Source organism: Hemicordylus capensis, chromosome 4 (assembly GCF_027244095.1).
Source record: "Hemicordylus capensis ecotype Gifberg chromosome 4, rHemCap1.1.pri, whole genome shotgun sequence".
Lineage (NCBI taxonomy): Eukaryota > Metazoa > Chordata > Lepidosauria > Squamata > Cordylidae > Hemicordylus > Hemicordylus capensis.
The window spans coordinates 224008874-224080962 of NC_069660.1; the positions used below are offsets into that span (position 1 = coordinate 224008874).

Sequence of the window (72089 nt, forward strand, 5' to 3'; positions counted from 1 at the left end):
CATAGGCTTGCAAAGAACATATCAATAATGAGACCTACCACTGATTGCAGATTTGCTTGCAATAGTCTAGTCAAGGCTTCTCTGGGTGGGTCCTGGTCAAATGCAGAGATTTTTCTTCTTCTTGGCTTTGGCCCTATGAAAGGCCTTCCCTGCAGGTGGCTTAGGCTCTAGACCTCCCTCCTTCCCTCCCTCCCCAAGATGAGAATGAGATAAAGGATTAGCATTGTGGCCATCCACTCATTTTAGTTCCACTTTAGAGGCCAATGCAGGCCCCAGGTATGTGCTGGGAACGGGAAAGGAAGAAATGGTAGTGACAGGTATTCTGTTCAAGAAAGACAGAAGATCTCTGTTCCTCTAAATATGACTGGTATAGTTGATTAAATATGACTGATATAGTTGACTGGTGATTTTTAAAAAAGGAAAGACCATCTGCTTAAGCTCAGAAGTTGAATTTCTGTGACTGAACCATGGCATTCAAACCAGTATATGGTTCTAATGAGAGCCTTGATTCAAATGAACTCTTCTTTGGTTCGCTAAAAACACATACCGTATTTTATGGACTATAAGACTCACTTTTTTCCTCAAAAAATATCCGCCAAAATTCAGGAGCGTCTTATATGTTTTAACAGTTTAATATGTTAAAACTCTGAAAAACTGGATTAAAATTAAGGTGCGTCTTATAGTCCGTAGCGTCTTATAGTCCGTAAAATACGGTAGTACACATCTGATAACCGCTGGTATTTGTATTTCCATTGTGTGATTCTCAGAAGACACATTTCTAGAAGTAATCCCTGTTGGCATGAATAAGATTTACTTTTGAGTAAACATGCATAGGCTTATGCTCTTAAATGGTTTTTCTAACCCACCATGCCTCAATGTAAAAATAAGTTGAGACCCTTCATACAAGTGAATATGGAACAGTGTTGTCACTTTATTATGAAGTTATTAATATCTTATAAGAACAACTTTGCATCCCTGACAAAAAGCTGTATAGAAACATTTTAAATGAATAAGGCACAGTTCTTAATTGGTATGCAAGATCTTTTTCTATTGTAATTTTAAGACTGAAAGAGACAGCAGACGGGACTAAAATATACACAGGGTCTCAGAAACATCTATTTCCTCCCTTTTATCTGCATCCAGTTTGAGGAAAACATTCTAATCTGTGTTCAAAAGTTCGTATATAATATAGTGAACTTTCAACCTGGTAAGCAATGGCTTTTCTATCCTTGTCCCCTTTTTTGTTGTTGTTCTTCAAACACATAATCTTAGATTTTGCAGTTTTAAAATGCATTTTGCATTTTGAACTTACTGATATTTACCATGTAACCATGCTTTTCAACTTATACTTAGGAGAGAAAGAATGGTGAAAGAATGGAGTATTTGACTCATCCAGAAGAGCAGTATAGAGATGCTACTCTGTGTTTTACTAGACCTGATCCCTAAAGTGAAGGGGATGGGGGGACATATAGCTTGGTTCTTCAGAAGTGATGAGAATTCACTCTGCATATGTTCAGAGGCACTTTCCTGCTTACAAAGCCCCAGGTAATGCCAATTCAGCTATTTGGTAGACATGAACCCTGAAGCAGGGCAGGTATGACTACTTATTCACTGGGTGGCGGTGGCTGCTGCATTAAAAGTATGCACAGGCATACAAGAAAAATGCACCCAGGTGTTCAAATGGTGCAGGCTCTGTGCACAAACAATGTGAGACACACATAGTACATATATACACTAACTATGGCCCTACGAGCGCCACAATATACCATCCCCGATGGCAATTTGTCCCATTATTTCTGTGGGTGCCCTTGCCTCTCTGTACCATACGCACCATTTTCACTGCCAACGTTTCTCAGGCAAAGAGAGGAGTTATGAAGGCACATGCAAAGTAAGGCACCCTTCTGTCCCTCAGCCAGGTATAGCAAAGCTTATCTCATGTTCTGATGATACTGTGTTGTGCATTTTCTCACCCCTACGCCACATCATTGGCTGATGGTGGCAGAGGTGAGGAAATGCACAATACTGTATATCATCACACACATTTATTTATTTAAGATATTTTTATAACGTTCAAATCTTGTGTCTCTGGGCATTTAAAACATTAAATCAATTAAACAATTTAAATCATTTACACATTAAAATCATTAACATTAAAATCATTTAATACCTTTAAAAATAAAAATCATAAATCTAATTAAAAGCCTGGGTGAATAAATGTGTCTTCTCTTCAGTGACTTTTAAAAAGTTGCCAGAGATGGGGAGGCTCTTATTTCAACAGGGAGCTCATTCCGAAGTCCAGGGATAGCAACGGAGAAGATCCATTCCTGAGTAGCCACCAAACGAGTTGGTGGCAACTGCAGACGAACCTCTCCAGATGATCTTAACAGGTGGTGGGGCTCAAGGTGAAGAGGACATTCTCTTAAATACCCAGGGCCTCAGTTATTTTGGGCTTTATATGTAATAACCAGCACTTTGTATTTTGCTCAGAAACATATCTGCAGCCAGTGTATTCTTTCAACACAGGAGTAATATGGTCTCTCCCCTTGATGACACAGAGACCAGCCTGACCACCGCATTCTGGACCAACTACAGTTTCTGGACTACAGGTACATACAAAGGCAGCCCCACATAGAGCACGTTGCAATCGAGCCTAGAGGTTACCAGCATATGTACCACCATTTTGAGGTCGTTCATCTCAAGAAATGGAGCTGGCTGTGACAAACGCAGACCTCCATCATCTTGAAGCGAGAGCATCACTCCACAATGTCAAACAGACCCTCCCTTCACCAATTTCCTAATCTTATCAGACACAAGAGATAGAGCCACTTTTCATCTCACCACCCAGAGGGCAGGGAATTAGAATACTCTTTGAACTACCAGACAGGTGTGAGACCCACAGTCACCAGGGCCCAGCTCACCCCTCCCTCATGGCTTTAAAGCTAGAGGATAAAGGCCTGACCAGTGTTCACCCTTTTCCATCTGCAAATGGGTATCCAATGACCTGCCTACTGATAGACTAAGCTAAAACTCAGTGCTATTTAGTTAGTAATTTTTTTTGTATTTTCTTTTGAATTCCTGTATTCCTTTCTTTACTCCCAGTTTCACCTTATTTTCCCCAAATTCCTTATTCTGTGTGCAACCCTTGTTTCTTAATAAAGTTAATATACTTAGTAGGGGCTTCAGTCTGATTTAACAGGTTATGGAGGGTTACTTGCAAAACGCTTCCCCATGTGCCTCGTACGGTCATTCGCTACTGTTGAGTTGTTTTCAGAATAAAATCTTGTCTAGAGCTGGGTTGTGTATACTCTGGCTGTACAGTGCCTGTAAGTCTCAAGCCAGATAATTCTAGGTTGTTGAAGCAGTGTCTAAACCTGGTCAGTGGCTTAGCTCAGTCTTAAACTGGTGGCAGCCTACCTTGAAGGAGCAGTGTGCTCCTAGATTTGGGGTCAGAGCAATCTCTCTACTTAGGGTAGATCCCAGGAAAACATAGAGTCCCCCCCCCCTTTCATCACACTGGCGTATCAGCCGAAACTGATAAAAAGCACATCTGGCCACCACATCAACCTGGGATACCAGGGAGAGGTTCAGATCCAGAAGCACCCCCAGACTGCGTACCTGTTCCTTCCAGGGGAGCATGACCCCATCCAGAACCAGCAGATCTAAATCTTTTCCCTAATTCTGATCTCGCATAATGAGTACCTCTACCTTATCTGGATTCAGCCTTAGTTTGTTATCCCTCATCCAGCCCATTACAGCCTCCAGGCAGGCATTTAGGGAAATTATGCCTTTTCCCAATGATGTTGACATGGAGAAATTGATCTGGGTGTCCTTAGCATATTGATAACACCCTGCACCAAATCTCATGATGATCTCTCCCAGCGGTTTCATGTAGATGTTAAACAACATAGGAGATGTTGGATAATGTAAGGAAGAAATTCTACACAGGGTTGCCATTTTCAATGGAGTTCATGTTTCTTGTAACACAGAGGTAGGCAATGTGTGGTTGTTACTGAACTATGACTCCCATTACCCTCAGCCCCAATTTATTACAGCTGGGGATGATGGGAGTTGGAGTTCATCAGCATCTGGAGAGCCACATGTTTCCTACCTCTGTTGTGGTAGTCCAACTAAACAAATACTTGTTGAATTCTGCAGGTACAAAACAGTCTAATGCAGCTATGTATTGCTCCTATCGTCAAAGGTCACCTCTTAACAGCAGTGCAATATGAATTTGGCCATTGTCTGTGAGGACTTTAAGGGGACAAATTAAAATATAGGTTCTTGCATTACAAAATGAGTCAATTACCCAAGGAGCTACTTGCTGCTGTTAACATTTTAATTCTCATAAAATTCAAGACACAAAAGCAATGACGGCTGTTGCAGCTTCTTCTGCCTTCCTGGAAATAATTTGCAGAGTTGTCCGAGACACAGACCCAAATGCAGCAGTTTCAGATTTACTGCTGTAAAATGATAACTGCAGTGTTTAGGATATCCTGAAGTATTCACAGCTTGTTTTCTAGTTCAGCTGCACCTTCAGGGCTTTCTAATCACTATGATAAAATTACAACTGACACTTAACTATAGCACGTAATATGAAATGTAATATCAAACTATGAAATCTGGCCATTTCCCCCCCTCCAGCTACTTACAGACTCATATTAAATCTTCTTTAGCAGAATCATATTATGCACAGCAGAAGCAGGAAACACACATCCCATGGAAATGAAATGAATAAAGACAGACTCAGCCAAAATTAGAGCGTATTCTACTGCAAATCTGCTAGGCCACTTATTCTTCAGGGAGCACTCCTGCGATTTTGCAGAAGCAAACAGGTAAGGTGTGATTTCAGACCCATTCCCATGAAATGGGTCTGAAATTTTTCAGGACCATTAGATCACTTTCTAAACCCAAGCTGGTCAGCTGCAGTTGTCATTCCCATGAAATGACAACTGCAGCTGACCAGCTTGGGTTTAGAAAGTGATCTAATGGTCCTGAAAAATGACATCATTTCAGATTCCTCTGCTGGTGGCAACTGATCAAGATTGCTTCTGAGGTAGCCCAGATTTATTTATTTATTTATTTATTTATTTATTTATTTAAAATATTTATACCCCACCCCTCCAATACACTACTGCTCAGGGCGGCTCAACAATAAAATGGATACAATGTAAAATAAAAGTAATAAAATTAACCAAATTGAGAAAACAAGTTAAAAGTCAGGTTAAAAAACAAAATCAGTATTAAGTTTCAAATTAAAAGTTATTTTAAAAGCTAAAATTGAGAGTTATAAAAACTAAAGAACCTACCAGATATAACCAAAGATGGAGCATTAAAAAGCCTCATTTAAAAGATGCGTTTTAGTTGTTTTTTAAGAAACACTGAGGGAGGGAGCATGGTGAAGTTCTCCAGGGAAGGCATTCCAAACTCTGTTGCAAGATTTGGCTTTTTAAAAGCCAAATTTTGGGTTATGGCCCATTTGACTCACGAGTATACACCATAGGTTCTTGCCACCCTGACAAAGCTGAGGGGCCACAACCAAAAAGATCCTATCTCTAGTCCCCGCCAACAGGATTTCTGTTAGTGGCAAGTAGGGGTGTATCTAGGGTAGGGCAGGCAGAGCACATGCCCCGGGCACCACTTGAAAGGGGGGTGCCATTTGTCAAAATGAAAAATTTTTTAAAATGACCACTGAAAACAAAATGGCCACCGTACATGCTCAAATGGCCTCTGTGAGGCCCTAGGCCATGCCAGGCCTCACAGAGGCCAATTGAGCATGAGCGGCGGTCATTTTGGTTTTGGTGGCCATTTTTTAAAAAAAAAAAATTATTGTAAAAAATGGCCACCACAATTGCTCAAATGGTCCCTGTGAGGCCCTCAGCCCAGGATGGGCTGCAGTGGTGAATTAAGAGGCCGGCGGGGGGGGAGGGGGAATCTTTGCAGACCCCCCCATGGCCTTTAGGAAGCCCCCCCCAAAGGGGCTTCAGGTAATTTTTTTTAAATTTAATATAATATAAGTCACTGTACACATATTTAGTTTGGCACTATGTACAGAGAATCAAGGCTTGTGAATACTGAGCTGAAATTTGTGTGGTAGGGTTGTATTCATTTGCTCTTACTTTGCTTCTTGTGATAAGTGAGTTAAATGTGATGTCTTAACAATATGGCTATTAATGGTGAGTTTGTCTTTGAATCAGTGTGAAATCCTTAGTATTAAGGCCCACTGGGAATTTCTTGCTCTCTTTCTCTCATTTTAACTGTCTTTCTGAAATACTAGAATATATTCCAAGCAGTGATACAGTTTACTCTGCATATCCTTTAATTATTTTCAGATTATCCGGGAAAAGTCAAATTCTCCATTTACAGTATGTTTAAAACTTATGTAATAGTGATGCTACAATGCATAGCAGGGAATTAGACAGGCACTTCTTTTTAGTTTTCCAAGTACACCACCACATAGTATTTGGGTATTTAATGAGTCCCAGAATAATGAAATTTGTAGTTTTCCAGCCTTTTTTGGTCTGGCTACATCCATTGCTAAATAGTTTTTGAAATATTAAAAGATTAACGAGCTTGACTTGTATTTTTCAGCTGATATTACGGTAATGTTATGTGAAAGATGGGTGTCAGATGTTTGGACAGGGGGCACAATTTCAGTGCTTGCCCTTGGCACTATTTTCCCTATATATGCCTCTGGTGGCAAGGCCATGAGCAGGGCCTGAGCTGATGAGTGGAGGGCCCTGGCAGGTTCATATGGGTGAATGCAGTCCGATAGACCCCAGCCCCAAGCCATGTAGAGCTTTACAGATCAAGACCAGCACCTTGAATCTAGCCTGGAAGTGAACCAGTAACCAATGAAGCTGCCGCATGATAGGTGTGATACTCATGAAGTGACTTGCACCCATTAGCATGCTTGCAGATGCATTCTGAACCAGCTGAAGCTTCCAAACAGTCCAAGGGCAGCCCCACATACAGTACATTGCAGCAGTCTAATATGGATATTTAATCAAAACAATGTTCTCATAAGACCCAAAGACTTCATTGGTAGCAAGAATCTTTTCAATGTGATGACCCCCCTGCTAACTTGGCAAAGAGGCACCTTTTAACATGGTGATTCTCTTTATTTAGCAGGGGGAGAGTAACTGGCCCTATCTACTCCCAGCACAGTACCTCCAGTGACTGTTACTGGTGTCTTATCTTATGTTTCTTTTTAGATTGGGAGCCCTTTGGGGACAGGGATCCATCTTATTCATTTATTATTTCTCTGTGTAAACCTCCCTGAGCTATTTTTGGAAGGGTGGCATAGAAATTGAATGAATGAATGAATGAATGAATGAATGAATGAATGAATGAATGAATGAATGAATGAATCACAACTTCCTTTTCCCATTCCCCTTTGAGCAGGACTTCAGGAGGTAGTTTTGACTCAAGGAGTTCATTCCCTAAAGGGAAAAGTGTTTTCTGAGGATCTTTTGTTAAGCTGAATAGCGTATATGTTTTCTTGACATCGCAAAGGTCATCCATCTGTTCAAGCAAGCATCCCTTAAGAATGTGAGCAACACAGTCAACAGTTTTCAACAACCGCATTAAGGCGCCCTTTCCCTGAGGCATTTGAGCAACAGGTCACAGCTGTTGCTTGAGGTCAGGATGTTGAGTGCCAGTGACTCCAAGGAGAGCATGTTTGGGCAGAAAAGGAGTCCGTCCATATCCCTGACCCTGATGACAGTTCACCAGGGCATCCAGAGTTAACCACCACCAGCACAACAGAGGGGTCCTGGGGCTCTGGAAACTTGGCACTCCCAGATGGGGCTCTGTGCTCGCCCTTTGAGCCTGCTCCATCACTCCAAGGTCCCAGGAGCCAGTCTGAACTCCAGTGGTGGAATGCCCCCTCCTGATGGGTCTCTCCAGGAGGAGGGGTAAGCCAGCCAGAATGTCTCCTCAGGAGGAGGGCGGCCTTAGGAGTCCAGGAAAGGGTGGGGCTCCTGCTACCTATATAAGACCTCAGTTCTGGCTTACACTTTACTAGTTCAACAGTTCCTCTAGAAAGCTTAAGCCCAGCCCCCTGAATTCTGGCTTCCTCCTTCCTCGCTGCCTAGGCTCTGCTTTGCTGCGTTCTATCATGCACCTTCCAGCTATGTTCCATGTGCTTTCTAGCCATGCCCTTTGAAAGCTGATATGCAATTGCCCATCACCATTCATGATAGCTATTTCAGCACTTAGAATTGGCACCAACATTTCAGAAGAGTGCAATTAGTAGCACATTTCAGAGTTCCTCCTAAGGAGAAACATCTGTGTTGTTTTGAGGGAATATTCAAATGAGTTTCTGTTAGATAAGTGAAATTTCTCAGGGGAGTTCTGTGCAACCCTAAAACGGGAAACTGTGCACACTTATGCTAGAACATACACTTATATTTGAAAAACTGTACCCCTGCAAAAATGAATTGCCTACATACAGATTAAAAGTTACATAAGTTTCCACAGATATTTGTGCCTCCAGGCCCGTCCTTAGGGTGGGGCGACCAGGGCCATCACCCTGGGCCCCACACCTGGATGCTGTGGCGGCAGCAGCATCAGCATCTCCGCACCCACACAGCACACTAGTGTCCGAGTGAGCGGTGAGCCTGCCTCTCTGCTCACGTGGCAGGTAGCCTTGCGTGGTGCTGCCATACTGGTTCTGGTGGGCGGGAGCTCCTCTGCGAGCGAGCAGCGAGCAGCCTGCCTCTCCGCTCACTTGGCAGCAGGCAGCCCTGTGCGGCAGCAGCAGTGCCCGGCACTGCAGCTGCAGGGAGACCCACTCCCCAGTGGCAGGGAGGGCTGGAGCTGCTGCTGCTTCTTCCTTGCTGCTTTGCCTTCCTCCAGTGGCTTCTGCTTTGCCCCCTGCATTTGTCACTGGAACCAAGCAAGCAAAGGGAGAGACCGAGCATGGGTGGTGGTCAGCGTGGGTGGCTCACCTCTGACATCATTCAAGAGAAGGGCCAGGGCCAAGGAGGGATCTTTAAAACCGCCCTGAGCCATTTTGGAAGGGCGATATATAAATCAAATGAATGAATGAATGAATAAAAGGCTGCCCCCCTACCCTGCCCCCCCCACAACACACACACACACATGGACTTGGGTATGGTTAGGATCATCTCTTCTTTCTTGTGTGTCTTTGGAGGGAGAGTAGGGCTAAAAGCAGAGGGCTCGCTTGTAGGACTTCAGTTGCAAGTGGAAGGAAGGAACCGTGGCCCAAGCAGAGGGTCCAGTCCAAGTGCTGGAAGGGCTAGGAGGGTCTTGGACAAGGCATGAAAATGCTAGGTAATGCTACTTGTTTCCCTGATGGGCGTCTATCTAAGGGTTAAAGGAATCGACTTTCCTAGAGAGGGGCCGAGGAACTCTTCCTCTCCTGCTGCATTGATTTCTTTCTTCCTCCCAGGTGAGACTCAGGCGTTTTTGTTCACGGCTGCTTTCCTTTCGTTTTCCTCCGTCTCCTTCAGTCCTGCTCCTGCACTCAGAGAAGCTCATGGGGAGACTTAGAGCAGGAGGGTAGTGGTGTGATTATGTGCATTGCAAACTCTCTGCCCTGCCTGGAGCCCTGGGTAGTGCTGAGAGCCTGTGCCTTCCTCATCCTTCTCAATGGAAGGTATGAGATTTCCCTTTTTTCATAACCCGCCCCCATATATTTATGGAATGTCTTCCTATAGAGCTTTTCTATCAGGCACAGATATAGGGCAGGGTGGGAGGGCTCTGACTATTGAAACTGAAATGGATTGGGCAAATTATTTGTTTTTTATTTTATTTTTTTTTTAATTTTTCTAAAAATATCCAAAAAAGTCCTATAAGTGGCTTGTTTCATGGCAGAAAATCACAACAACTTCTGGAACTGAATTCCCACCCCCCCTTGGGCTATCATTCCTTCTCTATGTGGAAGAATCTGCCCTTTGCCTTCATAAAAAGGGTAAAAGCACTAGGGGTGTGCAATTCAGATTTGCTGTGTTTCAATTTGTATCCAAATCAAAACAGCCCTGATTCTATTTGGATCCGAATCTAACCCATCCAAATCACCCCAGATTCGATTTGGATCTGAATCGCATCTGATTCGATTAGAATTGATTCGGGTTTCAGATCTGTCCTATTAATTCCCCCAGATTCCCAGCTTTCCTTTTTTTAAAAAAAAAGCTAAGCTCTAGCTCTTATAGAAGTGGAGTTATGGAGCAAAATGTGTGGTTACTGTTTTTCAAGTGTTTGTATTCTTTGGTGTATAATAACTTTCACTCAATGAATCCTTATGAGGATTCATTACACACCTTCATTTCTTCTATTCTTTTTGACTGTCTTTTCAACAGCACCAGCTGTCAACTTCCATGTGCCAATTACACCCCACTCCCACCCACAAGGCACATGGGAGTTGACAGTTGGTGCTGTTGAAAAGATAGTCAAAATGAATAGAAGAAATGAAGGTGTGTAATGAATCCTCATAAGGATTCATTGAGTGAAAGTTATTATACACCAAAGAATCCGAACACTTGAAAAATAGTGACCACACATTTTGCTCCATAACTCCACTTCTATAAGGGCTAGAGCTTAGCTTTTTTTAAAAAAAAAAAAATGAAAGCTGGGAATCTGGGGAAATTAATAGGACAGATCCAAAACCTGAATTGATTCAAACCGAATCAGCCGCGATTCGATTTGTACCCGAATCTAGCCAATGGACCACAGGGGTGATTTGTTTTGTCTCTGAATCACCCAAATCAGCTAGATTCGGGTACAAATCTATTTGTATCTGCATCAATTTGCAAATCCCTAAAAAGCACCCCACTTTTTAGATCACCTGGAATGACTTGGCATAGGGCTTTGATATCAAGCACAGATATAGGGCAAGGTGAGAGAGCTCTTAATGTTGAAATTGAAATGGTATGGACAAACTGGGTTTTTTTCCATTTTTTGAGTTTTTTTCTCAAAAAATATCAAAAAAGTCCCATAATTGGTTTGTTTTTTGACTTCTAATAATTTTTCCTACTGCAGTAAAGCTGCCAGAGTCCTCTCTAACTATAGAGTACTTCGCAAGTAGTAAAAGTAGGGCTAACTGTAAACATCTAAATAAACTTTATTTTATTTGTACATGCACTATGCTCAAGTTGGTTTGCAATCCAGGATGTCTGAGTGAGAACCGTAAAGCAAGGGGCATGTGTTGTTCTATTTCCCCCTTACAAATGTACTATATGTCCAAGCTGGTTGGACATGTCCAAAAACCTATCTCCCTCCTTCCCGCCACTCACTGACTCTATTTACACAGTATGTCATCAGTCAATATGATTTTGTAATCATACAAAATGTTAAGGGAGACCCACACATGCTGAGTCAACCCCAGCCCCATGCCCCCCTAGGGACAGCCCACTTTTCTGGGGTCCTCAGAAACCCCACCTTGTGTGTGCCTGTGTGCCTCACCTTAAAGAAAATTCCTCTCCTCTCTCCTCCCCTTTCTGTTACATATTAACCAGGTGTTTAATTAGATTGGGGAAAGTTGTGGATATAAGAGTATGGATTTTAAACAGTCGGACATAGAACACTGAAGCTGACGTATATACGTCAAAATGTTTGTTCTTTGTTGCAGTAAACTTTTTATGTTTTAACTTACACAATTTTTTAAAAGGTCTGGAGAGAAGTATTGTAGCAGAAAATTTCATGATCAGGACATTTATCCACAAAATCAGACAGTGACCTACATACCAACTAAGAGTTACATGTGCACAGAAGGAGGGCCGAGTGATACCTCTGCAGCTGCTCGTGGTGGCTCCTGAAAATATGTCCCTGAGGGTTAGGACTCTCATTGATATGTTTTTGGAAGGGACAGGAGACTGCAGAGGGAAAGAGGGTTCCTGAAAACTGTCCCTCCCTCTTTGTGGCACATAAAAGCATTCCATGCATGGAACACTTAGTATGGATACAGGCTACTGTCTGCTCTTGTGGATAAATGTCTTGCTCACGCAATGTTTCTTAGGGCAAGGCACACAAGTAGCTGCAGAAATAGCAGTGAAGGTTCCACATATCCCTGGAACTGAAAGGATTCATTACACAAGTCTTACACAAAGTCTGTTAAGACAAGCAATACCCTGGAGTTTGTTGGGAGTGGGGGAGGGTGGAGGACACTTATACGTGCAACAACAGTTGCTATGGCATACCTGAGATTTTTATTTATTCTCAAAGCACAAAACTACGAGATGAAAAATCACTTTGTGTTTTATTTCCAAAGTCATCAAGAAATGAGATCTTAAAAACCGTATGTTGTTAGCCATTTCCTATTTGTAACACAGAAGAAGACAGAAGGCACACGCTGCATGCAGCATGAAACTTTTGCACTCAACAAGTTACACCAGTAATTGTAACTGGCAAGACAACTAGGTCCTAGAGTCTCCTTTAAATGACTGGAAAATGATAAATAGCTCATTACAACAGTCAAGCATTCATTCCATTTAAGATGATGGATAGATTGATGGACAATCATTTTCTTCATACTCATTTTTCAGATTTGTTGTCATTTAGATCTATGAAATTCCCTCTAGGTCTTTTATTATTAGTAAAATAGGTTCATGTAGTTCACCATTCACCAGAAACAGCATTTCGGGGAAAGGGTTCTAAGTGTAGAGATTTCTTCTTCACATGCCAGGGTGTTTCTTTTTTAATCTACAGATATTTTCTTTTCTTTTCTACTACTACAGACTGTTCAGACATATTTCCCCAGTCTGAAGTGGTACAATCCAAGAAGACCTGCATGATATGATATTGCTTATCATGTATCTTGGTTATACCTTCAGTTCATGCCAATGCAACTTATTCATTCCTAAGAGTATTTAAGACCACAGTCAATCTTATCAGAAATAAATTACTTAACTCCCATAAACATATGCCTTTGCTTGAGACAGCTTTAGTATACTTTCAGAATTTCTTTCCATCACATTTGTTTTAACAATACAGCAAACATTTTCAGTATGAATTTCCTATGAGCCACAAAACATTACCTTTTAAAAATGCCATATTACTGCTGCTTAAAGTTCTGGTTCACTGCAGCTTCAGCATCAGTAATTTTTTTTAAAAAGCATCATTTAGCTTCTGATATCATTTAGCCAATGATATTTAGACTTATGTTACTGAAGACAAGTGAAGCTAATTTAGAATGAGTGTTGTACTTCCTGAATAATTTGCCCTCAGTTTGAATAAGCCTTGTTGCCTCTCATTGAGGTCTTCATGTAGCCAAGTACAGTTGAGTGGGTGACAATGTGTTTTGGCCATTGAGAACAATGGGGAAAGTCAAAACACCCCATCGTTCCCCATAGGTAGCTGCTAGGGACACCAAAGTGGGTTGAGTGGTAGGGCATGGTGGATACTACCTACTACCCAGCCCACAAAAGAAATGGGCAAGCAGGTAATTATAAACAAATTTCTAACCTTTCTCCCAAACCTCATAGGATTCACTCTGATTCAACATGGTGGACACGTGAACAGTTGAGGCACAAGTGGGTTAACTTATGGACTGCCTAACAGATTTGAAACAAATTTGGTGTCAGGGACACCTCAACGGTGTAGTTTGTGATGATGTCATTCACCTCAGTTCAAAATGGCAGACATGTGATAGTAATTATCAATTAAGATTGTATTGAAAGGAAAGTAGGCAGATTAGTTCTTTCCAGAACAACTTGTATCTATTCAAATCTACTAGCAACTCTTGAAGGAAAGAGAGCAGCTTCCTGAGCTATTGTTTTACCAAGACACTGAGAAATTAGTTGAGCATCCTTGGAGAACTTGAGCTACTTTCAATGATCCATGGATTTTACTTCCTTCTTGACTATCTGTAGTTATGGAGCTAATTCTCAAAATGTATCTGCTAGTATGCAGCACAGCTTAGAAATTTTTGAATCCCAACAAGGGCTATTTGGTATTTGCTTATTCAAATGGGTCTTCAGAGCTGTATGTGGGTGATGAGCCACATTGCCAATTTTTTTACAAGAGGTACACATATTTCCAGTGAAGCTGAAGTGGCATCTACAGCTATTTCCACCCATATTACCAGTGCTGGAAATAACCTATGCAAGAGATGGGGAAAATATGGTATTCTCATCTCCGCAATGCACAGGAAGAAAACCTGATTTGTTTACCTCTTTCATTTGAATACCATCATTATATTTTATTCTTGAAACAGGAAACCAATGTTTCTGAAAATATGCAAGTCCATATCATTTCAGTACAAACAGTTTGGATGCTGTGTCTGGTGATCTGCTTTTAAAGTTACCTGTTTATTTTCACTAAATTCCTTTCCAAGATGCATCATAAGCATTACACTACAGAAGCTATCATCTGTACTTAACCACAGAGATAGGTGGAACAGCCAGAAAGTGTTCTACTGAACCAGTGTGAATTTCTAAGAAAAAAGCATCATCAATAAGAGCTGCACAGTTTGTGGGTCAGATTGGTACTTGTTTCCCCAGGTATCCCTGGGGCTTGGCAGTTCTGTGGCTCTTGGCTGCTGTGACATCTTGGGAGGGGTGGGGGAGAAGCAGGAGTGAAGTTTATATCAGTGCAAAGGAAGTCTTTGGAGAATTTTACCCAAAGACCACATAATGCTCTATAGAAAGAATGAGGCATTAAGTTTTCGAAAGTAATAGGAAAGTAATATCGTTAGTTGTTTCTCAAGAACAACATGGATTTTCAATGATTCTTGCAATATCTAATATGTTAGTATTTATTGGTGTATATTCAAATTATCACAGGCCCTCTAAACAAACAAACAAAAAGTAATCAGATCCCTTAGCCTTACTATGTTTAATAATGAAAAAGCTGTCAATAATCCCTTTCCATGTAAGCTGATTTGGTAAAACTTGTACGAAACAATAAATTTCATGTTTTAGTATACATAACAATTGTAGTCCAGATGCTAAGATGCAAGACAAACAGAAATCAATACTCTCCAACCTGAGCATGAATTTTGTCAACTTCCAATTATTATCTTGCTTGTGGGGAAGATCAAAGAATAATTGAGGTTCCTGGTCTTCATGTCACAGAAGGAACAGACAATACCAATTGTGAAGAGATATAATTCCAGATATAATGTGCTTAACCTGGCTGCTTTTGATGAATGTCCAGAGACTAGCTGCAGAAGTAATATCCTTAACATGGACCCTATAATTCAAAAGAAAGAAAGAAAGAAAGAAAGAAAGAAAGAAAGAAAGAAAGAAAGAAAGAAAGAAAGAAAAGGATTTTGCATTTTGTTTCAAGCTCAAAACAAAATGCAGACAGCCAAAACGTTTTGTTGAACCAGCAGTCGACCCAGTTGTTTCAACAGCTTTGGCCATAGAGAACAATGGGGAAACCTGAAGCACCCTATTGTTCCCCATGGGTAGCTCCTAGGAACACCAAAGTGGGTTGGGTGACAGGATATGATGGGTGCTACCTACCACCCAACCCACAAAACAGTTGGCAATTTTAAATAAATTTTAACCTTTTCCCCAAGCCCCCATAGGATCCTAGGATATGGGGCTGAGGGAGAGATTTCTGCCTGTAACATGAGAGAAGTCTGACCCTTTGTAGTGTAGACAATACTGAGTTAGATGGACCTATAGTATGAAACAATTGATTTCTATGATAACATGCCAACCAAGAAGCAAGGAGATCAAAAGCCAGTTGGAAGCCAGTGCCAGAAAACCAATCAGCAAGGGGGAAACAGTTCTCCAAAATGGTGCTCGAAACATCAAAACATTTTGAATCGAAATGGGGTTGTTTTGTTCAGAGCTTGAAACAGTCCCTTTATTTAAATAGTGTGTTGTTTCACGCACTGGACACTCAAAATGACTCTAACTGGCCAATGAGTATATCAAGAAAGGCCATAGTTATAGCATATGTAGGAACATAGGAAGCTGCCATATACCAAGTCAGACCATAGGTCCATCTAGCTCAGTATTGCCTACACAGACTGACAGCGGCTTCTCCAAAGCTGCAGACAGGAATCTCTCTCAGCCCTATCTTGGAGATGCCAGGGAGGGAACTTGGAATCTTCTGCTCTTCCCAGAGCGGCTCCATCCCCTAAGGGGAATATCATACAGTGCTCACACATCAAGTCTCCCATTCATATGCAACCCGGTCAAACCCTGCTTAGCTAAGGGGATGAGTCATGCTTGCTACCACAAGACCAGCTCTCATCTCCTTCATTGTTTCTTATTGTTCCTGCACTGCATGCTTGATATATGATTGTAATAAAGCTATTCATTCATTCATTCATTCATTCATTCCTGCACTGTTTTTTATGTGTTCGTATTGCAATCGTGCAAAGAGACCATGAAGGGGAAATTAGAGCTATTTCATAGATCATCCCAGTGCCTGGGAACTCCATGTACCCTGCAGCATGGAAGAAAAATGAGATATACTTGAAATACATATGTATAATAAATGTTAAAAACTTCAGAAGGTGCATATTACTGTGGATGAGCTAGATGAACCCTTGCTCCATGTGTTACAGCAGAAATTGAACTCAATTTATGCCTAGGTTGCCAAGTGACCAGGAGGGGCGGGGAAACTAGCATAGCCTGCTTCTGTGCCTTTAAAAACAGTTTGTTCTGTAGAAACTAGCTTTTAATGACACGGAGATCAGAACTGTCACCAAATAAAGCTGTTGTTAAAAGCACAGGAGCAGAACCTTTAAAAGATGGCAATCCTCTCACTTTTCTGCTTTCCCTGTATTTTGGAAGTATGAACAGGCTCTAGCAGACTACAAACAAGAATAAATGAAAAACTGAACTAGATGGGCTCTTATGCAGACAAATCCAAAGTGTGTCATCATTTCTGTCTTGTGTGATCATGGGAAAACCTGTCCCTTGATGGTACTCAGCCGATTGTATGATCTGCATCCATTGAAAAGTATTGTCGTTTGGTGATAACATTGTATTGTAGTTTGGTTAACATTGTTTGGTGATATTAGCATTCTGCCTTTGTGTGTTCTGTGTTCGCTGATTCACACATGCAAACCAGCATTTGCGGCTACAGTGAACATGTGATTAACATGCATATATGGACCAGCCCATGTTTATGGTGGTAGGTACTCTGCACTGATAGGGATTTAGTAGCCATAGGATGCTGTGTTCAGCTATTGCTAAGCTTGCACCTCTGTAACTGAAGGGGACTGATAGAATCAGGCTGTCCAGCTGCAATCCTCCTAGATGCATTTTGTTTTTAAAGTAAGTTATGTTAAATGGATGGGAGGTATTTTCATATACATGCATTTGGGATTGGAAATGGGGTGTTAGAAATAAGAAAACGAATCAGTACATGTACAAGTCCTGTTACAAGGAACAGATGTATGTGTAGAATATGACATTACTTTGAGACTGCTAAGAAAAGACTGAGCATTCAAAATTATTTTTTGTTGTGGCAGCAATACTCGGGAATGCTGTCCCTAAGGAGACTCACATATGCCTTCTGGCAGCAGTCAAAGACCTGCCTCTTTAAAAAGGCCTTTGGGGAATGATTGGGAATGACTATTATTTTATTTGTATCTCTATTCTGTTAATTGTGTTGAGTTATCTAAAAAGTGGAAGAAAAGCTATGATGATGGATATTCATATACCACTTTTCCACAAAAAAAGTTCTCAAAACAGTTTACATAGAAAAATCAATAGGAAAAGATAGATATTTTAAGGAAATACAACAAAATAAACCTTAAACACCTTCCGTAGAAACCAATTGGACTTCTGTGTTGAGTTTAGGATTGAAGTGCAAATAATCACATTAATAGACTTGGAGCCAATAGAGCTCTAGAACAACTAGAAGGCATCTTCACTCACCCAAGGGAGTCTTCCCGATTTGTAACACTTACTCCAGCTCAGCTCTCAAGCTGGAGGGTTTCCTAATCCTCAGAAGTGGCTATTAGTTTTGCTTGTTTTAGTCAGCTCATAAGTGGATCTTCAATGCAGGACTACCAGGGTAATGTAAACTATAAATAAAAGCAACCATCTTCAGATGCCTAGGTACTACCACTGGAAGGGCAGGAAACATGTTCTAGGAACAGAATTCAGCATGCAGTTTTTAGCATCTAAACCTTTGTGTTTATTACATGTCAAAGGATAGAGTTGGATCAGATGAGTATCTAACCCAACAAAAACTCATTTTCATATCCATGTAAGTATTTTCTATATCGCCTTGATCTCAACACAACTGTAAGTAAACCCCACATTTGGTCGGCTCATCTTTCCCCTCAGTTCTTTCCAACGGTATTTACTCCTAAAGATGTGGATTGAGAAAAGGCTCTTGGGGGCATTCTGGCAATGATCCTAACAGATTCCAAAGCGGTACTGCACACTCTATAAAAAGTAATTACACTCAAAAAGTGAGGAACTAAAAAGTTTCAATTTCTTGGGATCATCAAAAAGTTTCTCCAGTGCTTCAATACAATTAGGAAAGGCTTTCCTTTGAAGACAGTCCAGCTCAATATATAATTAAATGGGAATGCATTTAAAAAATACAATAAAATGAACTGTTAACTTACAAAGTAAAAGAAAGCTTTAAGTTTACTTAGTCATCAGGAAGCATGAGTGATCAGCATAGGCAAAAAGAAGTGACATAGAAAGGGAAGTATATCAGGAACAATGATCATTACACTCATCCTCCTCCTGTCAAATATCCTACTGTAAGGAGTGTAACTGAAACCAGGAAGCATTATAGTAGAACTGTGCATTAAATGGAGGTTCCAATAAATCAGTAGCTCATAAAACTCCAGCACAAACAGAACCCGGTTCACACATTCCTTTTTTTTTTTTTTTAAGTATAGTAAATCTTGACTACAGCTTTGGTGGGGGAGGTTTTGTAGGTATGAGCACAAAACCAGTTTTGCCAGTTTGGCTTGAATCAGAACCAGATTCAAGCCGAACTGGCCTGGTTCGATTTTGGCACGGTCGAGCTGGACTCGGTTTGAGTTTGAACCGAGCTTGTTCAACTAGCTCATAGCTATACTGGTAAAGGTGAATCCGGTGAGGATTCCCCTTTACCAGTACAGAGGCAGGGGGATTAAGTATAGAGGGGGCAGAAGGGAAGTAAATCTGTACTCACAAGTACAAGCCATAACTGTTGTGTTCATGGGGGAGCTGTGGGGAGGGTAGCTTATCCCCCAGCCCTCTGGTCTCTCCATGAGCAGCCTGAGCTGCCGCCATCCTGATTGGGGCCTTTTATTGCTCAGTTCCGACCTCTGTGCATGTGCAGGGTCCATTTTAGTGACCATTTTAGCCAGCTCGCACACCCCTAGACTGTAGAGGGCCTGCCCTTGGGTGCCATCATCCAACCTGCCTGCTGCTGGCCACTGCCACCTCCTCTCTTCCTCTCTGCTGCCACCAGTCCCCCTATTTCTGGTTCTTTCATGTCATGGGCCCTGTCCCACCTCCTGCTAACCCCAGCCACAGGCTGAAGTCTGCTAATGCTGTGACTCTTTCCTCCTTCCCAGACTCCCTTTCCTAGAGAGCATTTTGCTAGCACTGCCCCTGGTGCCTATTCCCTCTTTCCATGTAGGCATCCACTGTTCACTGTCCCCAGCATTGCACTTGTAAGTTTGGGGGACAGAGAGCAACAGACAGACAGATGAGCACACCCATTCCTAGAGCTGGAGCAGGGTGCTAACAAAGGAACTGGTGGGAAAAGGCAGATCCTGTGGGCAGGGAGACCATGCCCTGAACTGGAGGTGCCAGAGAGGGTGAAATTGGAAGAGGGGTGGAGCCAGGGGTGAGTCCAGCAGAACACACTCCAGAAAGTGGAGTCAGGTGAGGGGAAGATGGAAAACAGGTGGCATCAGCAGGTTCCAGCAGATGGGGATGGAGGTGGTGAGGTAGGCACAGAGGCGTAACTAGGGAAAACGGCGCCCGGGGCAAGCATTGAAATAGCGCCCCCCCGCCCCCCCACCCCCCCAACATACTACATTATGCTTAGGTTTTTCCTCACAAGCGCCCGCCGCCGCCGCCAAGCCAGGCCACTGACTGGCCGCCAGGCACCAGCAAAGCAATGGGGGGGGGTGCAGGCGGTGCGGAAGGGACCACTCATGGGGGAGGGGGCGCTGACGCGCTCCCTTGACTGCTGCAGCGCTGCTGCACTGAGCAGGAAACATTTGTATTAACAAAAAATCAAAAAAAAAATTTAAAAAAAATTTTTTTGTCATGGCGGCGCCCCCCACGTGACCAGAAAAGATGGCGCCCGGGGCACATGCCCCCCCTGCCCCCCTATAGTTAGGCCTCTACACGTCCCCTTATTTGGCAAACTATGCAATTTTGTCGCTTGGCACAAGCAAATATGGTGCAACACTGCCCAAGGTCAGAATAACAACCGATTGTAGGGAATCCCCCATGGCCTCTCTTGCATAAAGGAGGAAGCTAGCAAGCAGAGCCAGGTGAAAGAGACCTTCAGCCTCGCTAATCACTCCTACAACAACCCAGTTAAGCATGGCACATCCCCAGTCTTCTATCACAGAATTAATGAACTGGCAAGGACCCAGATGTAGGATTGTTAACAGGGAAAGCAGACATATCTCTCTCCTAGGAAGAGACTTCCCGATCTCAGATAGAAATTTGAGTTCACCCATTCAGTGCTCCATATACACCTCGTGACCAGTCATTCCATCTTTTGTTTCTTAAAGAACACACCCACTTGATTGGTTCATGCAAACATGAACTTCTTTGTTACATGTGAGTTTTAGCCCCTGCAGTCAGGGTTCCTGACCTCTACATTATTCCAGGGCATGATCTTACCTATTTGTACTCCTGACCCAAGAACATGGTCAGGAGGAGGAAAAACAGAAGACGAAGGAAGGAAAGCACAACAGAGAACTTAGAGAATGACCCTGGAGAAGAGAACACCCCTGGACCTATGCTGGAACAAAATACTATCCGGGTTCCCTAGCCCACAAGTGGTCACATTGTGCCACTTGCTTCTTCTCTTTCCCGACTTTCCACTTTTCCTCTGCAAGGAAATCTACCTGCATACTCCAACCTGCATGTGCACCCAACATACCAATGGATTGGGACTGGTAATACTAACTTCCTATCCCTTCTAAATCTTCTCTCTCTCTCCTCTCTCCTCTTTAAGTCTACATCTGGGTCCTTTCTCAAGTAAAGCCTTAACCTGATTTAACTGACAATTCTGACCTTAAGCATGAGAGACTCTAGTTAATGCTGTTAGTTAAGATTTTATTGCTTAATCAATCTTTTTATTTTCCTTTACTCCAATTATCCCTAAATAAATCTGATTGTACCATATTTCTGTCTTCTCATCATTTCCAGACCAGAACTTTGCACAAATTGACCCTGTAATGAACTGTTCCATATAGTCACACTGATTCCACATGTTAGCCCAAAAGCCCGATTGGAGTGTTTAGTCAGTACCCTGGAACAGTTCCATTAACAAGATTTCCATACTGAAATATAATTATGTGCAGTGATTATTTTTATTCCCACATCTACATTAAAACACACACTGAAAAATATTTGGCTGGAGTACTATCTTTGCAGTACACTCTAGGTTCCTTTTTCAGACTTACCAAGGACAGATATATGGCCAAATGGGCGATAGATTGGTCATCTCTCAACATCTAGATAACAGGCCTTATATGAATCATTTGGTAAATAGTTGGCAATGGGGGAAAAAGAGGGCATATATGCTGGTGTTTTGATGAGTTAGTGACACACTATGGCAGGGGTGGCCAACCTGGGGCTCTCCAGCTGATATTGGACTACTAATATCCAGCTGATGTTTGACTAGCCACAGTGGCCATTGCAGCCAGGGATTATGGGAGTTGTAGTCCAACAACAGCTGGAGAGCCTCAAGGTGGCCATTCATGCACATTAGCATTATATATTTGGGGGGACACTGAGCTAGAACACTATGCTTTTTTCTTTAGTCCCCCCCCCCACACACACACACAGAGAAAAACTCAGAATCATAAAACTCAGAATCATAAGAGAGAACTGGAAAAGGATTCAGCATTTCATGGTGGAAACTGCTATGTGATAATGGTGGGACAGTGGCAAGAAGTGTGCAAAAATGCTGTACTGATTAGGGATGGAGCTGTAGCTCAGTGGTAGAGCATCTGCTTTGCATGCAGAAGGTCCCTGGTTCAATCCCTGGCATCTCCAGGTAGGGCAGGGAAAGACTCCAGCTGAAACCTTGGACAGCTGCTGCAAGTCAGTGCAGATAATACTGAACTGGTCTGACCCTATGTCAACTTCCTATGTGCCTATGCTGGGATCGGGGGCAGTGATGAAAGAGTGTGCATTCTTTCGCCATAGACTGGCTCACACATAATGTACAGGTTCATTACTTGATAATTACAAAATCAAACACTTTGATGCATTGATGACTCACATTTCAATGAGTCATCCCAGATCTAATACCATAAATGTTGCTCCAAATGCAATACCTGAAGTCAGTTCACACATTCAGTTGTCAATTGCCTCATTCTGAGAAATCAAGTGATTATGTGATTGTCTGAAGCAGTCTGAGGAGCAAGCTTTTTGCTGGCAAAGATATGTGAGCAACGTTGCATGGGCAAACAACAACAAATGGGAGAAGGGGAAAGTTCTGTGAACTCTTTACATTGGTTTCCTAGCAGAGTCATTTCGGACTTCTCAAGAGACTACAGGTAGTGATGATTTATAGGTAGTAAGCTTCAATTTGGGAGGCCATAAGCACCTTCTTTGATCTAGACTTCTACAGATTTGTTTCCTATGTACTCAGTGAGTAATGAGTGATTTGCTATTGATTTGTCCACAGGCAGAAGAAAAGTGGATTGGTACTGTAACTCCAAAGTGAATGAGAACTTCAGGAGCACGGTAAAAGAAAGGAAAAGCACCAAGAGGGAAACATTTACAGCTTTTCTAATCTATTTCAACTCTTATCCTCAATTTCCTCTCCTTCAAGCAACATGATTCAGGGAAAACTGTGCGACTTTCAAACTGTACAAATGCATCAGTATAGTACCTAGTGTTGTGCATTTAAAATGTTAATTAATGGGTTTAAGCAATAAATTAAAATATGCATACAATTATGATTCATCAATTAATGATGCTAGCCTCTTTTAACAAGTGTTAAAATTAAAGGCCACTGGAAACTTGGTGGCATGTGGTACAGCTTATACATCTGTAATTATTGTCTGATTAGAAGCAAGAATAATAGATGATTGTTAATAATAATACTCTACAACAGTTTACTAACAATCTTACTGCCTTCACAATAGTCCATTAGATTATCGTTCCTATTTTACAGATGAAAAACTAACAGAGCTACCGGCTTGCAGATACTATATAATCACAATTCATTATTGAATTGTAGATTGAACTAAGGTCTTTGAGCTTCATATCTAGAAATATCTGAAATTCTAACAAATCATATTGACTGATGTAAAATAATTCTCTGATTAACAATGGGAAAATACAAATGACCATTTACCAAGTGGTAATGTACTTTGGTATGTATGTAACAACCTGGTAATGGGTCATAGATGCACCTTGAAAGTTACTACTTTTCCATCAATATATTTAATTCTCTAAGTCATACCCATGGCTAATCCTGTACATGGCAGCTCTTGTGAGAGTTCACATGCAGAAGCACCTGATTGGGCAGTGGGGATTCCATATGCAGATAAGGAGGAGGAGTCTGTGATGGTTAACATCAGTTGGAATGCAACTGTTACTGGCCGGAAGATGTTCTTGATTGTAGAGGAGAGGAATAGATAGATAGAGAGCAGGCAGGGATCTGCGAAGAGAGGGGTCGTGAGAAAGGAAAGAGCCCCTTCAGGAGAAGGAGGCTGCTGTTGTGTGAATTAGATGAGGAAATGAACAAGATCTGTTAAATCAGGAAGGGAGGGAGAGAGAGAGAAAAAACATGAAGGGAGGGAGAAGAGCGAGTGGAGGAGAAAGGAAGAGAGAAAAAGAAGGGAGGGGAAGAGAGACAGAAGGAAGGGCAAGGGATGGGCCTGAGCCTGTTAGCAGCCTGAGGGGAATGAGCGGCCATGGTGGCAGCAGCAGCATGGAAGGGTCTAGTCAACCACTGCTGCTGTTTGGGGCTACTAAGGCCATTGTAAGAGAGAGGCAGGCAGGCAAGGGACAGGCCTGGGCCTGTCAGCAGCCTGAGGGGAATGAGCAGCCATGGCAGTGGTGGCAGTGAGGAAGGGCCCAGTCAACCACCGCTGCTGCTGCTCCTGTGGGGAACAGCAGGAGTGGGGCTCGAGTGGTTGGGAGGTCTCTGGGGATAGGGGGCTGCAGCTAGGCCAATAGGTGCCAGCAATGCTGTAGCCGTGACCAAGAGGGGTAAGGGGGGTGGAGTCAAGGGATGGAGGAGTGACCAAGAGGGGTGAGAGGGATGGAAGCAATGGGATGGAGGAGGAGGAGCAGGAGTACAGTTAGAGGTAGTTTGTCCCTACAGGTGTAGCAAATTTGGTTCAAATCAGTTAGGCGGTTCTCACATTAGCCTACTTGCGCTTCAAATGTTTATGCATCCACCATCTTGAATTGGAGTGGATGACATCATCACAAATTATGCTGTTGCGATATCCCTACATGGCCCTACAACTGTACCCGATTTAGTTCTTATTGGTCCAGGCATTGCAAAGTTGATTGTGGGGACACACACAGAGACACACACACACACACACACACTTGGAATGCTGGGTGATCTCATAAGCCTACTGGAAAGTAAGCTAAACAAGATACAAGAAAATAATGTCCACTGGCTTTTGGGGGCCTTGAAATATTGTTGTCACAATGATGAGCTAATAAACAATCTTTTTCTCTGGGTATCATCTAGAGCTGTGAACCCATGAAAAAACTAGAAGAAAGTAAAGAGAAAAGATGTTAGAAATTCTAGAGAATGTCAGAGCTTCATTGGCCCTAAATTTCTTCCCTTTTGTAGCCAATATTATAAAAATAAATTCCAAAAGCGCTACCCCTCCCACCTGCCCTCACACTCAGATCCTGTGTCAGATCTTTCAGACTAAATATTCTTGTTCCAATCCAGAGATCTTATATGTACACAATCAGGCTTAGACATATGAATGTCTGGCTGGATGAAGAATTGTATTTGCAAATGACTGATGTATGTTACAATCTCCTGACTGATGCAACAGCTAGACCTGCACGCGCACAAGCACACACACACACACTGCTTCAATTAGATTATCTAAGTACCACTGATTGGGTGTTTGGGACTTGAGTGGATGGGTGCCCCCCCCCTGCATTCACATCACTCTTCCTTCTTTGTCAGACAGCTGATTGGCAGTATTCAGGGTAAACATGCACACATATCTGACTGTGATTTGAATCAGAGTACATATCTTTTACATTATAGTGAATGCAAGCTGGAAAAGACCTGACAGGGCATATAGGGCCCCATGACAAATTTCTCAGGTTGACACAAATATTCTGAAGCAAATGTTGGTGAGAAGAAGGAATTTACTTTTAGGCAATTTAATGTTCCTCAGACACTTCCCTTCTCGTGCTTATCTCTTTTGCACCCATTCACTCATGTTCCTAGCCCCAATCCACACCAAAAAGACTCCACCCGCACAAATAAGCCTTATTTGTATGGAAACAGTGATGTTGTTGTATAGTCAATGTTTTGGCTATGTGATAGTGTCACTGGAGGCAAATGAAACTACTTGTTGCATTCTGAAATTGTTTTGTTTGCCCTCAGTGATGTCACCATGTAGCCAAACCTTCCCAGCTACATGACAACTTTGCTGGCTCAAGACTGACTGATAACAAGGAAACATACCGTGGTACTGAAGTAGCAGCCAATGCATCTGACAAGAGGCTTTTGTCTGGGAACACCTGATGAGATGGCATTTCCACTGCTAAATGGTACTAGGGATTTTCTTTGGGGGAGATGTGATGCTGGGGAGAAACAGTTGCCTGAATGTATTGGGAGGGGGGCATGGCATTTTTGTCCTTTCATACCTCCCCAAGTGATCAACAAAAGGAGGGGGCACATTTCACAAGTGGGAAAGTTGTTTGCAAAAACAGGCTTTATCGTTCAGCTTATTATTAATTACCCACATGGGTGTAACATCCCTATAATTGCATGTAGCCCACATGGGTTGTATGGCTTATCTGCAACAGCTCCTGTGCAGAAATGATATCTATGGGGTGACTGTTGGTTACATTTCTGATTTAACTGGTAAACTTCCTTGGTTAATCCTAGTTGTGTGCATCAGATTCACAACTGACTTGTGCCTTTGGCCACAAGCAGGGTAAAAATAACCAACATAATCCTCAAATGGATGAACATTCAAGTATGTTTGATAGATTATTGCTCCCCAGACAATACATTTCTGAGATTGGAATATGAAGATCAAACTGAGTAAATATGACATGTGGATATGGAACATACCAATTGACTTAAATCAACTTGTTTTGACATAGTATAACCACATTTTTAGTCTGAACAGAGAACTAATGTTAAGACACAACTAAAGATCCTCAAAAATCATCACTGGGAAGCACGGCTAGATAAAAGACAGTTAATTATGTTCACAGATATTTATTACCTCCAAGTGTCTAAATAAAATGTAGCTTTTAAACTATTACCCAAGTAAACCCAATGATTTTAACTGGTCTCTTTTACTCTCTATTGATAATCTGTAAAGAAAAACATACATAAGCACAATTTCTCTAAACACGTGCAATACCACAAACATAATTTCTAAATGGAAATAACACCTTGCAAACTAATGATAAACTCACTTTTGCAGGCAGAGTCACCTTCAGAAGAAAATTGGCTTCAGAAACGAGAACCACCTCTTGCATATAAATATATATATACTGAGAAATAATGAAGAGACTACAAACATCATCGGTTTTTGACATTAAAAAGATGAGTAGTGCGTATACCTGTAAACAAATTAACCTTTAAAAATGAAAATGCACGGATGGGATTTTTCAGCTAAACCATCACTGCTTGCACTGCAGGATCTTAATTATGATGTGAATTTACATTGGACATAGAAGGATGCAGGGAACCCAAGAGGGCTTAAAAATGAATGCTTATCCAGCAAAACCGTGTGGAGGGACAGTCACGAAACAATTGAAAAATGCATGTTCACTTTTAATGTTTGACTTTGTATTTTCCTTAAAAGAAAATCTATATGAATTTATAAGGCTTGCATTCGTGCTGTTCTCTGAGAGTTCAAAAACAGCTGTTCTACTGCAGTGGACTTTGACTGGGTAGATTGCAATGCTCAATAATCTGTCTCAGCTCAGGGTTAAGTGATGGAATTCATTTAAATGCCCCAGAAGTAATCATCCACAAAGAGTACATTATTTCTCTTTTATGAATTTTCAAACCTAATACTGATGGGTGGCATGCAATTAAACCTGATCAATATGTAATTTAGGTGGGCTGACATGTTTTCAAATTCTCAGAATATAGATTCTTTCAATATTGCAAGAGCTTAGTGAAATACTTAGCCCTTATAAAACAGACTGGGCATTTTAGTACAGTACAACAAACAAGATATATCTATTTGCAAGATAAATGGACCACTCTTCAAACAAATAAGCCCTAACTTTCTGTAAAAATAAACACCCTTATTTGAAAATCAAGATCTCTTCTTTCTGTAATGAATACGATAGCTAATATATTGATGGGAAACCACATTTGCATACACATGGGTAGGTTTCAGAGTGTGTGATTCACTTTTTGGAAGGGGCAGATTAAAATGCTAATAATGATATTAAGCAGTATTTGTGATGCTAATATTCAGTTATGTTTCTGTAAATATTTATTCTAAAAGGTTGTAAAAATCAAAGAGGGACAGAAAAGAAGTGGATTACTATAATGATCCTTTGTGTTAAGCTAATAAACAAGGGGAAGTACATTGCATTGTGACCCTAGAGGTCATGAGTGATAGTCGCTAGGATTGCTAATTAGCCTGCTGTCACCCACACAGTAAGAATTACACTTGAGTTTCTATGATCTGACATGGCTCAATTTTAAATTTTATGCCTGAAGATTTTAACTGGCCACCCACTTGCTTTGTGCAGATGTTGCCAACATATTAATGCAATGGATTCATATGTGAGTCTGTCTGTGAAGGTTCTATCTGAGTTTCGAAATGCTGCCAATTATTCCTCCCCTGATGTCACTGATTTGACAGTAGTGTACCTGAATATGCAGTTACAGTAGTGTGCCTGAATATTATATGCAGTGGTCTGCACACTTTTCATTTTCCCTTCTGCTAACTCCCAATTTGTACAAAGCAAATTTGATTATAACGACACAGCGGATATCACCAAGGCCTACATAACCTGTGACCTACATAACCAGGTGACTTACCACTGCTGTGTTCTGCCTCCTGGGTAAGGGACATCTGCTCTCACTTCTTGCAGTCCCGGGCAGCTAGCAAAAACCAAAGATTTGTTGAGCCCCCAATGGACCTCCATCACTAACAGGTTCTGAATGGGCTTCACAGTAAGTACTAGGGATGTGCACAAATTGATTTTTTTGATTCAATTTGTACCCAAGCCGAATCACCCCCAATTTGTTTTGGGTTCAAATCTGGCCAGCTAGCACAGGGGTGATTTGTTTTGTCCACAAATCTCCTGAAACAGATTCAGGTACAAATTGTTTTGTACCCAAATTGATTCACACAGACAGCAGGCGCCAGCAGTGATTCTTTCAGCAGTAGGAAGGGGGTAGGAAAAAATTATCTTCTCTTTTTCTCAATCAGGAAAGCAGGAACAAAAAGCAGAGAATCCACTCCAGGCAGCAGGCAGGCAAGGCAAAGCAAAGCTCCTCTGGCTCTCCCTCTTCTCCCATGAGGCAGAAAGGCAAAATGGTGACTGGCTGCCTCCTTAGATACATTTGAAAATCCCTCCTTCATACTCCCCCCACCCTTGTCCCTTCTTTGACCCTTCCCGTAGCCAATGCAGGGTCTGTCACCCCTGGCAATACAAGACTTGAATGGAAACAAGCCAATCTGAAACCAGGGGAGGATCGCCAGCCAATCGTTGCACACTGTAAATCACCAATCTGAAGCTTGGGAGAGTGGGATTTTCAAAAACAATTCCTGACACAAAATGGAGACAGCAAGAGAGACGGCCACAAAATGGAGGTCTGAATCTACAATTTTTTCAGGTCCAAAATCTGGGTGATTTGTTTTGTACCCAAATCTGGTCAGCTAGCACAGGGGCAATTTGTTTTGTCCACAAATCACCCCAAACAGGTAGATTTGGGTACAAACTGTTTTGTCCCAAATCGATTCGCACATCCCTAATAAGTACACTGGAGCTAAGAGCCAAAACAATAACAGAATAAGGCTCAAGCCATTTTAATAGCAGAAGGGGAAAGAACTGTTAAGAAAGAGGCTACAACTATATCTGTGTGGGATTTATACTTGTCCATTTCCTAGAAAATGGGCAGAGGAAAGTCTTGAGACTGGAAAGAACTGAATAACACCACCACACCAGAATGTTAGAAAGAAATGTACTTAAGCACGCCCATGTGTATGAGGTAAGAGCAGAGAACAAGTGGCTGACATAGACTAATAGTTGCATGTGCATCTACCACTAAGCAAGATACAAGGCTGAGTTGTGTGCTTTTCTGTTGTCCTTTTCAAACTAAGCATAGACTACACAGACTAGGGATGCTTCCAGATTTTTCCTTGCACTTGGAGTTCCAAATTACCTGGTCTTGGATCTGAAGTGGACCAATGATTTTTGTTCATGTTTTGATTTCTGAATTTTGTTCAAAGCAACTATGGATGTGCAGTTTGCCACACCTTTCATTGCCTTCAGTTCATGTGTATCTTTTATCTTCCTCTGTGCAGGGATGTATGGAGAAAGCACTGCAAAAAAAGCAATCCTGGTGTCATTATAACCATGACTTTTCATGTGGCATCACTGATGCATAGGTGCACTTATATGCACTGACAGAACACCAAAAAAGGTGGGCTCTTAAGTATGATAGAATCAAGATTCTTTGGTGTGGTGTTATACCAGTGGTCTAGAACACATGTGCACAGTCATAAACACCAAGCTAAAAGAAACTTGATACAATTGTATATATGACTAGTATTTGTAAGCCAGTTTTAATAACGGGCTCTAGTGGGGTGGGGTGGGGGGGTGCCCTCCCATCCCTCTCTCACCCTCCCCTCTCTGTCAGTCTCCTGCCCCATTCCCTCTTGCCCTCCCCCCTCCCCCCTGCCCATTCTTGCCCTTCCCCCTCCCCCTCCTCACATGACATCCACTCACTTGGTCCCCAAGTCCGCTGCTCAGATGCAGCTTCCTTCCTTTCTCCTCCTGCTCCCTCGGTCTCTGGCGGGGCTCCTGAGTTGAGTTACTAAATCAAGCGTTTGCAGGACGTGGCCCCGGGAAGGAGAGTTCTGTTATGGGTAAGGAGGTCTCGCACCTGGGTGGGCGGATGGCGGCAGCAGCCGCGGGGGCATTTTCATGGGCTGTTTTGGCCCTTAAATGTGGCGGGTGGGTGGTTGGCGGCGGCAGCCGCGGGGGCATTTTCATGGGCCATTTTGGCCCTTAAACGTGGCGGGGGGGGCATTTTCATGGGCCGTTTTGGCCCTTAAATGTGGCGTCATCCCCTTTCAAAAAATGGCCGCCCGTGTCTGGGCGGCCGTACCTTTTTCGGCAGTTCTGAGCATGCGCTCCCACGCATGCTCAGAACTGCCGAAAAAGACACGGGCGCACGGGATCACACACAGGGCTTTTATTATATAGGATAGTATCAAGTTGACTTCTCCCCCAGTATTTTATCAGTGCATGTATGCATCACAAACACAAATGTATAGAAATTTGTTAAATAAATAATAAGCTGAAGGAAAGCTGCAATAAACTGTACATGTTCCAATTCCAGAATTAATTTTAGAAATTCTTCTAATTGAACTGGAATTAATGAGGAGTTGAATGCGGAGGAGACCAGAGCAACAATAAAGAAATAGGCTGCCTTCGGGCGTCACACCAAACTGGAGGCAAAACTACCAAATGTTTGGGTCTGTGGTCATCCAAAGATGGGAACTCTTGGTTCTGTGACAAACATGACCTGAGGTTTCCAGCCACAAATCTGAACTGGAACCCTTGGTTCCTCTTCAGTTTCACTGCTGAAACCTCTGCTCAGACTAAGGGTGTGCATGAAACTAGCAGGCCCGGTTCGGTTTGAGTCTGAACCAAATTTGAACAATTTTAAAAAATATTCTCAACCCTCCCTAGCCAAATGGGTTGGGGATTTTTTTTCCAAATTTTAAATTGTTTTTGTACTTACCCCCTACAGGGGGCTTCTCTGAGGCCGTGGGGGGGCGTGTCCCTGGATGTTCCCCCCATCGGCCTCGGTTATGTCTTAAATTTTCCAGTTCAGGCAGACTTCAGCCTTTCCAGGGCTTTCCCCCAACACAGTGGCCATTTTGGAGGCCACTGTGCATGCTCAATGGGACCCTGCATGGCCAGGTCATGACCCAGGCCATGCAGTGGCCCACTGCACATGCCCATCAGCCTCCAAAATGGGGAGAGGTTTGGCTCAACATTGAGTTGTTGAACTGAACTGGTTCGAAGTCAAACTGGTGCAGATTTGAACTTGTTCGCACATCCCTATCTCAGACAGCCTTTGTGTTGCCTGAAGGTTGTTGCTCTTTGTAACTAGAATGAGTGTAGGAATCTCCTCCCTCTCTCCTTCTCCAGTTAGGTGCTGTAGCTGTCCAACATTAGAAGGAGGAAGTCCGTGCAGCCAGGTCCTCCCCCTGCTTTCAGGCTCCCAAACTACAGATCTGGATTGTCTAGAAAGACATGGAGTGGGGCAGGGGATGGAGGCAGGCCATTTGCCATTGTGTCTGAAGGGGGCCATAGAATGGGGGAAATTCACTCACATATAATAGATGAAGATGTTAAGACTGCACATTTCAGAGTTCTCTCTGCAGTTATAAGAGCAAGGCTATTGCTTTCCCCCTTTGAATAGCAAATACATATGCCATATTGCAAATTGCTTTTGAAATTCCAGTCTGTTTCAGAACATTTCACCATGTGGCCTAGGTGGAGTGGGGCTCCCTACTCTCCAAGAAACAACAACAGATGTTGAGTTCCATTTTATGTGATGCTAGTTTGTGTATGAGAATGTGAATTTAGCTGCATGTTTTTTTAAAAAAAAGAAAAATATTTAGTGTTATAGTCCTTTCCAAACTTGCTTTGAGTGCTACACAGACATCTAGGTAACAGTCTTGTAAGTTAGTTTAGAAGCAAGTACTATGCAAGGTATTTCAGCCCCTGTCTTAGTACTAATGTTGTCAAAAAATCAGAACCTTTAATTGATTAATCATCTGCCTCTAACTCATTCATCAGTTAAATGTACATAAAACTGCAAATTACAAAACAACCAACCCTGAAATAGGTTTCTTTTTGAAATACTGAAATGTAAGATAACTTACAATTTAACAAAAACTACCAGCCATTGTTAGAAACAAAGGAATCTCTAAATCTTTCCATTTTCATTCCCTATGACATGACCCTTCAGAATTAAAATAGCCTCAAACATAAGCAAAAGGCCCTTAATTCTCAGCCCTAACAATTAAAATTTGCACTAATTTATTATTTATATTTACTAATAACAATTAATCAACTGCAGCTTTAGTTGATCAATCTACTGATTAAACCGATTCAAGCATGCATTCTTAGGTTGAAATTCAGAGTTACCTTAAGTAAGCAGAAGAACTTGGAGATATCCAGTTAGAAAATTTACTCTTTTGCTTTAAGCCGCAGAGAACACCCTGCCATGTCACGAATGTTTTTTGAAATTCTCCTCAGTTTAAAAAAAAAAAAAATGGTTACAGGGTCTGTGTCGGGGGTCAGCACCGTTGGGCAATTAAGAAGTCCAGAGCCTTCAGAAGGGCCCACTGCCCATCTAGGAGACCACCTCAGTATCCATAGCCTTCATGGCGAAAACAGAATGAGCTCTCAAGGCTCACTCAAGTAGAAGGGAGCCCATGGATGTCACTTTGCTGAGGGGCTCCTGAATCCATGAAGGCTTAGGACTAGGGATATGCATTAAGAATTTTGGCACCTCTAATCCGAGGCACCAAAACCCTTCAAGCTGCCCCAGCAGAATCGTTTTGGCGGGGGGCAGGTGGGTGCTTTAAAAGGAGAAAGGCAGGTCTTACCTGCCCCTCTGTCACTCCTTTGCTGCCCCACTGCAGCACTGTCCATATTAAACAGCTGCACTATCTGTTCTGAAGAGCCATGCTGCGGCTTCTTCCTGCTTGAGAACAGGAAGTTCCCTGTTCCCAGCAGCCTGCAGGCAGTGTCAGCACGTAAATGGCCTGGAGGTGGCCTATAGCCATCAAGATTAATAGGCATTGATAGATCTGTCCTCCATTAATTTGTCCAAACCTCTCTTAAAGCCATCCAAGCTGCTGACCATCACCACATCCAGTGGCAGAGAATTCCACAGATTAATTATGCCCTTCGTGAAAAAGAGGTGGGGAGCTCTATATTCATCACTCATGTAGCCCTTTCACTTTTAATATCAGACTCCCATCCTTCTTTTCAATGTAAGAAGGGCAGTTCTATGTTTGGAATCATGGAACTTCTGCTGTCACATCAATTTATTTATTTCTATTACATTTAAATTTCTATGTCCATCTTTCAATTAAAAGTTCCAGTTTTGGCCCTGAGAAATAATACATTTAGAGTCCCCTTGGTTATGCAGAACTAGGTGTGCAATTCCTTCAATCCAGGACCTAGTAGTTAATACAAAATGGTGACTGATATCCAGTCTTGGATATCACCACTTGTGCTGCTAAGGCTGCAGTGGTCCTGGGGTGGGTGGGCAATTTTCAAAATCCCTTTCCATCTGTAGCCAAGTGTGACTTCAGAAAACATATCCCTGAGAGCTATATGATCTATATTTTGGGCAATCATATAGTTGGCTTTAGAGGGAACCAGAAGACTGACAAAAATTGTCTCTCCCCTGTAGCATGAATGTATGTCAGCCAGCGGGGTTGTTCATATGACTGCAAGCACCATTAGGCTGGCAGTGGGGAAGGCAAGGTTCAACCTACCTCCCCCCAGATGACTGCTCACAGCCTGGGTGGGGCACAAGCCATGCACCCACATGACTAGCGTGGCCGAGAACAGCATTGATTAATCTCCATGTTATTCCTGGCAACGCTGGTAAACTGAGGCCAGGACTCATTGTCCCTGCCTTTGTGAATCCCACAATGCACTGCATGACATGTGCGATGAATTGGGAGATTCCCTCAAGAGATGGGCACTCTGGTCACCTGTCTCTATGTACATCCATGCTAGAAGTAGCCTGGCTCGCACATGAGCGCATAGCCTGGGTTAAGGGAGCACTCACTCCCTTAATCTCAGCTAAGAAGCAATGCTAGGCAGCTCTCTGCCCCACTGGGATTAGGCCTAATCCCAGCAGTTTTCATGCGCAGCCTAACCCAGGTTGGGAGTCCCTGGCTTGGGTTTGGCTGCACGAGAACAGCCTCAATATGTTTGCTTTAGGGAGCATAGCATTCGTTTTTGGATTATTCCTTCAAGAACCCAATTGGAATTAATTTATCTATTCAGTCCTCATTGAAATGAATGGAAGCTGAGAAGAACCTAATTTCATTCAGTGGAGTTTGCACAGGAGAACTTCTTATGCCATTGTGCACAAATGAGACTGGCAGATGATGTTCCGTAATCCTCAAAGAGTTTTATTTATTTATTCTATTATTTATATCCCATCTTGCTATCATTAGCACTGAAGGCAGCAAGAGTTATGTAGCACTTCACCTCCTCTGGCCCAATACCTACTGTTCATAAAATGCGACAGCAGTATCTTGGACATGTCATTTCAAAATGCCTGGAGTGATATCAAAGGAAAGACTTTCTCTGAGCTATTTGCTGGTCACTGGGACAGAAATGACAAAGGATTCTGTCCATTAGTTTTTCAATACAGTGTTCAATAGTAGTAGGAAATTGATGGTGTAACTGTGGCATCACATCGGGGAAACTTATGATGCGGACAATAGCACTTCCAATAAAAGGGCTTTTGATTTTCTGTGTGTCAAACTGTTTTAATATTAGGGCATTTCTAGGTCAATGAAGGGCTAATGTAGCATCATAAATCATATCTAAACAAGAGCCCTAAGCTGCCTATGCCTAAGTAGTATTTGGCTAAGGTCAAAATAGCATTAACGGAAATAACAAAAAAGGTAGGTTACTAAAGCAATGCGGGAGCTGCATTTATTCCACTGCCCCCAAACCTGACATTGACATAGCAGGTTAAGAAGAGTGAATAATAGGTGAATTAGAAATTAATGATTCCTCTGCTATGTAAATGGCAATTAAAGGACACGTCATGCTGCAGGCTCTGTCCTAAAACTCTTCTCCATTTGTTTAGATGGAAATTCATAGGGCATGCTAATGTAGCAAAGGGAGCCAAACTATGTCTTTATTGGAATAGCAAAACCTGGGCATACTGCAGAGTCAAGAACACTTTAAAACTATGTTGATTAATTCTCAGTTATAATAGAATTTCCCCTATAAAATAATATGTTGTGAGTGGCTAATCCTTTTGGTATGAATAAATAATGACTGCACAAACCATCCACAAAGAAACACATTATACCTTCAAAATAACAGCCGTGAAACTCAATAATTTACATTGATTATTATCCTACACATCAGAATGTTACTCTAACAAAGCAACACAGTCGCTGTTGTTAGTGCCATTCCCTTTTCTTGAAAGATTCAGGGAAGAACTGTTTTCCTTTTCATTGTGTCAAACTGTTAAGTTTTTAAGTCATAAAAAACATCCTTTCACCTCCATTGCATGCAAACGGAATTACAAAAAGATGACAAATTCAATAAGATGTAATGAGGAAGAGAAAAATGCAGTGAAATGCCTCCTTTGCTCTTTGTTGTGTGCTTTTAGCTTGAAATGATCACAAGTACTACATGTATATGTATGTATACACACTCACAACACAGTGTGTGTGGGGGGGGGGAGAGAGAGAGAGAGAATACATTAGAAACGCTTGTCAAATAAGAAAGATCCAAAGCCAATTCTCATAAAATAAAGAGGCATTAAGCTGTGCAATATATAAGCAAAACTACAATCCTGAATCTACAAGATGTGTATGTTATAGCCAGACAAGTGCAAAAAAAATAAATGTTTGGAACAAAGTAAAGTTGGACACATTTGTCATTTAAAATCTGCAAATTCCTGCAAATATTCTGTGCTAGCATGTGAAACAAATTGGCTTCTGGGAAGGAAAGCTGCATTGAGAAACCCAGCAAAGAGCAATTTTCTGTCATTTAATGAAGGATTGAGTAGAGCCTTGATAAAGTACCCACTCATTACAAGTTTGTTTTTGTGTGTATATATATGTGTGTGAGAGAGAGACAGAGAGAGAGAGAGGAAAGAGAGAAATACATAGATGTGTGTGTGTGTGTGTGTGTGTGTGTGTGTTGATGAAAGGGCAATCTTCCTGGACAAGTCAAACTTGCTAAACACACTCTGTTTTTATTGCAAATTCATTTGGGGCCATTTACACATATGCCACATGAGAAATAAACACAAGAGGACATTTCTCTCTCCTCTACCACCCGCCTTCCTTTAGTCCTACTCACTGTTTGATTCTGGCTGTGCTGTTCCTTTGCCTATGAGTAGAATCACAGCAAGATTAGAAGAACAGAGGCTGGTTCAGACAATACATCCAAACTGGCATCATCTGCAGGTGATTAGGAAGTGATCATGCACATCCCAATCTCCATTCCAGTGTGCATTTTCAGTTATCACAAGTGCAGTTATCAAAAGTGGGTGGTTTGTCCAAACCACTTCCTCACACGTGACATTTGCATTGCCTGAATCAGTCTTGGTGACTCTGTACCAAATCTTGTAATGAAGCCCCGCGCTTTGGCAGATTAAGCATGGGGTTAATGGGCTTAGAAGTCCAACTATGGCCTCTCTCAGAATTTTCCATTTTACAGAAGTGCTTCTAGAATGGAAGACTACTTGATTTCTTTTAACAGAAACATTTATCTTGTTTGCAATGTTGTCATAGAAGTCTAGACCTGAAAGGGACTAAAGTTGCCCCGCCAGGAGAATTTCCAGATGGGGCTTTTAGTTTACTTCTCCAAAAGGGAGGGTGTGCATTCACGGCCAGATTTACCCCTGTGAGCTATCGGGGAGTACTCCAGACATGATTCGGGTTTTTCATTGCACGTTAGCGCATAACCTGATTTATGTCTAGGATTTAAAAATCCACTCTTTGCATCGATTTTGGGGGGCAAATTTGAACTCGCAGTAAACCCATGGTAAAGCCTGCTGTCTAGAGATGCTCCAGCCTCTGCCATGGAGGAGGACCATTAAACCAAAGTTTCTCATAGATCTCCCTATGCCATCAACATCACAGAGAGTAGTTGCATCATGACATTGCCAAGAGAACAAATAACTACAATCAAGGTATATAAGAATGCCTTAGACTAGGTCAGACCTTTGCTCCATCTAGGCCAGAATGGTGACTGGGCAGCATTGGATGCCTGTGAAGCACTTGCATTGGATGCCTGTGAAGCAACTTACACACTGATGCATATAATTCAGTGTGTATGTGAGTTCACATTGCTATTGGGCCTCATAGTCACAAGTATTGCAAGACCCAATCTGACCTCACATATCTTTCCTCATCCAGCAGTTGCACTAAAAGGAAGTTGGTGGCACTAGAACATGGTTACAGATGGGTCCAGCCAAGAATTAATATGAGGCACAAACATTGCTGACATAAGGTAAGATTTATTGTTTGTTTGTTTGTTAAATTTATACCCCGCCTTTCATTAAGAAAATCCCGAGGCGGCATGGCAAGATGGCAGTTGGATGACAGGCAGGTGAAAACAGTTTCTCTCGCTCTTCCTGAAGCATCCTATCGCGGTAGAGACTGCTATACCTCATGGGTCCAAGTAGTGCCTATGTTTCAGTTTGCCATTTGTTTTATTAGTCTTGCTCTTATGCCTTTAACTGCAGCTGCTCATACAAAAAATTAGCAAGGTACTTTTGAATTAAGTTTACCAGGACAACACTGTCTACACTGATGGGATTCTTCTCACATGCAAATTCATAGTGGCAAAACTCACTGTTGCTAGATTCAGGAAACATTGAAGGTAGCCTGCAGGGAAACAATGGCTCCAGAGAATCTGGGATGTTTTAATCATGTAGAAGCTAATGCACCAAGTGTGTTTGGCTAGACATCTGACCATGAAATCTAATGTTCCTGAGGTTTGGCTTCCTTTAATCACATATTAAAGGACCTGGACATAGAGCCAGCGTGGTGTAGTGGTTAGAGTGCTGGACTAGGACTGGGGAGACCCGAGTTCAAATCCCCATTCAGCCATGAAGCTAGCTGGGTGACTCTGGGCCAGTCACTTCTCTCTCAGCCTAACCTACTTCACAGGTTTGTTGTGAAGAGAAACTCAAGTATGTAGTACACCGCTCTGGGCTTCTTGGAGGAAGAGCGGGATATAAATGTAATAATAATAATAATAATAATAAATCTAGGTTGAAGTCAAATAAGTACAAGTGTATTTATTTGGACTGACGTTAGGCATTGTGGTACAGATGATTGAAGGCAGTTATGTTTTGTTTGTTATGATTATTGACTATACTCTGTCCCCTATGTATCTACAGATTTTGCATGCAAATTTCCCCAAACTTTTTCATATTCTAGCAGTCATCATGGCTGATATCCTACAAAGCACACATGCAGCAAAGCAAGCAGGCAAGAATTGGCTGTGCTCCAGAGTAAAGCAGCATGGATGCTCATGTGGGCGGGGGGCAATTCTTGCCAATCTCCCCTTTCTTCTGAAGTGCTCTATCCCCCCTGTAAATATGTCCCTGTGGGTTGCACATGGAAAAAATTTTTTCCGGGTGGCAGAGAAAATCAATGAAAATCGCCCCCATCCCACACAGAGGGGCTCATGCGGCTTTAGTCTAGAATGCAGCACACTGCCCATGCACTCTGTTAGTTTGGATGCTGACCAATAAGTTTAAAATGTGGCAAAGGAACCTTTTCCTGGTATAGATATAAAATGGCCGGAAAAGCTTCACCAGCTTCATATCTGGGTGTCAAGCTACTGTTAAAACACAGGAGAAGGGCTAGTGAAAAGACTGACAATCTCACTTACTTGTCAGAGCCATAACTAGCACTGTGAGAGCCCGTATCTACTCATCCAGCTCACACAAACTCAGCAGAGTTTGGAGCCAAAGGTTTGCAGAGCTTAGGACCAAATCTTCAGCTTACTTCCCTGACTGCAATTTTAGTATCTTTACTTGGGTATATCTAGGAGAGGAGAGCTGGTCTTGTGGTAGCAAGCATGACTTGTCCCTTTAGCTAAGCAGGGTCCACCCTGGTTGCACATGAATGGGAGACTACAAGTGTGAGCACTGCAAGATATTCCCCTCAGGGGATGAAGCTGCTCTGGGAAGAGCAGAAAGTTTCAAGTTCCATCTCTGGCTTCTCCAAGATAGGGCTGAGAGAGATTCCTGCCTGAAACCTTGGAGAAGCTGCTGCCAGTCTGTGAAGACAATACTGTGCTAGATAGACCAATGGTATGACTCAGTATATGGCAGCTCCCTGTGTAGGTCTCCCCACCCCCCACCCCACCCATCCCCAGGACTGGACATTCTCATAAGTCTAAAGGACTTGTCACTGGAAGCTATACATTTGAAGACGTTAATTAACTCTGTTACTTGGACTTTTTTGCACATGTAATGGGCCTGGCCTACTGTTCAAACATTTTTGATTCAAATTAAAAGGGATATCAAGAGAGTTAGGAGCTATTATCCTGCATTTGATCCTAAAACAATAATGCTGGAATTGACTAGCTCGAGTGTGCCAAATGTACACCAGCTCATGGTATAAAATATACATTGACTAACAGCAGCAAAATTAGTGATTTGGAGAAATGTGAGTTCTAAAACTACATATGTGTTAAGAGAGAATAAACAAGGAGCGGAAAGTGCCCTGCTAACCTTGCAAAGAGGCACCTCTTTAAAGGGGTGATTCTCTTTATTTAGCAGAGGGAGAGCAACTGGCCCTATCCATCCCTAGCATAGCATCCCTCCAGTGGCTGTTGCTGGTGTCAATCTTTGGTTTCTTTTTTAGACTGTAAGAAAATAAGAACAGCCCTGCTGGATCAGGCCCAAGGACCATCTAGTCCAGCATCCTGTTTCACACAGTGGCCCACCAGATGCCGCTGGAAGCCACAGGTAGGAGTTGAGGGCATGCCCTCTCTCCTGCTGTTACTCCCCTGCAACTGGTACTCAGAGGCATCCTGGCTTTGAGGCTGGAGGTGGCCCACAGCCCTCCAACTAGTAGCTGTTGATAGACCTATCCTCCATGAAGTTATTGTGAGCCCTATGGGGACAGGGAACCTATTTATTTGTTTTTAAACTGCTTTGGGAACTTTTTGTTGAAAAACGGTATATAATTATTTCATCATATTCATAAAGTAACTCAGTGAAGTAAGATCGTCAGATTAAGGAATCAAAAACAAGTAAAACCTAAATTCTATTGCACAGTAGCCTTTTACTGGTTATTGGAAGAGGCATTACAAGATACTAATGTGTGTCCCCCCCATCTAATTATTTATTTCACCTCAGTTTTAAATATGTTGATATTTATGAATTTAATAAATAATTTGACAATTTATATTCTGCATGCACTAGTGCATGCATGCGCTGTCTTGTGTACTCTTGCATGCACTCATTCTTATATGGAATACAGATTTAGTTCTATTTTTCTTTTTAAAAGATATCAAACTACTGTAGAGCCTTTGAGCAAATGGAGCATCAGGAAAAGAACAACTTCATGCCACCTCCATTCCTCGCCAAATAAGATGACAAATTTGCATGCATGTATCTGTAAATCTGTATTTATTCATGGTATGCATAGGGAAAAAGAAATGTTTCCTCTACACTTGTAAAGGCTATTTGTTTTAGCTGTTGAATGGCGAGTTGAGTTGCTAGCCAATGACATGTGCGCCCCAAGCCCCATGCCACTGGCTGATAGCTGAATCATTTACTCCCTCCATATGAAAAGATGTTTTAGCTGATGAGTAGTTGGCCAATAACAACATGTGCGCCCCAAGCCATGTGCGGCTGATAGCCAAGTCATCCCCACCCCCCATGAACAGATATGTGAAATAGGTTAAAGTTTATTGTTGGCTTTAGGTAAATGGTATGCTTAGATACCTGAATATGCCAGATTAAAGCTGGGTGGTCACAAATATCAACAACAATGCAATTATCTAAAGACTTCTCTTGCAGGGTGTCTGTAAACCAACCCAAATACATTTTTAAAAACAATGCTTCCTATTCTGATTTTGTGGTTGGTGAAAAGAATGTGTGGTACCTTTTAAGCCATCATATAATCACAGGTAGGCCAAAAACACCTCTTCCAAACCAAATTAATTTATGAATTCTCAGCATTGCACAACTGCTTACTGCTCTGCATTCTCATTCTCTGCTTTAAGTGTTCCTCCCCCCACCCCCATAAACTGCCTTTTAAAAAACGGAATCAGAAATGCAGGATTTTACAGGGGGGTATAAAAATCCACTACCTATCATAACTCTGCCTATCTAAATAACAGCTGGATCAGAGTAAAGAATAGTATTGAATGTCTAACATTCCTTTGAAAAGACCAAGCTGTCTGAAGCAGCCTTTAGCAAGCTGTCACAGATGAGACCAATAAGCACATCCTGACTTAACACACATCAAGGGTTGCTAAGGATACACCGTCAAGGGACGAGGGTCAGGAGTCAAACTGACCAATATTGAGTAAATTACATTGGTTCAAATGATTCCCCCTGAGCTAGTAATGATATGGCATGCACATAGTTTTGGTCTAAAGACTAATAAATACTGCCTTTGAAGGCTCAAGAGGACACAAAGCATGTAAAATTATATGGTACAGCTAAGCCTTTGGAATATATTATATATATCTGAGTGACTTACATTTCAAGTCCTCGTTATTTTTCACAGGACAGCAGGGAGAGAGAAAAAGAATTCAACACTTCCCTGCCTCTAATGACCCAAAAATGTGTACAGGAGGGGCGGCAATGGCACAATGATTGGGTGCTGTCTAGAAGTCATTTGTTTCCAGAGATAAAATATTTATAATTTTGGACACCATTGTAAATGTGTGTGGCACACAACAAACAACCAGATATATACTCCCTGTCTTGGACAACTTATTGTCCAAGAACAAACAGTGTTTGGATCAAAGATTAGCTGGAAACTGTGGAAAGGGATGTACAGTGAGAAAAACAATTTCTACATTTTTTTCGTTGAGCTCTCTAAAGATTCAGGGTGTGGCATTAAACTTATGTAAGAGAGGACACAAACCTGTAAACACCAGCCATAGTTGAATACTCACAGCTGAATACTCTCCCATTCGGATGAAATCCTATGGACAGTCTCCATTGAAATGAATGGCTGTTGCACAATTGCTGTAGTGGGTGAATTGTGAATAAAGAGGAATTGTGACTACAAAAGAAGACTGTCCCCACATCAGGAAGAAATGTTAAGAATTAAGTTCCAAAGCAATGTAGAAGAGAAATTATGGACTGTGGTGGGTCAAATAACTCTTTTCCTATCACAGGGCACATAAGAGCAATTTCATATTTCAAAAGAGAGGGGATCTTGTCCCTGAAGAACTCACACCAAGTTTTAGATAGATAGATAGATAGATAGATAGATAGATAGATAGATAGATAGATAGATAGATAGATAGATAAGGGTTGTGGTGGCAAGTATTCCCTCAGTAGTGTCTGGGCTCCTCCAGGCCCACTGTGGTGGCAGCCTAGGGCCTTCCCTCTTCGGCCATTCCTGTGGGGCTGTGTGTGGTGCCACTGGGTCCTGACAGGCCTGAAGGCTGGAACGTGGTGCTCCAGCTGAGTCCCTGCATGTGCTTGGGCACTGTTGTGCCTTTTGAGGGGGTGTGTGTGCTGGTGATCCAGAGGATGTTGGTGTGGGCCCAGTGGCGGCCTGTGAACACGCCTTGGGGGGCGGGGCGGCGGGAAGCAGATTTAAGAGTAAAGTAATTCAGAACTCACCTCTACCACTGCAACACCTGAATGCTATTCGGAGCCACAACGTGCCACCCAGCAGCCCCTATGGCGGGGAAGTGCCTCCGCCACTCACCTGGCCACTGGTGGGGGCTTGGCTCTGTAGAAGCCAGGTGAGTGGCAGAGGCGCTTCCCGGCTGTAGGGGCTGCTGGGCATCACATTACAGCTCCAAATAGAGTTCAGGTGCCAAAGCGGCAGAGTTGAGTCCTGAATTACTTTAATCTTAAAGCTGCCTCCCTCCCACCACCGGAGGCGTGTTTACGGGCTGCCACTGTGTGGGCCTGGACACTGTGGTGTGGCCCTCAGAGGAGTGACTGACAGGATCGAGATTACCCACAGGGGCAGGATTGCTGGAGGGGAGCAGGTGGTGCTCAGTTTGTTCAGAGCTATTTAGGGTCTGTGATGAGGGTGGCTCCTGTGGACATGGAGGAGGGCAGTTTGGGTGCTCTGGAGAGACATTCCACAAAGATGTTTGTCTTGGCTGGAGGAGGAAGTGGGTGACTTGGAATCCCCTCCCCAGTGTCCTCTGAGACCCAAAAGGGGGTGGATAAAGAAGAGGCTGCCAAATTAAAGAAGAGACAGTCATGGACCTGGCTAAAGCAGACTTGACAAGTAGATTCAGTATGTTTAGTATTGTTTCCATATCATCTTCAAGGAAAGCCCATCATAAAGCACATTACAGTCGTCAATATTAATAATTTGACAGGAGCAGGGCCTGTTTGCCTGCCTCTGCACCTTCTCTTAGGTGATCCTGCTGACTTTAACGAACTAGGCTGCACCAGGGTCATGAGTCTCCTGGTGCAGCTCTCAGGAACTGGAGGCCCCAGAAGACTCAAGGAATACCACACATTTTTCATCAAGGACCATGGTATCCTTCCAGACTGGAAGATAAAGCTGCATGTTTGGAAAACTGGGGGTCTGTTTTTATTGAAACAGAGGAGCTGGGGTAGTTGGATTAGGGAGATGTGTCTGGGAGAATAGAAGAGTAGGGATGGTCCGGGGATGATGAATTCACAGGCAGTGAGCAGAAGGAGATATGGTGTTGGGAGTTGGGCAGGCTGTTACAAGGGGGGAAACGGTCCAGGCAACTGAGGCCCCAGGGAGCTCTGTGGTAAATCCCTCTAGAATTTGGGTGCTGCTGTTGAATGCCAGGTCAGTAAATGGAAAAACATCTTTCATCCACAATTTGATTGTGGATGAGCATGCTGACTTGGTATGTGTGACGGAGACCTGAGCAGAGTGGGGTTGGTCTCTCAGAACTTTGTCCTCCAGGTTTCCTGATCCTACAGTAGCCTCGCCTTGAGGGCCAGAGAGGGGGCATTGTGGTGATCTATCATGAGACCTTTCCCATTTCCAGGTGCCCCTTTAGGCAATCTCAGAATTTAGTGTCCTTGAGCGTGGGCCTCCGAGATGGGCTGGGGATTCTGTTGGGGTACTGACCACCCCTCTGCATTCAGTCTCCCTCCTTGAGCTGGATGGGGTGGTCTCAGAGGTGGCTTTGGGTTCCCCAAGCTTATAGTCTTGGGGGACTTCAATGCCCACACTCAGGCCCACACTTGTAGGAGCGGCTCAGGACTTCAAGGCCTCCATGACAGATTGGACTTATCTCAGATGGTATCAGGCCCTACCCACATGCCAAGACATACCTTGGACATACCTTGGATCTGGTTTTTACCGACCAGGGAAAAAATGAACTGGAGGTGGGGGACTTTGAGATAATTCCCTTGTCATGGACAGATCATCATTTGGTGGGGTTTAGTTTTACTGCTTCATCCACCCTCTGCAGGGGTCGTAGACCAAGTAAAACGGTCTGCCCTCAGAGGCTTGGTTTCCAGACAGCCCTTGGGGAGTTTCCACTGTCCAGAACTGGCAACTCTGTTGAGGCCTTGGTGAATCTCTGGAATGTTGAGACAGCTCAGGCTATTGACACGGTCTCCCCTAAACACCCTCTCTGGTTTGGTGGAGCCTAGTTCTGCTCCTTGGTTTTCCTCAGAGCTTAGGGCAATGAAACAACTCAGAGGATGGCTGGAATGACACTGGAGGAAGAGTCATGACAAATCTGACCAAACATGGGCTAGAGCCCATTTTAGGGACTACTTTGTGGCAGTGGGGGTGGTGAAGAAATGCTTTTGCTCCGCCTCTATTGCATCTGCTCAGTATAGACCAACATAGCTGTTCTGTGTAGCAAAGGAATTGCTGCACACATCCCTCCAGGTAATGGGGGAGGAACTATCTACATCCCATTGTGATCAGTTTGCATGTCACTTTGCAGATAAAGTCGCTTGCATCCATGCTGATCTGGACTCCAGGGTTTTGGCAGTTCCAGCAGACGTGCCTCAGGTACCATCTGGTTCTATTGTGCTGGATTCTTTTCAGTAGGTACAGCCTGACGATGTGGACAAGATTCTATGCAGAGTGTGGGCAACATCTTGCACTCTTGACCCTTGCCCTTCGTGGCTAATAAAATCTGCCAGGGAGGGTACAGGTAGATGGTTGGAGGCTATAATCAATGCCTCATTAAGGGAGGGCAAGCTACCACCATGCCTTAAGGAGGCAATGATAAGACCATTATTTAAAAAGCCCTCCCTTGATTCCCCCAACCTAGACAACTATAAACCAGTTTCTAACCTTGCCTTCCTGGGCAAAGTGATAGAGCTTGTGGTGGCATTCCAGCTGCAGAGGGTTTTGGATGATACAGATTATCAATCCTTTTCAATCTGTCTTCCATCCTAGATATGGGACTGAAACTGCCTTGGTCACTCTAATGCTCAACTTAGGCCCCCCAGGTGGTTTTGGACTATAACTCCCATAATCCCCAGCCACAGTGGCCAATAGCCAGAGATTATGGGAGTTGTAGGCCAACATCTGCAGGAGGACCAAAATTGAGTAGCCTTGCTCTAGTGGGTGACCTATGCCGGGGGCTTGACAGGGGGAGTGTGTCCCTGTTGGTTCTGCTGGACCCCTCAGCAGCATTCGACATCGACCATAGTATCCTCCTGGACCACCTCTCAAGTATAGTGATTGGAGGCACTGCTTTTGTCACAAGCTCACTTGATGGAAAATGTTGGCCAGAGATATAAGCTGCAATAGCCAGTAGCTCAGGTTTCAGTCTTTTACTGCTAGAGAGGCAGGTTTAACAGTCTCACCAGGGATACAGGAGTGAGGAGGGAGAAGCCCAAATTCCAAGGTCACAATCTCGCTGACAGAGGCTCAAGTCGATTTGATGTGTTGTTTCCAGCAGTTGTTCAAAGCACAGGCTGCCTGATTTATAGTCAGTGGCCACGTGCACTTAATCAACATTCCACCCCCGCCAGTTGTCATACATTCAATCTGACTCCTGCTGCCTCCTCGCAAGTCAATGACTCCTTCGTAATTCTCTCACCTGTTGCTGGCATTTCTCCCATCTGCGTCCTCGTGGAGATAGTGGCCATTCAAACTCTGGCTCAGCTCCTGACCCTTCTCTGCCAAGGTCACCCAGCCCTGCTGGCCCTTCCTGCGCCAAACACTCACCCTGGCCTGTCTCAGTTGTCTCCCCATTCACATCACTGGGCCGCTACTCCTCAGGTGCCTCCCCACCTTCTGGTAAGGTGCCTGCCCCCCACTCCTCTCCAGGGTCCTCGTGTGGGGGCATGACAGCTTTGGAGTGGCTTTGGTCCTTTCTTGAATAAAGGGTCTAGAAGGTAGTGTAGGAAGACTACTGCTCGGCTCCATGGCCATTGGCCTGTGGGGTCCTGCAGGGTTCGATTTTGTCTCCCATGCTGTTTAACATCAGATGAAACTGCTGAGAGAGGTCATTCAGGGACTTGGACTGAGTTGTCAGCAATATGCAGATGACACTCAGCTCTATCTTTCCTTGTCACCTGATCCTAGGGAGGCAGTGGATGTCCTGAATCGGGGGCTGCAGGGAGTGATGGGTTGGATGTGGACTAACAAACTGAGATTGAATCCGAGCAAGGTGGAGTTACTGTTAATCAGTAGGAGAGCTAATCGGGATGAGGATATTCTACTGGTTCTAACTTCTAGATAGGAAGTTCCCTTGAACTGAAGGAGCATGTGCACACCTTGGGGGTATTGCTGGACTCGGCTGTGCTTTTGGAAGCTCAGGTGGAGCCAGTGGCCAGGGGTGCCTTTGCACGGTTTCGGCTAGTGCACCAACAGCACCTCTTTCTCAAGAAAGCCATAGTTACCTACGCCTTAGTCACATCACAGCTGGATTACTGTAATGCACTCTACGTGGGACTACCCTTGAAGAATATTGGGAAACTGCAGTTAGTACAAAATGTGGCAGCTGGGGTGTTATCAAGAGCTGCCTGCTGGGACCATATTACTCCCATTTTGAAAGAGCTATATTGACTGCCAATCTGTTTCTGGGTCCAATTCTAGGTGCTGGTTTTGACCTTTAAAGCCCTAAATGGTTTGGGCCCTGGATACCTGAGGGACTGCCTGTGCCTGATCCCAAAGGTTTCTGCCCGTTCAACGAGGTCATCGGGGGTGTGTGTGTGTGTGCTCCATGTGCATTATTGTGTCATTTTAATGATTTTATATTTTAAATGAATTGCGAACCACCTTGAAATTATTTTAATGAAAGGTGGTATAAAAATAAATAAATAAAAATTACAAATAAGTTTCAAAAGTATAAGAAAGTCTGGTGGGATCCTTTTTCTTAAAAGGGGGCAGATCCTCTATAACAAATGTGATGGATAAAAGACATGCCTGGCCCCTGCTGTTACCTGTGTATCGAGGATAAAAACAGGTTCCAAAAGCACTGACAGGCTCCCATGGCTGCTATTGCATGTATCATAGTCATGACGAGTGCCTTGGCAGCATTACCCACCAGCAGGGCTTTTGCTTTATTCAATTCCAGCTTGTTTAATTTCATCCATTCACTAATGCTTTTCAAACAACGACTTAAAACTGTGGTGGTTTGTGATGGTCCTGAATCTTAGTTAATGAAGTACAGTGATAGGTATCATCAGCATAATGATGACACTCAACCCCCAGATTCCAGATAATCTCTCTCAGTGGCTTTATATAGATATTACAAAGCACCCACAATAAAACTTCTGGACACCATAAAGCAATTCCCATGGTGCTGAGCTAACATCTCCAGTAACCATAACATGGATCTAGTTAGATAGGAAAGATTTAAATCTAGGGATATCATGGGGGAGGGCGGCATGGAACTCCAGTCCCCAGTAAATTGCCCAGAGCCTCAAATCTCATCAGCCACCCCCATCCTCCATGAGCTCTTCCAGAGTGCAGGTTGGAGGTACCTATGGAAAGCATGGGAGAGAGCTCCTAGCCTCACATAGCTCTCTGCTGCTTCCGCTTGTGCTATACAGGTGCTGTGTTATAATACTAGAGACTTTAAAAAATAATTATTATGGGGGGTATAAGTGAGTTTAATTATAAGAGGGGGGGTTGGGGGCTCAGGGTCCAGATCTTTAACTCATGTTTAGCTCATTGCAGGGGTGTAGCAAGGCTGGAGTGGGCCCAGAGACAAGATTTTAAAATGCCACCCTCTCACTGAAGCTCAGCTCATGAAGTAAAGAAATCTTAAATGAGGCTGAATAGCAGTAACAAAAAGCTTAGTAATATATATGTGTGTGTGTGTATACACACACAACACACACACACATATATATACATACATATAAATAAACACACACACACAAACATCACCTATGTGCCACAATAGAATATCAAATTATTTTTTAAAAAGTTTTGTAAATTGTGGATGATGCAAGTCATTTAATGGTACTAGAGAAAGACATGCTGTTCTGGTAGCTCCAGGTCTTAACACTCACATCAATTTCGGAGGCTGAATACAACTGAAGGAAGCCCGGGCGGCTGCGCGGCTGGGGGAGTCAGTCATGTGATGCCTCTGGGGTCCCCCCCAAGGCAGTGGGCCCCCAGACAACTGTCTCCCCTTGCCCTATTATACTTACACTCCTGACTCATTGTAAAAATATAATTATTGGGGGGGGTATAATTGAGTTTAATTATATAAAGGAGGTCTGTGGGCCCAGGGTCCAGATTGTTAAATAATGTTTAACTCATTGGAGTGTCAGCCCAAGCAACCTGACCAGCTTGCTGTACAGCTATTTTAAGAGACTCATACGATCCAGTGTCAACCTGAGAGATCTGACTTAGAGATCTAGAGGGAAGTATTCCTCCTGTCATCAGCCACCTCCCATGTAGATGATCATTTCAAAATGTTGATACTCTACCAGGGCTATCAAGGTTGTATTAGCCTCATAACTAAATTAAAATCCAGAATGAAAAGGGTCAAGGAAGGAAGTTTCACACAGGAATTATTGGAATATCTCAACTGATTTCCTTAACTAGAAAAGATTACAGACTTCTCTGCACCTGGCTGGGCCATCTTTACACATATGCACAAATAGTGTTTGTTTGCTTGTTTGTTTTTGAGGAAAATAGATCACTGCCTCTTTCAATATAAGTAAGACCCTAATCCATTCATCTTGCAACAGATGTAGCTCCCACTGGTAAGCAGATATATTACAAGTCATTTGACTCAAACAGCCATATTATGAATCTAATCTCAAGATTCTGTCTTATTTTTATTATTTATTTATTTTTATTTTTTAGATTGGTAGACTGCCCCAAACTTCCATCTCTGGGCAGTTTACAACATAAAACAGATTAACAATGAAAACCTTAAAACAATTTAAAACTACAGTCCAGTTTAAAAGCTTGGACCAAAAATAAGTTTGGGGTGGCAGCTACAGGTTCTCACTGGTTCACTGAGGGTGAATTAAGAAAAATTGGGTAGACCTTATCTGTAAAGACTTACAAAAAATAGGGATTATGAATGAAGTCTAATGTATTACATATTTCTGCTAATTTCAGAAAAACCCCACTATGGGGGGGGGGGTTAATCATCTGTGTTAATGGTATGTTGGTTAAAGAAAGCTACTGATGAGGACTTCTGAGTCGAGCTGCTGATGAGCATCAACATTCTTTTGGCATATTTCACAAGCCTTTTAAAACAAAAGATTGAAAGTTAACTAGAGAATGTTGCTATTTGTTGAATCTATGAAGATATTTTATCCAAGCCAGTTAATGAGGCTATTAACATGCATGTGCAAAACTGGGTTAAGTGCTGTTTCAATGGAACATTTTGGCCATTTGTGTTTTGTTTTTAGCTTGAAACATAATGCAAAATCCATTTCATGCACACCCCAAATCGTATTATAATTTATAAATCTTAATCAAGAAAAGACGTCCAAGGTACAAAATGTAATAGTAGAATTCAGAATACATAGTAAGCTTTTTTTCATGAGCAGAGAAAGGGCTCCGATGGGGTGAGGGGAGGAAGCCATGAAAAGGGTTTCATTGAAAACTGGGCTAAGAACCGTTTTGCACGTGTATTTGAACAGCTGAGATCAGGCCCGATCCCAGTGCAACCTCAACAGCTAACCTGCTTGTGGGGCCTCTCTCCAAAATGATTTGCTTGGATCATCTGTCAGCTGTGGCTGCAAGCAGCTGTGGCTAGCAGACTCAGGGAGGGGAGGGGGGATCCCCATTATTGCAGCTTGGGGGTGGGGCAATGAGTCCTGACACCCCGACCCTCAGAGCAACCGGCAGCAGCCAGTGATAATCTGGGCAGGTGATATGCCCATCCAGAGGCAAGGACCTGCTCATCTGTGGGGGAGGTAAGCTTTTCGAGACTCCCTCCCCTCATCCCACTGGAGCACTTTCTCTGCTCATGAGAAAGGGCTCACTATGTATTCTGAACTGGCTGGACCGGTTGTTTCAACAGAACAAACTCAAAATGTTTTGAGTGTTCCATCCATAGGATACAATGGGGAAAGTCAAAACACCCCATTGTTCCCCACGGGTAGGTCCTAGGGACCCTAAAATGGCTTGGGTGGTAGGGTATGATGGGTGCTACCTACCATCCAACCTACAAAAAAAATGGGCAAGCAGATGATTTTAAACAAAATTTTAGCCTTTCAACCAAATCCCCATAGGATCGAAATGGCCCATTTTGAATCAAAACATCTTGTCTTCGGAACTCTCTGCACATCCCTAATACAATTAAAGTTATTGAATAAATATGTTATATGTTTGTACATTGTACCCTTGATCTTCCTCAATATATGTACATTCAGCAGTTCTCATAATGGCTTCAGTCCTTATAACCATAACAGCCTCTCCTCAGCTTCTGCTTGATGACCATCTAGAGGACAAGCAGAGCATTAGATTTGTAGGCTGGGCTCTCCAGAAAGGCCTAATACCATAGCCATCTTTAGATATCAATAGTGCCAGTGGCACTCACATTTACAACTCAAAAAGCAGGAAAGAAGTCTTACACAGCCACAGACACCACCTCGAGCTGGCTGTTCATGGTTACAGCTCTGTTTGTCTGAAGGAGGAAGTGTTGCAACTGTGATGGCCGGTACTTCTGTGAGTGGTGGCAATCTGAATCGCCCAAGGTTGCCACTCATGAAAGTGCTGACTATCACAGTTATGGTCCTTCCCCCTTCAGACAGACAGTGCCATAAACATGAGCATAACAGATGTAATCATACTGCCCTCACCAGTTTACACTTTCCTATCCTGTCCATAATCCAGTTCCTCATACTATGAATAATAGGGGTTTCTAAAGAAGCCAGACGTGATTTACTCAGAAATGGCTCCAGGAATGGTATACCCTTAACTGCCTTTCCTCTCTGATTCCCTGACTGTCAGGGTTTGGGGCTTATATGCACAAAGAAAAATATTTCCCTAAACAGTGTCAGTTAATTGAATCTGTCTCCTCCTCCAGTCTCAAAATGGATTTTTAAATATGTCAAGTATGGATATTATTTATCCCATCCAATGTTCTTTCGCTATTGTGCACAAACTCTAAAATCACTTCCCAAGACATAAAAGTAAGTTTCTCACAGAACACAAATAAACAACACACAGGATCTACTTACTAATGTTCTCTTGCACTGCTTGATACTGTAGGCTTACTTCTTAAAACACAGTTGTTCTTCTATCTGTACTCTGAGTATATATAATGATCACTTTATGAATCTGACCAAGTAGGATCAGAAATAATCCGTGAATGCTTATGTCACAATAAATGTGTCAGGCTTTAGGATGCCACAGGACTCTTATTTTTGTGGCCAGACACTGTTGGACTACAACTCCCATCATTCCAACCTGCAGGTGGGGAATGAAGAGAGTTGTAGTCCAACAGCTAGAGACACTCCGGTTCGCCATCCCTGATATAGAGTCTGGTCAGTCCATAGTCAATCCAAAACCTTTTGTTTGGCTTACGGTTAATTCTTTTCCATGAATAGAACTGTGACTTATCGTTTTAAATTAACCTCTATTTTATTCAGAACATTCACATTCTAGAGCAATTATACTGTAATTTCATTATTAGTATCAATAGAGATGGTGAGTTATGTGAAAGCTACTGGGACTTATTCTACAGAACATAAAAGGGTAACAATATGGATAAATCACCGCTGTGCTTCTATGAAGAGATCACATTCTTTATCATTGATACTATTTAGACCACAATTAGTTCAGTCATGCTTTGACAATTGGAGATATTGTCTTTAGTACTGCAGTGAGAGATCCCTACTCAAGATTAAATCTTTAAAAACACAGCACACATGCCTGAGTTTGCATTTCCACCGATTTCTATTTAGTGTTCTTAGTGGTGGACTAGCAGGGAAGATAAGTTCAACTGGTCCTAACTACCATACATTAAGGGACATGAGCATGCATGTCTTGCTCTCCCTTTCAACATGTCGTTCCATTTCTCCTAATCACAAGGCTTTTGATTTAAATACTACTTTAATGTATTTAAGTCGATGTGAACAGTGCTCTAGAAGGGAGTAGGATATGTGCTATGGGAAAGAGAACAGCACACCCGGAATGGGACAGGGGCAGGCACAGTCTTATCCTCTATTGTTTGGTAAGTAGGGGTGGTCAGGTGTAACATCCAAATCAGCCTAATGATGTGGCCCTCCTTGTCAGGACCAACTCCAATTGTGAGGAGCTCCAAAGGGATATCTCCAAACTGGGTGACAAAATGGCAAATACATTCAATGTAAGCAAGTGTAAAGTATATTGGGGCAAAAAAAGTCCGACTTCACATATATGCTGATGGGGTCTGAGCTGTCAGTGACTGACCAGGAGAGAGATCTTGGGGTTGTGGTAGAGAGCTCGTTGAAATATTATGCTAATGTTATAATGCCCTTATACAAATCTATGGTTAAGCCACATTTAGAGTAGTTCTGGTCACCATATCTTACGAAGGACATTGTAGAACTGGAAAAGATGAAGAAGAGGGCAACCAAGATGATCAGTGGCCTGGAGCACCTTCCTTATTAGGCAAAGTTACAGCATTTGGGGATTTTTAGTTAGGAAAAGAGGCGACTATGGGGAGACATAATAGAAGCGTATAAAATTACGCACTAGAGAGAGTGGACAGAGAGAATTTTTTCCTGTCTGTCACAACACTAGAACCAGGGGTAATCCCATGAAACTGAAGGCTGGGAAATTTAGAACCAACAAAAGGAGGTACTTTTCCACACAGCACATAATTAATCTATGGAATTCTCTGCTGCGGGATGTGGTGATGGCCACTAGCTTGGATGGCTTTAAAGAGGGCTTAGACAAATTCATGGAGGACCTCTCTATCAATGGCTATAGTCTGGTGGCGATAGGACACCTCGTGCCTCAGAGGCAAGATGCCTCTAAATATCAGTTGCAGGAGAGCAACAGTATGAGAGAGTGCATGCCCTCAGCTCTAGCCTGTGGGCTTCTCAGAAGCATCTGGTGGGCCACTGTGTGAAAGAGGATGCTAAACTAGATACATCCAGCAGGGCTGTTCTTATGACCACTGGGGCTAGAACTGAGAGCTCTTGTCTCTGTGTGTGCTGCCCTCACCAGGTCTGATGGCTGGAGCATTTTTCTGGACCCTAATGTATTCTCAGGATGTAGACTGGGCTCACCCACTCTAGCTGGCCATTGCTTCCACTCTAGGTAGAAAGCACTATATAAGGCTTCCTCTTTGGGCTAGGAATCTGCTTCGGCACTATGCCTTCTGGCTCTGTCCTTCCAGCTCCTGGGTCCTGGATTTTCCTCTGGCTTCTGACTCAGTTCTGATAGCTGCCCATGGTCCAGCCTCGACACTCCTTAAAGACATGGAAATTGTTACACTGGGTTGTGTGATCTCCTCCCATCCCTGCCAGTCTTTATCTGATGAAAAATAATTTGTCAACTCAACTCCCTCCTTGCCAATAGTATGTTCCCACACAGCTACCATCAGATTCAGCTGATTGTCATTGCTGTTGTCTATGGATTGTATTATTCCACTGGATTATTCCACATTTGTTTTCTTCTCTTTCTACAATTGGGCTTTAAGGTACATAACAGATATGTGATCCTAATCCCATCCTTTTCTCCCCTAATCCACTCCTCTCCTGACTTCCCCTGTCATTTGAGCACCACAAACCAATTATTTTGTTTTACAGTTTAACCTTCAGTCAGTGCACACTGAAGCTATAGGCTGGATTGGACAATGCCATTCAATTGCTCTCCTACACATTATGAGAGCAGGAGCAGACCTCAGCTCCCTGTCCTCTTGGAATGCTTGCCCCACTCTGACACCACCAGCCATTCACATGTAGGCATAATGTTCAAATAGGGCGGACATTTGTACAATGCATCCATTGGACTTAATTCTTGCAGTCAATCTCCAAGATAAAATCTAGGAATTATCCATGAGATTGAGGCCTATACACCCTGGAATGTACTTACCTTGACCCCAGGCAAGTCATATAGACAGGGAGGTAAAGCGTACTCTCACTCTTGCTTCCTTTCCATGTTTAGGGGAGCAACTGGAGAAAGTACTATCAAATCCAGCCAGTGAGTATGGTGCAAACAGAGGCCCAAATACCAGTGGCAGAGAATTCCTTGTCATAGAGTGCCAGAACTTATCCTTGCCCAGTTATTCTACAAAGGAACAACTATCCACATTGCTTTGTCAGTGATCTTCCATTTCCTTTGAATTTTTCAGTTGTACCATTAATGGTGCAGCAGGGAAATGACTTGACTAGCAAGCCAGAGGTTGCTGGTTGGAATCCCCACTGGTATGTTTCCCAGACTATGGGAAACACCTATATCGGGCAGCAGCGACATAGGAAGATGCTGAAAGGCATCACCTCATACTGCGCAGGAGATGGCAATGGTAATCCCCTTCTACCAAAGACAACCACAGGGCTCTGTGGTCACCAGGAGTCGACATCGACTCAACGGCACACTTTACCTTTACCTTACCAGCAGATTATTGGGCCAGACCTGGCTTCTTAGGACCATTTAACACATTTGTACAGCAGCAAATCTGGGTTTGCCATTAAGTGTGCAAATAACAAAAAGTTGCAGCCAAACACAGCTCTCTGATAAGGGTGCCGCCTATAAAACATAGCCCCCTTTTCACATAGTACTCCATGCATTTACTGAATGGGGAGTAGGAGCTCTCCGCCTAGCTCTACCCCCTGACATTGACATGTCTGCTTGCCATACATTCTGTAGCTGCAAGTTCAACTTCCATGCGAAAGGGGTCATATACACATACTCCACATGACTGGGAACTGTGGAGAACATGTGGGGGGTTGCGTGAGAAGAGAATTTACATAGATTTGCAAATATTTGTTGTCTGAATTAATATTTTACATTTTTTTTGTGTTCACCGAAAGCTTGTAATGTGTGAAGTGGTTCCCTGGCTTCATCATATTCACTGTTTATTGAACTTGGAGTGTCACTTAAGTGGAGGAGAGCTATCTGTTTCCTTATACAGGTAGTAAAGGTAAGAAGGTCAGGACAAGGAGAGAGCTGAGTTAAGTAGCTACGCTAAGAGTCCATCAGAATTAAACCCATATCAATTCATGCCACTTCCTGATGAAACAGGATCAATTCTGAATTTTATCGGAGAAACTGGAGAAATTGGAAAAATTCATATCACTCATGACTGTTGGCTCCACTTCTCTCAGCCTCCCACCATCCTCAACTGGAAGTATCATTTTCAGATGGCATCTGAGAATGTTCTCTGATGCTTTTGAGAGGAACCTCAAAGGCTCCTCTTTCTTAGTTTCAGATTCTCCTTAAGAGGAATGCTAAAATTGTCTTCAAATTTCACTTTGGAGGTATTTCAGTTCCAAAGTAAGAATGTAGAGAAAATGGGGTTGGGGGGTGGGTGGGCGGCGGCTGAGAACATTCTCTGATGTTTTTCCTTGAGTGGAACTATGAAAGTCTCTACAAACTTCAATTTCTCCTTAGATGAACCCTGACATTCTCTTTGAATTTCATTTTGGAAAATGTTCATTTCTATGCCTAGGCAGGAGCTTTAGTCCCACCTCCCCTCCTTCTAGCTACCACGCATCCTACCACCTCAAGTTTACTTCAAGCCCAGCTCACAGCATGGCACCATAAAAAATGGGGGGCACAGAAGGGGCAAAGTGCATTTATGAGTGGGTGAGCTGTGCCCCACACATTAGAGTTCTGAAACAGAAAGAAAGGGGGGTGGGCAGGAACAAACTACTTGTCTGAGGGGGGCACCTGTCCCCCTTGCCCCCATCCCAAAGCCCCTCTTGGCCCACAGTCGTGGGACACTACCGTTCCAGTCCTGAAATTGTCTTTGAGAAGCATAGTAGGGCACAACAGTTAAGCTCCTAGGGATGGTCACACTCCTATATTAAGATTACAGCCCTTTGTAACTGATATAATAAAGTTTATGCATGTGAAAAATCCTAATTCTGCAAGCAGGTAGAACTTTCCAGATTGGAATGAATGTGTATAAAGATGCAGAAAGTTGATTTAGGTTTAAGATGTACTGTCATAATGTGCTTCAAGTTGTACATTTTCTAATTCATATGATTAAAAATTGTTCATCCCTTAAAAATATTAAAAATTAAATCCATATTCATTCCAAATCACTTGGAACTGGACATTACTAAAGTTTGTGTATTGTTGTAAATAGTTACTGTAAATGCCTGTTGACCCTTAACTACAGTATAGCATTGCAAATGCAACATTAAAGTTATTACACAAGTTAATGAGGCCTTAAATTGGGATATTTTGTAAGATTCAAGTGTTTTTCAGTAGTACAGTACAGTATACAGCAGTTAAATGTATCATCTTTGTGCACAATGACTGAATTCTCTAATTGGCCACTTAAGCAAAAAGCCTAGCCACCCAAGATGGTATCTTAGAAAAAAAACAAACTTTTGCATAATCTGTTTGGATCGTAGAAAAGTCATTAGTGTATTTTGTTGGGGGAGGGGTTTGCTTAACTAGGATGAAATTATTATACCAATATAGTCAATGGCAATGTTGCCACTAATTTCATCAAGGTCAAGATTTTACCTACTGCACTGTGAACTGTGTGTTGTGAAAGCAGAAAATAACTAGTATTGCTCCTTTCATTTGCAAAATTTATTGGTTGTTCACACATACTCCTTTGGCCATAAATTGCTTTCAGAAACATCTGAAGGTGCTCTAGGAAATGATATACAGTATAATCATCTAAACAGGCTAAGCTAACAGAAATAATTGAGAAAACCACATGAAGGAACTGGTTTATCCAGTGTGTGATTGACACTGCTTAGATTGACACTTGCTCTCTTGCCAACACCTTCCCCCACCCTTAACTTAGATATATTAAGTGCAACTGCTTGAAAATCTGATGGACGTTGGCAAAAAAAATTGCTTAAATTAAAATGTTGAACAAGTTATTTTGTGAGGTGGTGGTGGTTGTCATCTTGAGAAGACTCAGGCTAGATATCAGGAGGAATTTCCTAACTGTAAGAACTGTTCAACAGTGGAAGTTTGCTTGGTGTCTCAAGCAGTTGCAGCCTCTCCTTCTCTAGAGGTTTTTGTGAGGGGATTGGGTGGGCAAGGATGCAAAGCCGTGGGGATTGAGCAGGTGCCCTTGGTGGAAGCTGGTGTGTGGGTTTCCTGGCCCCAAGCAGCCCCAACACTGGCCTGACCAGACCTGGCCCTCACAAGAGCAGAGACCTCAGAGACATCTCATGGGATCTCAGGGAGGTATCGCGAGTGTTCAGCCCAAAATCTCAGCTGACACTGAGGTCTCACGGGATTTGCTCCAGTGTCAGGGACTACATAAAGGCCAGCATGCCAATGATGAGGGGCCAGTTCCCAAGGAGAGCTTGCAATGGCAAGAGCTCAGTCAGGGACTTGGATTAAGGCCCAGAGCAGCATTGTTTTTGGAAGGTTCTGTGAGCAGAACATGCCGTCTCAGAGGAAAGGTGTGCCCCCTTTCTGAACTACTGTGAGGCATAGCTGAGCTTTCCAGGACTCTGCCGAATCATCTACAGAGACAACCTGAGGAGGAACGTGACAGTTTTCAAACAGATGTTGGGTGGCCACCTCTCAGGGATGTTCTAGCAGATTCCTGGACTGAGCAGCAGAGGATGGACTAGAAGACTTCTAAGGTCTTTTCCATCACTACAATCCAATTATTCTGTGATTCTAAACATCTGAGAATTTAAAGACTGTCAACATTTTTCATGGGAGAAGGAATTTCTGCACATCTTTAATTTGTCAATAGATTTCACCTTAAGTGAAACGACGGGCAGATTTCTAGAGAAGTAGACAGAGACACAGCCTAAGTGACAAGAGTTCCTTTCCATGAAACGTGACATGTAACATTCTGAGCAGAGATTGTGGACAGGGACAGATTGTGTGCAAATGTGTTCAAAGAACATGAGCTGCCATTTCCCTGGGGTCACCCTGCAGCCCCTAGCCACACCCCCTGCATCTGACATTGATATAGGAGGCATGGTTATGGCATGCACGCTAGCTCACATGTGCTAGTGTGCTTATTTAAAATAGGATATGGCTTATTTAAAATAGGATATGGACCACCAGCAGGGGTTTGCACCCTAGCTTCAGGCAATTTCCTATGCCCCTGATTGGGGCAAGTGGTTAATATTTGCTCTGGGAAAACATAGGAATGAGTTTGTGCTATGCTATGGTAAACCATGGTAATCTTTATACTAGCAAAACTGGAGATTGATTTTAGGTGGTAATAAATCAACAGAATTCAAGCTTAGTTTTACTTAGTGGTTGGAGGGTATGTAATGGGGTCAGACCGGACCGGCCTTGGCCAGTCCAAGTTCGAACTGAACCAGGCCTGGTTCAAACTGAACTGATTTGGAGCTATACTAGTAAAGGGGAATCTGGTGAGGATTCCTCTTTACCAGTACAGGGGCAGGGGGGATGTCCCAGGTATAGAGGGTCCCTCTGAGTAGCCTGGGCCAGAGGTGGCCCAGTTCAGGCCTCTGCAATATGCAGGGGCCATTTTAGGGACATCCACACATGCTCATAGGCCATTTGCATGATCACGCAAACTGTGTAGTCACACAAATGGCCTCTGCGTATGCATGGAGATCACTAAAATGGCACCCACTCATGCACAAAGACCCAAACTGGGTCAGAGAAGGCCCAAACTGGGCCACCGCTGGCTCGGGCTAGTTTAGAGGGCTACTTAGAGCTGCCACCACCCCTCCTGTGGCCACCGTGGCTTGTGAGTACAGATTTACTCCCCTCCCACCCCCTCTCTTCTTGCCCCCCCCCCGTAATGGTAAAGGGGAATCCTCACTGGATTCCCCTTTACCATTATAGCTCTGAGTTGGTCGAACTGGGTCTGGCTCAACCGAGCTAAAACTGAACCAGGCTGGGTCAGCTTGAATCCAGTTCAGATTTGAGCTGAACCAGCAAAAGTGGTTTTGTACACATCCCTAGTATGTAACACCCAAAAGATAAGTTTAATCTCCAGGTCGTAGTAGAGGTCTTCTTCTTGAAGAATTCTGGAGAAGTTTAAAACTGGCTCACTAGCTTGCAATATTTTAGTTGGTTGTAATAAAAGTATTACCATACTTTGCCTCTTGGATTTTTTTTCTAGTTGCCAACATGGCAACTTGGGTGCTTTTTGCTGTGTCTCTCTACTACTACATAGAATTTGTATAACACCGAGTATGCAAAGTACTTCACACACATTCACCAACATGATATATAGTATTACACCCCTGGCCCACCGCTGGCCCAGGCTACTCAAAGGGCTGCTACCCAGTCAGAATGCAGTCCCAATGCCGGGTGAATACTGCACTAGCAGCCCTTTTGCAATTTGCCCCATTTGAAGCAATGGGGGGGGGGGACTGCAGAAGCGCTGCTAGTATTACCACCTGTTCTGATCAGCATGAGGGCTGCATTCTAACTCCGCAGCAGCCCTAGGGTGCAACATTACAGAGGCACATCATGTGGGCCAGTATCTTTATGTAATCCTTACAACCACCCCACAATTATGATCTCCATATTTCCAATGGGGAGCTGAAGTGAGAGGGAGTAGCTTGCTTAAGGCCACTTACTGAGCTCATGGCAAAGGGAAAATTCAGACCAGGGAAGTCTTGATTTGCAGCTTGGTCTCTTAGCCATTATGCTACTTTAATCAAGTAAACTCTAAACCTCTTGCCTATTATGTCATCTACAGAAAGCCACACTGAAGATCTATGCACTGCCTCTGCTAACTGGGCAAAGAGGCACCTTTTACCATGGTGATTCTCTTTATTTAGCAGGGGGAGAGTAACTGGCCCTATCCACCACCAGCACAGTACTTCCAGTGACTGTTGCTGGTGTCTATCTTGCTTTTTGTTTTTAGAATGTGAGCCCTTTGGGGACATGGAGCCATCTTATTTATTTATTATTTCTCTGTGTAAACCGCCCGGAGCCATTTTTGGAAGGGCGGTATAGAAATTGAATTATTATTATTGTTATTTCTTGTTTACACAGTCAGACAGGTGTTATTGACTGGTTTGTTTTATCCAGACATTGAGTCCTTCCCAAGGACCTGGGATGCCAGAATTTTATTGTCAATTGTTATAGATATCGTCGCAGAATATAGGCTGTTCCCAGTAAAGCTGCTTTTTGTAATTGGCTGGTGGTGATTTCTGTGGCCCCTATGGTGTTGAGGTGCTCTTCAAGGTCTTTTGGAACTGCACCCAGGGCGCCAATGACCACTGGGATTATTTTGGTCTTTTTCTGCCACAGCCTTTCAATTTCAATTTGTAGATCTTTGTATTTGGTGATTTTTTTCTATTTCTTTTTCTTCTATTCTGCTATCCCCTGGTATTGCTATGTCGATTATTTTCACTTGTTTTTCTTTCTTCTCAACTACAGTTATATCTGGTGTATTGTGTGGCAGATGTTTGTCTGTTTGTAGTCGGAAGTCCCACAATATTTTTACATCTTCATTTTCTTCCACTTTTTCAATTTTATGGTCCCACCAATGTTTGGCTACAGGTAGCTTGTATTTTTTGCAGATGTTCCAGTGTATCATCCCTGCTACCTTGTCATGCCTTTGTTTGTAGTCAGTATGTGCGATCTTTTTACAACAGCTGATTAGGTGGTCCATGGTTTCATCTGCTTCTTTACAAAGGTGGCACTTGCTGTTTGTTGTGGATTTTTCGACTTTTGCTCTTATTGCATTTGTTCTTAGTGCCTGTTCTTGTGCAGCCAGTATTAAACCCTCTGTTTCTTTCTTCAAGTTGCCATTCTTAAGCCATTGCCAGGTCTTGGTGATGTCTGATTTTCCACTTATCTTGTGCAAATATTGACCATGCAGTGGCTTATTTTTCCATTTTTCTACTCGGTTCTTGACTTGTTCTTTCTTGTAGGCCTGCTTTGTTTCATTGGTGTTGAATAGTTTCGCATTATTGACCATTTGAAGTGCATCTTCTTCACTGTCCTTGATATAGTCTTCAAGGCCTCTTTTCTCCTCCTCGACTGTTTGATGGACTTGCAGCATTCCTCTTCCACCTGAGCTGCGAGGGAGGTATAGCCTATCAACATCACTGCGGGCGTGCAGAGCATGATTGATGGTCATGATTTTCCTGGTCTTACTATCTAGTGTCTCTAGCTCAGCCTGGGTCCAGTCTATTATTCCTGCAGTGTATCTGATAACAGGTATAGCCCAGGTGTTTATGGCTTGTATGGTGTTCCCGCCATTGAGTTTGGACTTGAGGATTTTTTGAACTCTCCTGATGTATTCACTTCCAATTTTTCTTTTAACTTCAGTGTGTGCGATGTTATCAGCCTGGAGAATGCCCAAGTATTTGTAATGTTCTTTCTCTTCCAGGTTCTTGATCTTGCTTCCATTGGGCAGTTCTATTCCTTCTGTTTTTCTTATTTTCCCTCTGTTCATTATTAATGCAGCACACTTGTCTAGTCCAAGCTCCATTGCTATATCGCTACTGAATATACGGACAGTGTTTAGCAGTGATTCGATTTCTGACTGGGACTTTCCATGCAACTTCAGATCGTCCATGTACAGCAGACGGTTTATTTGACTTGATGTTTTAGATGTTTGGTTTCCGAGGCCTGTTTTGTTTAGTATTTGTGAAAGTGGGGTCATGGCGATTACAAACAACAGAGTCCTGTTGCCCACTTGCCACCAGATGTCCAGGGACTATAGCACCTGGCGCGGTCCTTGTTGACCCAGGCGATGACCATCCGGTATAGATTTATTAAAGTTACATCTCACCATATTGTTGATGGGAGAGGCACTCTTTGTCTGGCTCCTCTGGTGAGACCTCTCCAGTATGGTTGGACCTCTGGCATAGCTCTCACCTTCCTCAGAGCACACAAGCCCCACAACCATGCCAAGGTAGTGCCTCATTGGGGGATGATGATGATGATGATAATGATGATGATGATGATGATGATGAATTTTACCAACAGCAATTATTGGCGAACCCTTAATGTTCAAATCTTAGCCATTCAAAACTTCTTGTTATCATGTCTATTCTGCCATGCAGCCCCATGCTAATATGATCCCATGCTAAGGCATTAATATTTTAAATATCTAAATATATTTTGAATTTTGTCAAGCCTATCAGATAAGAGGCGGAGCTGTATAATGCTTCTTTGCCTCACTACTTTCTTCAGATCCCCAGTTGTTTAGGAGAAGGTGATTCAATGAAGCCCAAACCTATTCAACATACAATGAATAGGCTACTCTGTGTGTGTGTGTGTGTGTGTGTGTGTGTGTGAGAGAGAGAGAGAGAGAGAGAGAGAGAGAGAGAGAGAGAGAGAGAGAGAGAGAGAGAGAGAGATGTATACATATATTCTCTTGCATCCAGAGACAGAAAGCCTGTTCTCACAGTTATATGCAGGTGGGTCTGAGGGGAAGCACACTCCTACCCTGTGCCTCTCAAACAACCCAAGGCATTGTTTGGGTTTACTTACTCAACCCCCACACAATAAGGCTGCTTCACATTCCAGGAAGGAAAAAAACCCAAACTGGATCTGCCAGTAACACACAATGCATTGCCCAAGCAGCAGTGAGGTAGCCTTTAGTATAGCAACAGCTCTTCTCTCCCTGGCCCTGCTTTCCATCCAACTCTGTGGTCAACATGGCTGCTGGCAGCCTGGGAACAGTTTAGCACCAAAAACAAAAAGTAGGATGGGCTCAGTTTTCATCCTATCTCACTTTTAACCTGGATAGCAGATCTGGGCTACCCAGGTTTGGAACTGCTGGGACTCCCACTATCCCAGATGACCACAGGTTCCTGGGTTAACACTCTCCTACCCAGGAATCTGTGGTCATGGGAACAGGCTCCTTGTATCTTTTCTAAAGGAACACTCTTTACATTTCTGATCTACTACGAAGACTTACGTATCGAATAAAGTGCCCAAGAAACTGCTGCGTAGTGATGGACATGATTCAACAGAGTGTAAGAAATGGGAGGTCTGGATTGATTCTCAAGTTGCCTGTGAATATATCAGATGCTCTTGGACAAGTCACTGTTTCTCAGATTACATTTACACAATCATATTCACTAAAGTACCAAAGGATAATTTGCATGTGTGAACGGCATCAAAGATCAAACATTACAATGAGAGCTTTCATGTCATCTCGCATCCCCCCCAAACAGTATTATTAATGCAAGCAATGAACAATGATTTCTTCAACATAGATATTTAGTAATTCACATGTAAAATCCTAGCAAAAACAACAACAAACATTAAGTCTCATTACCTTAAGTGACTTTTTGTCAGCTGCTATACATATGCATGAAAACGAAATCATAGATTTGTTTTACATTCCGTGCCAACAAGCTTTTTAAAAGCTTTTTTTTTTTGCAGAATCTGCTCCTTACCCCACCTGCAATCAGCTGAGCTATTAATATTTAGAGTATTAGGGATACTGTAGCTTCTTGTCATGGAGATGTCTCAGCAACCAGCAAAAACTAATACTTGCCTTAAAATTTCCCCCCCTCAAAATGTGGATGTGCCTCCAATAATTTAAAAAATAGATGGTGATAAGTTGAAAATGTCAGGTAATTGGCAGTCAGATAGAAAGTTAAACTGTGTCCTCAGTGAAGCAAATTAACCAGCAGCTGCCAGCGGAGGCCCCAAGGTCATCTGAATGTCAGAATCAAGTAAAGGCCAATCATTCAGAAGGGGTTCTCTGCTGATATTTGCCCTCCCTGGTCATTTTCTGATCTCCCAGGAACTGCCCTGAACTACTGCCAACATGTGTTCATTTCTAAAAATTACACAGATTGTGATTTATTACCCATCAAGCTACAAAAATCCATTGTGAATTAAATCAGCCCTTTGTTTAAATTGCTACTCTGGAATACGTATCATATCATCATAAATGACATTGAAGTTATAATCTACAGTAGTCTGCCTCAGACACTGATAAGGCTTCACCAAGGGACGATCAATACTTACTATTCATTTTTGAAATTATCTTCACATTGATCCCTGAACAAGCGCCAGCAACACAGAGGCACAGTGGCTTTAATACAATAATTATATAAAGGTTTACAGGCTCATCCTCCCAGCCAATAAAAGCTGTCAGCTGGCAGGGACAGTTACAATCCCATAATCCATCAAAATGCTGTTCTCTGACCTATGGGCTTCTGGGCTTTTGGTAGACCTCGATAAGCATGCTTATAGAGGAGAGCAACAAACAGAGACAAAACAAAAGCACCAGATTCATGTTACAGAGAATATATATGAATATATATATATATATATATATATATATATATATATATACACACACACACACACACACACACACACACACACACCCCTTCTAGAGCATTGTTATCTATCTCAATAATATTTGAAATGGCGAAATTCCCTTGCTTTTTTATTTATTTATTGCAAAGAGTATTAGAGTTAACTGGGAAGATGTTTAGCATTTCATCTTATGTTTCTGTCAATTGTTTTATTCTTCTCTTGGTAAGACTAGTTTATTATTATTTTGTGTTTTATTCATTCACTCTCCCTCTTCATCACAGCTGCAATAACATGGCTGATATCCTGTCTAATGAAGCACCAGTGCTTCTGAAGAGTTCCAGATTAATGCTGTACTGGAGTTAGTGTTTGTGTGGGGCAATTTCAACAAACTATCCTTCCTCTGGAAGACCTGCCAGCCAAAAATATGCCCTTGAGGGATGTGCAACTCTCAGGGACATATTTTGAGGTGTCACAGAGCATGTCCTGGGGAAGGGGAGGTCCTCAAAATTTGCCCCAACCACTGAGCCAGCAGTGGAGCTGAGTTAGTTGAACATTTCAGAAGCACTGTCACTTTTCCCATTGCTTTGTTAGTCAAGGTGTCAGCCAGTGTGTTTTACTGTAATTTATCAAAGGACCAAGATCCAAAGAAGTGACATGTACACAAAGAAAACTATGAGCTTGGCCATAGTTTTGGCACCTGTTTTTATATCAGCAGTTCCCACAACTGATGAGACAATACATTGCCCAGTTTAAAAAGACAGCAAAGTGCCACCTGAGAGGAGAGCTGGTCTTGTGGTAGCAAGCATGACTTGTCCCCTTAACTAAGCATGGTCTGCCCTGGTTGCATATGAATGGGAGACTGGTTGCATATGAATGGGAGATGTGTGAGGCACTGTAAGATATTCCCCATATGGTATGGAGCCACTCTGGGAAGAGCATCTAGGTTCAAAGTTCCCTCCCTGGAATCTCCAAGATATGGCTGAGAGAAATTCCTGCCTGCAACCTTGGAGAAGCCGCTGCCAGTCTGTGTAGACAATACTGAGTTAGATGGACCTATGGTCTCACTTGCTATATGGCATCTTCCTATGTTCCTATACACGTTATACCCATGACCTTTCCTGATATATTCCTAGGCCTTTTCTCTGCTTTTTAAAAGTTCTAGCTGCTCTCCCCCACCCACAAATAAGTTTGTAGCCAATTATCAGCTCAGATTTTATTGATTAATTGTTACAGAATAGGTATCTGACACAGATTACTAAGAGCAGCAAGATGTTATAAGCAATACTAAATAAAAGCATGAAAATAAAATATTGGAAATAAAGAATTATGATACCAGGTCCATATTATGTGAATAGTATGCAGACATGGCAAAATGTGCATTTGGGAATTTAAATTTTCATAGGTATTGTGCTAAAAATAGTCATAAAAGATATAGACAGGAGAGAGAGAGAGAGAGAGAGAGAGAGTTAGTTAACATTAACTTTTGCAGAACATGAATCAAAACTATTGAATGCCTCAAGGGCAAAACTATCACTGACATTTTAGAGACTGGGTTAACTGTTCCCTTCATAGCTATTGATACAAGAATAGAAATAAAATATGTCAGCTATGATTAGTGACTTTTAGAAAAAGAAAAAAAGGGAGATAAAAGAAGTAGAAAAGGAAATAGATAAGAATACCTCAAAGACAGATATGATACAGTTCTGAATTAAAGCTCAGAAGAAGAAGAAATGTAATGTATCATGTGCTAGCAAAATCCAGTTCATGAAGAAGTTCTTTTCTTCTCCTGAACCAGCACATGCATAGTCAGTGTTCAGGTGTATTTGAAGGTGCATGTGTAAAAAGTGCTTTAGCATTAGTCCCTAATTCTCAACAAAATTCTCACTGAAGTTTTCATTAATGGCTGCAAAATGTCGTGAAATACAAAGCTTTCTGCTTTGAAGGAACATATGCAGAAATCCTTTAACTAGGGATGTGCAGAACCTGTCTGATAATTTTGCTTGTCTTATAGACACTAATTTGGTTTCCCTTGAAAAATTCTCACTTCTAAAGTTCTGTGGTTCAAGAAGGATCAGTGACACAGAGAGGCTCTTCTCGCGATCATGGAGAAGAGCCTCTATGGGGTTTGTGAGGAGAGCGGGCTAAGCCTGCTCTCCTTGCAGATGACCATCCAGTCTGCTCTGGGTGGCTGCAGCAGCCACCCGCACTCCTGCCAGCTTCGTGACAGAGCTGGCGGGGGCTGGGAGGATCGGGGCCGCGCGACCCCCAGAAGCTCCAGTATGCCCTGCGCAAGACCCCCGGCACTTTTCTCCTCCCCTCCAGCAGTCTACTCATGAGTAGCCGTGGCATGGAGCCACGCCGTGGCTACTCACAATTTTAAAAACCAGGTTTGCAGAGCGCTTGCTTCGCATACCCAGTTTAAGGGGAGGGGTTGTTTGGTGGGTTAACTGCCAAGAGGCAACTGGGCTCCCACGATCAGCCGAAATCGGGCTAGGCTCCCCTAGCCCAATTTTGGCTGATCGTGGGAATAGCCTCAGAGTTTCACTGGGAGTAAGAGGGTAATATTAAATAATTTTGCACATGCATGTTTAAAGCAGCCAAGTCATTGTGCATGTGCAGAACATCTGGAGTCAAGCATTATGAGATGGGTAGATTTGTATTCTGAACTATAGAAGAACTTTAACCTCTACCTTTGATGTATCTGTAAGGATACATTGTTACAGCCCTTACCACCTGTTCTTTTACATTGGGGGACCTTGGTCCTACTAATCCCAGTATTATCTCCTATGTAATACGTATAACCTTTCTCTCTTCTGCTCTACACTACCCAGCTGAACAAGCAGATTCTTTGTCCTTGAGGTTTATTATGGTCACATGAGCAGGATTAAGTGTGAGTACAGAGGGAGATTGAGTTAAGGGAACAGGCAGATACCCTGGGACATCAGTTAATTACGTCGGAACAATAGAAGCTACCTTGTACTGAATAAGATCCTTTGTTCATCTTGCTCAGTATAGTCTACTCTGACTGGCAGAGGCTCTCCAAGATTTGAGGCAGGTGTCTTTCCTAATCATGACTGGAGATGCTACCAGGGTGCTGGAAGCTGGAACCTTCTGCATGCAAAACAGATGCTCTATCACAAAGCAGAGCTATGGCCTCTTCCTCAAACTGGTATTTCCTCAGAGCAGACCTGCTCAACTTTGGCTGTTTTTGGACTGCAACTCCCATAATACCCAACCGCAATGGTCAGTAGCCAGGGATTATGGGAGTTGTAGGCCAACATCTGCATGAGAGCCGAAGTTGAGCAGGTCTGCCTTAGAGCAACTTCTCAAGGCTATGGGCTTCCGGAGATGGGACAGAGATCTCCTGGGGATTGCTTTACTTAACTACTGAGGGCCAAAGAGTTCAGGTGGTAGTGAGGAGTGCAAGAGTCTCTCAAGATAGCTTAGGAGCTATGGCTAAGAAGTAATATAATCAGGCTGGTTCTGATTTCCAGTACTGATACAGGGTGGACTCATGGACTCACATTAAACTTGATGCTGTGGATAGTGGGAAGATAGTCTGTGCCTCCACAGACTAATTAGTGCCTGCACTGTGTTTGAGTCAAGTATTAACTAGGGTAGTTAACAATGTTGCAAATCTTTGTTGATAGGTTAATATAGTCATGGCATTTATTCACCCTATTAAGAGGTCTTGACTCTTTATTTCTGGGTCTGAGGGCAATAGGGTTTATTTACAAAATGTAAAACTGAATTTTACAACTGGAAAGAGGAAAAGGTCAATAATTCAAATGCAAAACAACAACAGCACTAAAATAAAACAATAGTTATGTACAGTAACAGCTATTACTCTTTGTTTTAATTTTGTCTGGCTTCTGATGGTTCCCTGCAGTTTTATTGGCAGATGTGTTTTCCCCAGTTACAGGCCAGTTTTTACTGTTAAAGAATGTTAGGACATCTGAGATAATGGATGGACTTTAGAACTCTGCTGCAGAAGCTGTCATCAGTATGGTCCAACAACAGCATTTGTCATTAGTCTGTTTCCTTTCAGCTTCCAACGTGTCCCAACTAGCTCAGAATTCTTGCATGAAAAGCAGGCTTCCTTCCAGTCCTATCATTGGTTTGCTAAGTATCTCCTTAAATGGACTGCATAGTACATTTTCCAGACTCAGAGAGATGCTGATGTGGAGCACTTAAAAACAAACAAGTCACACCCTCTGTGAATTCTGAGATGATATAGCTCTGTGGACTAGACTAGACTGGACTATTTATTTATTTATTTAATATACCACTCTTCCAAAAAATGTAACTGTTACAGTATTTGTAATGTACAGGTGGACAGAGATAAGCATGATCTCTGTCAAAGCTCTGGAAATTTCCCCCATTATTCACATCAGTAGTAAATGTGATCTCTTCCCCCCCCCCCCCAAAGTTCCCTTACATTGTATTTTCCAATTCTGAGTTGGGGAAAAGTAACACAAGAGGTGACCCTTAGATGTAGTGTGGATGTGCCTGCACTGCAGAAAGCTTTGCTAGCTATGTAACATAGACACACAGTAGGGGTGGGGGGAGGGGAGAAAATTTCAATTATTTGTGCTGCCTCCAAAAGTATCCTGTGCCTCCTGAAACCATGTCCCTAAGGGAAGCATAACTCTCAGGAACATAGTTTCAGAGGACACGGAATACTTCCAGAGACCGTACAACTAATCGGAATTTGCTCTCCTCTGCTGCAGGTACAGCAGTAGTGGAAAAGTATCCAGCAGTGCTTTTGGACATGTCTGTGGTGCATTGCTCTGGTTGTCAGCCAGGATTCCTTAGACCACAGGGAGGCTGCAACCAGCTGTTGTTGAACTACAGCTCCCACAATCCTCAGCCACAATTAATTGTGGCTAGAGATGATAGCAGTTCAACAAGAGCTGGAGAATCTAAGGTTGCCTACCCCTATCTTAGGCTGTGTATGCAGAACAAATCTCAGTGAACTGAGCAGGTTAATGAATTAATAAGTAATTTTTAGATTTCTATTTATGGCCACAACAACAGATTCCTTACCTGACCAACGAGGCTTTCCCATTTCTGTTGCAATTCCTGCAGATCATAGCAGTAAAGCAAGAGTTGTTCATTTCATCATTCCATCTCCCTGCCAATTGCAGGAATGTTCCCTATAGTGTATGTAGGCAATAACATGCCTAAAAAAGGGACAAATTATTAAATCAGCCTTGGGATTTGTCATCTGGTTGTGTTCAAAAGACTGGAGCAATTTGCCAACATAAAGCTGGGATCACAGAGTGCACTGTCGACAGCTAGCATTGTAATGATAATGAACCTCTCTCTACAGGACTGACACAGACACATAAAGTGGTTTTCTGAATCTGATATTAACAACAGATACCCAAAATAAAATTGATATATTCTTCCTATACAGTTAAGGACTCGTATAGATAGCTCTTGGGGGCCGGGGGGGGGGAGGGAGGAATCCTGCCGGTTCCATTTGATACAGAAAGTATAGCTAACTGAGACCAGGGTTTTTTTTTTAAGTGTTTTTTTTACCAAATTGAACAGAAGTTGAAATTATGTCAAATAATTCCTTTTCTCTTCCCAATCTTATTTTTTCTTGCTTATCATGTTAAGGACTACTTGGATCATCTTAATGAGGTCATGCATGTTGAAAAGAAAAGGAACAAAATCTCTGCAAATCAGATGATTTTTTAAAAATTGGACCTCCAGAAAATAATTACCCTCATGATCAAAAGGTATCATATGCTATAAAATATCTACCGTTCTTTTTCCTGACTTGTAAACAATGGTTATGGCTTCCATGAAACACAGCATCCCATTTGCATCCGATTTGCCCATTCACCATTCAAATGTTCATTTACCTTTTGCTGCTCTTAGTCCCATAGCTTTCCTTTCCTTATAGTACTATGAGTCCTGGCTTCTACCTAACCAGTTAACTGCGGCTAAAGTTAATAGCGTTTAAGCAGCTGGTGTACAAATTGTACCATGCTTCCTACAGCATATACTCTTGAAAAGAGAGACCTGGACACTTGTCATGCAGTATGGTGCAAGGAACAAAGATTAACTGGAGAGAAGCAAAGGGGGAGAAGCCATTTGTATCTAAATAGCTAAACAATTTGGCAGCTCAACACAGTGTTGATGTGTGTCAGGCTGCATGCTGCTTAGCCCAACATGTGGTGTCATGATCCTAGCAACAACTAGTGACTCTTAAGTCTGACCCCCAAAGAGATGGGACCAGTACCAAATCCAGTCCAAGACCCTGACACTGGGCCAGAGTCTGGACAGAGCTACTCAAGGCAGCCCCTGTAGACCCCCTGAAGTGACACCTTTGGAACCTGAGGCCCCAGAAGAGCCAGATCCTCCTTCACTCTTCCTGATACCTACATATCTGGCAACAAGATTTGCTGAGAGGTGGAAGAATGCCAGACTCCATACTAGAGAGCTGTCCCTTTAGGGCCACTGCTCTTGAGGCAAGGAGGTAGAGCCCAGCAGGGTTAGAATAAGCTCAGATGTATTGAGGAGCTCAATCATACCTCTGGTTGTTGTTGGGTCAATACTATGGCTGCATTTGCACATAACAGGAAACAACAGACCCGCAGTTTCTCCCCATCCCCTCTGCCACACTCCCAGATAATCTGATCTGGAGTCTGGGAGACTGAGGTGTGGGCGGGGGGGGGGACTGGCTGCACGTGCTTCCTCCTTCTCATGAAGGACAGCCTCAGCAGCAGAGAGAGGAGCTTCCTACCCTCAAGCAATGGACACCTTCAGATGACACGGCACCAGAGGTGTAGTGGGTGCTGGGTGGGGATGGACCGCTGGTACTTCTCAGCTTCTCTGGCTGTTAGGATGGGCATAGCTGCCCTGGAGAGTGCCTGCACTTCTGAATGTGCAA

The 72089-nt window shown here is 42.8% G+C and overlaps 1 long non-coding RNA gene and 1 other non-coding gene across 6 annotated transcripts; both read left to right on the top strand.

Moving 5' to 3' along the window:
* Positions 1–20256: 20256 nt before the first annotated feature.
* On the top strand, positions 20257–41337 carry LOC128325301 (uncharacterized). 5 transcript variants are annotated; one of them, XR_008307358.1, is made up of 5 exons: positions 20257–22823; positions 25681–29496; positions 29813–29931; positions 37670–37763; positions 40784–41337. It is a non-coding gene; the product is annotated as an uncharacterized LOC128325301 (long non-coding RNA). The 5 variants fall into 5 exon arrangements; XR_008307360.1 differs by having other exon boundaries at positions 25681–25847; positions 26738–29931; XR_008307357.1 differs by having other exon boundaries at positions 25681–29931.
* On the top strand, positions 22056–22127 carry TRNAA-UGC (transfer RNA alanine (anticodon UGC)). Its single transcript has one exon. It is a non-coding gene; the product is annotated as a tRNA-Ala (tRNA).
* Positions 41338–72089: the final 30752 nt, after the last annotated feature.